This window comes from Cyprinodon tularosa, unplaced genomic scaffold (genome assembly GCF_016077235.1).
Source record: "Cyprinodon tularosa strain WSP-4 unplaced genomic scaffold, ASM1607723v1 ctg14, whole genome shotgun sequence".
Taxonomy (NCBI): Eukaryota; Metazoa; Chordata; class Actinopteri; order Cyprinodontiformes; family Cyprinodontidae; genus Cyprinodon; species Cyprinodon tularosa.
In genome coordinates, this window is record NW_024038220.1 from 2,035,870 (window position 1) to 2,107,528 (window position 71,659).

The 71,659-nt window shown below is 38.6% G+C and overlaps 4 protein-coding genes across 4 annotated transcripts in view; all 4 read left to right on the plus strand.

Annotated features, from left to right (window-relative positions):
* The first annotated feature begins 2,265 nt into the window (after positions 1–2,265).
* On the plus strand, positions 2,266–5,168 carry hcrt (hypocretin (orexin) neuropeptide precursor). The gene is made up of 2 exons (XM_038278331.1): positions 2,266–2,438; positions 4,526–5,168. The coding sequence occupies exons 1-2, from the start codon at positions 2,382–2,384 to the stop codon at positions 4,835–4,837; spliced, it is 369 nt and encodes a 122-aa protein (XP_038134259.1). The 5' UTR covers positions 2,266–2,381; the 3' UTR covers positions 4,838–5,168.
* A 2,562-nt stretch (positions 5,169–7,730) lies between these two features.
* Positions 7,731–35,192, plus strand: kcnh4a (potassium voltage-gated channel, subfamily H (eag-related), member 4a). Its single transcript, XM_038278308.1, has 16 exons — positions 7,731–8,254; positions 13,423–13,656; positions 13,870–14,001; positions 14,147–14,271; positions 14,473–14,725; positions 15,185–15,342; positions 16,355–16,562; positions 17,502–17,696; positions 17,780–17,979; positions 20,038–20,287; positions 20,374–20,588; positions 28,839–28,877; positions 31,650–31,999; positions 32,079–32,158; positions 32,392–32,468; positions 34,238–35,192. Exons 1-16 carry the CDS (start codon positions 8,179–8,181, stop codon positions 35,111–35,113), a joined length of 3,468 nt encoding a protein of 1,155 aa, XP_038134236.1. The 5' UTR covers positions 7,731–8,178; the 3' UTR covers positions 35,114–35,192.
* A 10,046-nt stretch (positions 35,193–45,238) lies between these two features.
* rab5c (RAB5C, member RAS oncogene family) lies at positions 45,239–58,892 on the plus strand. The gene is made up of 6 exons (XM_038278309.1): positions 45,239–45,359; positions 49,939–50,279; positions 56,609–56,760; positions 56,907–57,029; positions 57,125–57,218; positions 57,540–58,892. Exons 2-6 carry the CDS (start codon positions 50,114–50,116, stop codon positions 57,665–57,667), a joined length of 663 nt encoding a protein of 220 aa, XP_038134237.1. The 5' UTR covers positions 45,239–45,359; positions 49,939–50,113; the 3' UTR covers positions 57,668–58,892.
* A 795-nt stretch (positions 58,893–59,687) lies between these two features.
* kat2a (K(lysine) acetyltransferase 2A) overlaps positions 59,688–71,659 on the plus strand; it is an 18,503-nt gene continuing 6,531 nt past the window's right edge. Inside the window, exons 1-12 of the mRNA XM_038278310.1 lie at positions 59,688–59,936; positions 60,202–60,325; positions 63,200–63,345; positions 63,436–63,525; positions 63,636–63,817; positions 63,936–64,127; positions 65,118–65,224; positions 66,525–66,620; positions 68,939–69,075; positions 69,788–69,996; positions 70,077–70,203; positions 71,100–71,210. Of these exons, the coding sequence (XP_038134238.1) occupies positions 59,715–59,936; positions 60,202–60,325; positions 63,200–63,345; positions 63,436–63,525; positions 63,636–63,817; positions 63,936–64,127; positions 65,118–65,224; positions 66,525–66,620; positions 68,939–69,075; positions 69,788–69,996; positions 70,077–70,203; positions 71,100–71,210 (1,743 nt within the window). The 5' untranslated portion in view covers positions 59,688–59,714. The remainder of the gene's footprint in view (positions 59,937–60,201; positions 60,326–63,199; positions 63,346–63,435; positions 63,526–63,635; positions 63,818–63,935; positions 64,128–65,117; positions 65,225–66,524; positions 66,621–68,938; positions 69,076–69,787; positions 69,997–70,076; positions 70,204–71,099; positions 71,211–71,659) is intronic.

A 71,659-nucleotide genomic window follows, 5' to 3' on the forward strand; every position in this document is an offset into this window, starting at 1 on the left:
CTGAGGAGATTGAGCCTTTAGATTCAGGTGTGTTAGAGAAGAGATGCACATCTACACGTTGCAGAACAGTAGCTCTTCAGGATTGGGCTGTAGATCATGCATTGGTTCACGCTGTAGAATCAGCAATTCTACCGTGCCAGAGTTGAAGGAGAGTTCCCATTGTGGAACCACTTCTATTCTATATATATATATATATATATATATATATATATATATATATATATATATATATAAGAGAAAAATATTCAATTCAATTCTGTTTATTTATATAGCGCCAATTCATGTCATCTCAAGGCAGTTTACAGATACAATTTAACAGGATAATACAGTAAAATTGATTTAAAGTTTTTTATCCAAGGAAAACCAGCTGATTGCATCTAATCATTGACTTGAAGGCAATCCCTCACACTAAGCATGCTTGTAGCGACAGAGGAGAGGAAATACTCCCTTTTAACAGGAAGGAACTTCAAGCAGAACCAGGCTCAGTGTGAGCGGCCATCTGCTGAGGCCGACTCGGGTTCAAGGAGACAGAAGCAGACATAGAAAAAGAAGCAGAGATACAAAAGGACACTTTCATGAGCTCCACAGGCAGACATGGGTGTCACATGTTTCCAAGTTCATGCACTGAAATGGTCCTCCACTTTTGTCTTATTACTCATTGCATTTTTGTTTCTATCATTTCTGACCATTTCTGATGACCCTTTCAAATAGTGTATCCTATCACCAAAACATGTTTGTCAAACATGCAAAATGCTGATCAGCAGCATTTTTCCGCACATCTTTGAGAATGGTTTAAAATCATTTTGATTTATCATTTTTTTATTTATGTGAAATGCAAACAAAAGCAAAAAAATATATATTTCTTTAACCTTTCTGATTTTTCTAAATAATCTATTAGGACTTTACTTTAATATACAGGATACCATTGTTGAATAGCTTAGTGAGGGAAATGAGAGTAGGTTTAAAAGTATTGCAAAAATATTTTATGCAGACATCTAACATTTCAACTCAGTAAAACATTTAGATGATTTATAAAGTGAGCGTCAGTTAAATAAAAACATTCCATGGTATTCAGTAAAGTGGAAAATGCTTTGAGTTGAGGCTCATTTGTCAGATTTAAAGTACATTTAAAGAATAAAATTACACATGTATGAAACATGTTTTCATTAATGTGGGTTTAATGTTTTTCTTATCTGTCTTCCATTGTTGTCCAATCCTAAATGTTATGTTTTAATTGTGTGCAAGTTGAAAATCATCATAAATAACAGAAATAAGGGCTTGAAAACATTCTGCAAAATTCTGTTCAATTGAAAAGTATGACGAGTTTAACTTGGTAAACTAAGTTACAGAAAGAAATCATCTTTTCAGTAGCTTTATATTTCTTTAAGGAGTCTGTAAAAAAAAACACAAGAAAAATAAATGTAAGATTTTGCTTGAGTTTTTATTTTTGCACTTAAAAGTGAACAACAATCTGATAGTGAATAAGATTACAAGGGTTTACATAGTAACCTAGTGGTGATCCAGTAAAACAAACAATGAATCTTTGTATTCAGACTAAATTGATCAACAAGCTTCCTTATTGATATTTTCTTTTGCTGTTATTCAAGTGAATACTGCTGATCTAGAATTAATTCTGATCGATTTTGGCCTTTTATTCTTCGATTTAAGGTTTGATGTTTTTAAAGAAATGCTTCCTGCTCTCCATAAGATGGCAATAAACATTAGCTAAATGGATGTTAAAATGGATGCAAAGATTTGTGATGGCTTTCGGGTTGTTGCACAAAAGTTGACATAAAATTCTCTTTCTTTATTCATTAGCTATATAAAGCCATTTAGTTCTCACTTATAAAGATCCTTAGCTAACCTCACCTGAACTTTTAAATGTTTTTTATAGATGTGCAAATTTAAGAGGATGCTCTCAGTAACAAGGAAAGTTCCAGGCTTTTGTTGATGAGTCACTACAGACCTTTAGTGTGAAAAGTTATATAAATAGAGCCATGCTCATTAGCATGCCCTTTAAACATTTTGTTAGCTTTTATGTATTGTAATTATATTTTTAACTTTCTGGGACATGTTTGTTATAGTCTGCCCATATTCATAGTGATGGTATGTGTTAATAAACCTAGCGTTAGCAGCCACGAAGACATACCTGTAGTTTGGCAAATCTCCGTGGAGATGATCTCTCACAGGAGTCTAATTAACAGTCACGAGCTTGACAGTAAATGGGCATGAAACAGAAAAAAATTAGTTTGGGGTTTTGCCTGTTTGTAGCTGGTCTGAATGACGCCCAAAGGACTGATGATGTGGACCGAGTAGAGCAATATAAAAGAGTTTTCCTCCGGTGGGAAATCAAGAGATCTGATCATCCCGCCTCAGTTAAGATGACATGGTACGCCACCAACTTCCAGAACAATGTGGAGATGGATACATCTCACAGGGTAAGAGCTTTTAGGATCTTCTATTGTTCTATTCTTTTGTATAAAGTTTTTTATATTATGTTGTAATAATTTGTTGTAATAATTCAAAGGATTCAGTCTTGGCATCATGAGGAGCACAGAAGAAATAGTATTTGATAAACACAATAAAGCATTGTTTTTAATTTGTGATACATTTATATATATATATATATATATATATATATTTTTTTTTTTTTTTTTTTTTCATAGTAATGGCAATATATTGTAATATCATAACCAGTGGTCCACGACTGCAAAAGGTTTTTATTGATGCAGTGAAGCCATTTGTTATACAAGTGAAAAATGTTGTTTTTTTTCTCATTAAATCTCTGTTAGACAAATGTATTACTTGTAATGTGATGTTTTAAAGCCAGTTTACAGTTATGATGAAATCAAGAAGTAACAGTAGAATTTATAATAGGATCTTAAAACAAACAAAACTAAAGGTAACGAAAGATTAAACAAAGATTCAAATGAATAAAATAATATTTTACCCAAAGAAGTGGTAAGTTCTGGACATTTCATTAAATTAATGCAAACTGCCAGACTAAGACTGTTAACAACAGTAAAAAAAAAACTTAAAATCTATTCTGCAACGCACATAATTTAGCCCATTATTTATCAGCATGCTGATTTTGTAACACCCGTAAAGGAGCTACTCTCTTCTGAGGAAGCCCAGAAGATAGAGTGGAACACAAATATCAATTATCTGTCAAAAAATTATATATGGGCTTGAATGTATGCAAAAAAGGACGATTATTATTTTTCATTTGTTTGAATAAACTTTAGTGTTTAAGCATTTAAAGTTTAATTGTAAAAAAAAAAAGAAAGAAATTATGTTTTTGTGCTTTTATATAATTTACATGTCCAGTTAGCTTGGGTTTTGAATTTCCAATAAAAATTTACGTTTTCACCAACATGGACATTTAAAATTACTTATCATATGAGAAACTGTGTCATTAAAAATGAATCTGCACCAAATACTGAGAGTGCAGCACAATGCAGCTCTGCTGAATCATTGGTTGTGGTTAAACATAAGTTTAGGGGCTTTTTATTATAATTTTTATGTGGCTACATGAGTGACTGAGGTAAATCTTTGCAGAATCCAACAATATGATTCATCCATCCATTTTCTGTCATGCTTATCCCTGCTTGGGTCGTGAGGGTTGCTGGCATCTATCTCCAGCTGTCTACAGGCAAGAGGCGGGGTACACCCTGGACAGGTTGCCAGTCCATCACAGAGACAAACAACCATTCACTCACACACACACACCTAAGGATTTTTTTTAGAGAAGCCAATTAACCTAACAGTAATTTTTTGGACCCAAAGCCGAAGTACCCAGAGAGAACCCACACATCCTCAGAGAGAACATGCAAACCCCTTGTAGAAAGACCCCAGGCTGGGATTCGACCCTAGAACCTTCTAGTTGCAAAGCAGCAGAGCTACCCACTACGCCACTGAGCAAGTTGGACAAATCTAAGTGATCTAGATTTTTAGCCTGCCATGATGAAATGCAGTCCAAATTTCTTTACAAATAACTGTGGTATTGCACTTTACTAACCTAGCACAACCAGACACTACAAACCATGAAGCAACATTAGCAAGCTGTGGGAGAACTGCAATATTCTTTTACAATTTCTATACAATGTGACACTGAAGGAAATTGGATGCACACTCCTGTTGGTTGGGCATTCAATTTAGCATAGAAAACACAGTCAATATAATTAAATAAATTTTAATAATAATGATAATAATACATTTTATTTGTAATGCACTTTACATTTAAGAAAAAAATCTCAAAGTGCTACAGGTAAAATCATCATAGAAGGGTAAAATCAAAATTTTAATCTAAACATCGCTTTAAAACACTTATGAATAAAACCAATAGCATAATCATAAAATGTTAAAAGTCATTCCGTGTATTTGCATGTATATTCCTCCAGTGCCAGTTATCACACATTCAATGTAGAAACCTTTCTGCAAGCTCTTGTTTTCACTCATGTGAGTCCTTTTAATGCTTGATTTTTCTAAACAAATGTATTCTAAATCTAATTTCTTCTTCAAACAGAAAGTCCTGCTGTTCATGTTGATACTGCTGCTGTCTCAGCTGGGATGCAACGCGCAGAGTGTGTCTGAGTGCTGCAGACAACCTGCTCGCTCCTGTCGCCTCCAGGTGCTGCTGTGTCGTTCTGGCAACAAGAGCATGGGAGGAGCCATCAATGGAGATGCAGCAGCTGGGATTCTTACCCTGGGTAAACGGAACGAGGAAGAGTTTCCTTTGCAAAGCCGACTCCATCAGCTTCTTCATGGCCACAACAACCAAGCAGCTGGGATACTGACTATGGGAAGAAGGACTGCAGAGAGAGATAGGGAGCAATAACAGACTAATTGGTTCTGTCAGAAAAAAAATTACTGTGACACCTTTACCTAAATGAACTATGTTTATAGAAAGATTATATCTACAGCAAGTAACCTAAATAAAAAAAAAAAACAAGTAGACAAGCTATTTGTTTACTTTTAACCTTTTGATTTAAATTAATGTCAAAATTATTAAGAAACTAGTCTGTGATGTAATTATAAGTGTATGTTTCTTGAACAAAGTGTGAATAAGAACAAATGGTCAACATGTGCTTTAAGAGCCACCAGAAAAAAACAGTCTGATAGTAAACTAATGTTTACCATTGATTTACCTGCAATAAACTCAATTCTCAGCAAACCAGAAACTTTTTAATCTCGTCTTTTGTTTGTGTATAATATTATGCGTCTCTTGTTGATCATGTAAAAGACTAAAAGATTATCAACTAGAAAACATTGGCACATTTAAGACCAAATGAAACAAAAAGGCAATAAAAAAGAAACCATAAAAAAACGAGACGAGCCATGAAAAAAGGGCATGTGAACATTCTGTATATTTCATAAAAATGACATACCAGACTGTAACTGTTTACAGTATGTAGGACCTAAACCTCCTAGAACAATATTCCTCAATCTCGTTCCCCTATGTCCAATGTTTTGCACTTCTTAGATATGTCTACTTCAGCAAACTTCAAGATCAAATAACTGGGTCATTAGTAGAACTCACAAAACCTGGATTATCTAGTCTTTATGTATTTTATTGAGATACAGGATAAGAAAATAGACTCAGTCCCGACCTTTGTGGTATTTTGTGGGGCGCTCTGTGAAAATATGGCTTTTAAGGGGAATTTGGTTTTTGTATTATCAAAGCAAGAGGTTTGTCCAGTGCATTCAATACAGGTAAGGCTGAGGTAAAGGGTGCTACTTAGCATAAATCCTGTTTTTCTCATGTGTGTTTTTTTGGGAATGATGTGGTTCTGTATAGGTCATAACCTTCGAGGTGTATTAGAGTTGTTTGCTGTATGAGGTATGTATAAAACGTTCCCTTCTCTTAATTTAAAAGCCATCGCTCTTTGGCTGTGTTCACATCTGGCAGCTGAATCCTTCAAAGACCAGATTCATTGGCTGATTACAGCATAGCGTGGCATTTTGGCCTGTTTGGATTAATTGACTCCTTCTTCTGCGTCCAAGAAATGCAGCTTTCTTTTCACTTGGTTGAGAGGACAGGTTTGGTTTATCCTTCACGGCTTTGGGTATCCTCTGATTCATTGTGAGTCCAAGCAAGCCGGCTGCTCCGTGCTCAGAGGAAAAAAGTAAATGGTGATGAACAGTGATGAATATTGTAAGGGCAGTTTAATATGATACAGGTATATGAACAATTTCTTCTAAAATTAAATGAATGGTTATTGCGCCAAATATGTTGTGGATAATGTTCTGTTTATTGGAAGGTTTTATCTGTCCTTGTGCAAATAGGTTTGGCTGACATTTAAGGTCAAATTCCAATATCTCTACAGTGTGGGGACCACAATCAGATATCTGCAAGGATGGTGCTGCTGCTGAAGCTCCTCAACAATGAAATTATCACACAGAACAGTAGTGAGAAGTTCAGCATCCATTCTTCACCTGCTTTGTGAATCAATTGTCACAGTAGCTAGGTGACTGAGTGAGGGGCAGTAAAAGTTGATGAAGGTTGGACCTGTTTCGACTCTATAGCCAAACTCTTCCTGCCTCCTTATTTTACCACCTTCGAACAACCCAGTCCTGGAAGAACTGTCCCTTCACAGGATACAGCAGCCAAAAGCGAACCCTAGTCCTTCCCTCAAGTGTTTACAACTGAACTTTGTGTCTTTTGTGCAGAAAAAAGACCCGAGCCAAACACAAAACTTCCAATTCAATAACCTGTCTCTTCTCATGGAGGACAACCAAACTTGCTAGGAGGTCAGACACATTCTGGTTGGAGAAACCATATCCAAGTTGCACCCGGGTAATGCCTGGGATCTCCCAGTAAAAGTTGGAAAATGGGATGTGTCTGTTTCCTTCCTGGACATTTTGCCAAAGTGACTTGGGCAAAGGAAAAAGAAGCATGGCAATTGTTAGCTGTGCCACCAAATGCACATTAGATTTTGGATTTTACATTAAACTAATACACTAAATTTAAAGTTGGATTGATTTTCTCTGTCAGAGTATGTCTATCAGGTTTTACAAAAGTATTTTCACTTATTTTAACTACTATTTTAGTACTAGATTTACTATTAGATGGGTTTAGGTACAACAATGGGCAACATGTTGCCTCCATGTATAGTTTATTTAAAAAATGCTTGTTCTAACATGTCTCAAATTCTCCAGGATGTATGACAAGTGGTTCTGAGTTTGAGCCGCACACCCACAGACTGCCACTCTGGGTCTGTGAGCAAGACCCTTAACCCCCACACTGCTCCCCGGGCGCTGCACAATGGCAGCCCACTGCTCCCCAGGCGCTGCACAATGGCAGCCCACTGCTCCCCAAGGGCATGGGTTAAATGCAGAGAGTTAATTTCGTTGCTCTGTACTTGTGACACTGAAAAAAGGTTATTGTAGTGGGGAGGGGCTGTCTGTGTGTGAGAGTATGTATGAAAATAATTGAGATCTTAAGCACAAAATCCTTTAAGCAGATAATCAATGATGGTAGATGGTAGGAGAAGTTTTGTGTGGCAACACAGGAGTAGTCTGGTTATTGCTTTTTATGTTTCATGGTATCCACAGTAACCAGCACAAAATGCAGCTCTGGCCTAATGTTTTACACTACACAAGTGGTGATCTTAGGGGAAAAGCTCTAAGAAGCCTCTTTTTATATCCTAATGAGAAGCTTGTAACAGGAAGTGATGTGAATGGTAGGGAGATGTGATGAGATGTAGAATGAGGCTAATTTCTATACATTTCTTTGGGGAACATTAATTGGGAGGAGACTAGCTTGTTTAGAGAGGAAAGAGATCTGCACTCTGAATGAGATGGAGAAACGGGTTAGGCTCTCATGGTGGGAGGGGACTCAGAGATGGCAGGAATCATGCTTTGTGGAGTTAAGACTGACAGAGCGTTTGAGCATATGCTGTGATGCTGTTGCAAGACTACGCTGAGCAATGTGCAGCTGAACCTGACAAATCCGGATTCAGTACAGAAAGAAAAACCCTTTGGAGAACTGCAAATATTCTCACCTTCTGAAAAGGCAATCTGGTTTATCTGAGAATCTCTTCTTTAATTTCTCGAACAAGAAAACACTTGAAACTTTATACACCAACAAAGGACCAAGAAGCAGCCCTTTTCTCTCGTCATTTTCTAGGATAAGTGACAAACTGCTGGAAGCTGAAAATCTCAGAAGTCTGAAAGAAGATGCCAGTGATGAAGGGCCTCCTTGCTCCACAAAATACATTTTTGGAAAGCATAGCAAACCACTTTGATGGAACTCGTAAGTATTTAATGAAAATGTCTGTCTTCTCTATTTTTCTATCAAACTGATGAAATATAGCCAATTGGCTTGCATCTTATGCAAATTAGGTTTGTGTAACCCAAAAAAAATCTCAGTCCTCTAAAGGGTGGGAATATCTAATGTTGGTCTTTTATTATTTTTGGGTGTTTTTTTATAACTTAGAATTTATTAAAACATTTACATTTCATATTCTGACAACAATTTCATCTTGCTTTGTTATTTTAGGATTATGAGAGCCAAAAAGGCACACTGACTTTAAAAACATGTTGAATTATTGTTGGGAAACATGTATTAAGGCATCTAAAATATGTAAAAAAAATCTTTGTTTCAATGATTTAATTATGATTTAATTAATTAAGTTATCAATTAAAATGTGATCTTAGTTGTTCAGGTTGAGAATAAACAGGTAGATTATTATTCTCCATTTTATATTGCAGGGATAACTAATGTTCTGACAGAAAACAGGGATGTATGGATGTATGTATGCCGTAGAAAAATATATTTTGTTCATTTAAATCTTAATAAAACAACCCAATTTTGACAGAATTGTCAAAACAGAAGCTTTCTTAGTTGGATAACTCTTTGATTATTTCTTGGTTTGTTTTAGACTAATTAAACCAAATCCAACATTCACTAACATTAACATAATCTACATCTAGTCACATAAAGTTTAGCATGAATAGGTTCAACCACTGATTGGCACAGTCTATGAAGACCGAATGACTGATAATTGTTTTAAACATCTCTATGAAATGTGAGCACCGACGTTTAAAACACATAGAGAACGTGAACAGAGATGTTATCCACATGATCCTGCTATGAAACCAGGGAGATTGATTAAAATGAATTATGCAGTAGAGTAGAGAGCTTATCAGATATCAACTGAGGTCTTGCTCAGTCAACCTTTTTGAAAACTGGAAAATCCCCTAAATTATTCATCTTATCACCCACCACCTCAACATATAGAGAACAGCCGACCCCTGAAGACAGAACTGATGTTTAGATAAACTTTTTACCTCTTTTTTTAACTGATATCTTCTCTTAATTGCCTTTTTCCCTGTCATGATTTTGTATTACAGCCTTTTTACAAGTCGATTCCAGACCTTAGGCTTCAGTGCAAAGATTTAGAATAGAATAGAATAGAATAGAGTATCCATTTATTGTCCCACATTGGGAAAATTCTGGTGTTTACAGCAGCAAAAATATTATAGAAAAAAATGTCACACAAATGTGGACCTTAGAAAAATGATAAACAATAAAATACTGTACTGTAAAGTGTTTAACAATATAGAAACTGTGCACCTGGAGAATAAATAACCAATATGAAACTATGGAAATATTTACAGTAATGGGTATTTGAAAACAGCAGCAACATCAGAGATGTGCAAAATGACAGCAGCATGTTATTTAACTGACTAAGATAGAAACTGTGCAAAATCAGCATGAATTTAACAACTTATTAAGGTTGTTGGGAACAGGGATGGTTATAAAGTCTTACAGCTGCAGGGAGGAAGGATCTGTAATAATGCTCCCTGGTGCGTTAGCTGCTCATTTGCTGCTCATTTGCAAGGGCTTGTTCCTGGGGTTAACATGCATGGTGTATTGCTAATTTATCATCACAAATAATAGGGGATTGGGATTTAAATTAGAATTTGATTGGACAAGATGTTTTTATGTTACACTTTTGATTGTGAAAAATAAAACAAATGAGTTGTAAAATCTCTAACTGTAACAGATTTTTTTTTTTTTTTTATCAATTAAGACCTTTTAAGCAAAATATGTAAAATGATCCCTGGTACTAATAACATAGCATTGGTCAAGGTTCATTTCTACATTCAAATATATTGGACTGATGTTCGCAGCTAGATGTCTGGATGTTTTCTACTAAAGTATGTGGAGATAAAGTCAGAAAGCTAAAAAAAGATCCTTCTAGTTAAGTGTTGCCATGGGGATCACTGAGAATTAAAAAAAGAAGGAAAACATATGTTATGCTGCAGTTTTACAATAATTAAGCTCTATAGCACAGAAAGAGCCAATAAGTATGTTGTAGGCAATTATGTAACAGACTGGAGATATTTTACCTTTTACTTCTTATATGAATCCATAAAGTCGTTCCTCTTAATGATGAATAAATTGTTCTTCATGTTTACTTTGTTTTCAGCAGGGAGAATATAAAGCTCCTCTCACATTCAGCCAGCAGGTGCTCTAAGCCGTCCTTGAAGCGACTTTATTGTTGAAATGTTTGCCATATCAAACAGAGAACTTTTTGAAATGCTGTTTGTTCATATTCAAAGCAGCAGTTAATTAGTGGCTGTAAAAGGAAACCTTATCCATTGTTTAGAGGGAAACAGAAGGGAAACACATGCCTGTAAGTTTGCTTTATTAATATGAGGACATGAGATTATTTCTAACAATTATTTCACCACTAATGCTTCTCATATATTCCTCTGTAGCTTATATAATGAAACTATACAAACATTTTAGACAATGAGTTTTATACTTGTGTTTTTACACATATTATTGAGAAAAGATTTAATTGATGTGAGGTTTAGAGAGCAGTGAACATGAAACTTAGTCTGAAGATCATTCAGACAGGATCCTGCAATTTAATCAAAATTACATTAAAATATAATAATGTTCATAAATCCATCAGTCTCATAAACATCAGTCTGGTTCTGTAGAGTAAGTAGCTCTCCTTTTAACAGGGCTACAGATGAACTAAACTGTACATATTTTTGAAAAAGCAAGTTTTTGTGATGTTAAGAAAAATAAATAAAATACCCAAGTGGAATCATTAGAAAACTTGTTCCACTTTAGATGCCGACTGCTACTGTTTGAGAGACAAATTTAATCAACGAGAAACAATCTTGATTTTACACTTTGCATCAGTGACCTTCATGAAAGCAATATATTTTAGAATTTTATTGTGGAAGGGGATCCATCAAAAGCACAAAGCGATCATTTATGACTGTCTTGGAACAAAATAAATAAGGTGAGGCACAGTAGTGGCATTACAAAAGCTGGATGTTTTACCAAAATTGAGGAAAAGAAGAGACAGAAACATGTAAGAGGAGACTGTACACATCTACACTATAGGAACTTTATGAATTGCAGTTATATAATAAATTTGTTCTACACATCACAATTATCTCCTGTATTCATATGTTTTTTTTAATGAGGGTTACCAAATAAATAAACCATGAGCAAAGTCAAATGTTTAAAAACCGGGCTGGAGAAGATGTTGTGGTCTGGTGGAACATAACCTGAGAAAGTAACAGAGGCATTAACTGATTGCTGTGCATCAGTAAAAGAATGCAACAGCCAGAATCAAATAAGGCAGTGGATGTTTTCTGTTTCTGGATTTTACCTTTTGGTCAAGGTCCATGAAATTATCAGTTTCTTCTAATAAAAGCTTTAACCCTTTATAGGCAAGTTACCATTTCTGATCACTTGCATACCTCTACAAATTGAGTCCCCTCCGTCCCTCAGTGAGGTCTAGAAGCACAAGATCTATATCCAGCCATTCAGCAAAGATGGCTGTACATCTTATTTTGGCATTTGACCAATTAGATGAACACTTGAATGATATATTACCTACCAAATTAAGTTGAAAAAAAGGTAAAAATTTAATAAGTCAACAAAAAAGGTAAAAAGTTAATTAAAAAGTCAAGAAAAAAAAGGTAAAGGACTAATTACAAAGTTAAAAAAGGCAAAAAGCTAATTGAAAAGTAAAAAAAAGAAAGTTAAAAAGTTAATAAGCCTAGTTAACAATTATATTTTGGTTTATAAACTAAAAAATGTAAGTGCAGGTCAGCATTAATGCCTCTAAGGTTATGTTGTATCAACAAAAAAACAAAAAAAAGAATTTCTTATAGAAGCACTTATTTTTGTTATTTTTCTCCATATATTTGGTCAAGTTGAAATTCATTTCTGCCATCAAATTGTTACAAAGGTTATAAGGTCTTGTCCCGGATTCCAATAACACTATTTGCTTGAAATGTGGATTTTTAAAGGATTTCATTGAGTGCGCTATAATGGGTTAACCCAACCTTAAATCATATGCTTGAAAGCTAAAGAAGAATTTGGATTTTTTTTTTTTTTTTTGCCCTTCAGTAGTCAAAAGACACACCCAAATTATATATGTAAAAAAGGCTGTACTAATGACAAAAAGTTAAAAAACCTGGCAGATCAAAACAGTGTCCCTTCAGTAGAACTTTGGCTAGGATCGATTCACAATCAAATACAGAACATGGAGAACTTTTTTAAGATATAGGCAGACCTGCAGTGTTAAAAAGAAATGAATAATGAAAGCAGACTTGCACGAAAAAAAAGACACCAGGAGAATCAAAGTCTCGGACTAGGGAAACTCAGAGAGACACTTGCATTGATCTGTGCACACCAAGAAGCTTAGATAATGAGTAAAGTCTAGAGAGAAGCAATGAAACAGGTTAGCCTAATCAGGAGGATGCAAAACTGCTATGGAAATGTGCGAAATACGGAGAGAGAATATGACTAACTAAAGCACAAAAAAGGCCTGAAAAAACTTATATACTGACAAAAAGGAACCAACCAAAATGTAGTGAGAACATAATAGTAAACAGAAGAAAAGAAATAAAAAGGAATTAGTTGTTTAGGTCTTTATGGAAAGAACTAAACAACAGTAATTCAATTCAATTCACTGTAATTTAAAAATAGTTTATGAATCCCAAAGGAAAAGGAAATGTTGCAGTAACTCATTAGTTGTTTATTTTTTAACCAGCTGTTATAGGTGCTGATATCTTTAGGTAGGAAGAATATCTTGCACCACATCTGGAGAAGCCTCTTACTAAAGACCTTCTGCTGATGATTAAAAATCATCTGATCGTCTGAATAACAAACAACACAGTGAAACTAACTATATACCGTAAAGCATGAGCCAAATGTTATTAGAGTACAAAAACAAATAGGAACTGAAACCAGCGGATCATGAGAGGAAAGGAGAATAAGGAGATTCCTGAAATTTGTTCTGGGATTTGAATTTTATAAGAAGTAAATAAAAAAAGCCAACACCAACAACCAAAAAACAAATGTTGTTTGAGCTGTGTTCATGTTCGGTGTACTTTTCAAGCTGTAACCACCTCTGTTTGTATTTCTTTACTCACTCACAGACAGTAATTTTCTTCTGGGAAATGCTCAGGGTTGCCATGATTACCGCATCGTCTACTGCTCTGACGGATTTTGTGAGTTGACCGGCTTTGTTAGGACTGAGGTGATGCAGAAAACGTGCACCTGCAGCTTCCTCCACGGCGCTGAGACCAGTGATAGTGTGATGGATCAGGTGCACAAAGCTCTGGAGGGGCAGCAGGAGTATCAAGGAGAGGTCTGCTTTTACAGAAAAAATGGTGAGGAGTGTTTAAAATAAACAGGTTGAGTTATTCCTACACATCAATTCTCAAACTAAATCATCAAAGAAACTAAATATGATGAAAGCTAAATTTCCTTTTGTTTTAGTCTATGTCAGGGTAGGTCCTACTTTTATTTAGGCATCAAGAGGTCATTTTAGACTAATAACTTTCTTTAATTAATAGCTCTGTGTTCTATTTTGGTACTCACAGGAAATCAGTTTTGGTGTCTCCTGGATATTGTCCCAATTAAAAACGAGAAGGGGGAAGTTGTGCTGTTTCTGCTGTCCTTTAAAGATGTCAGTGAATCGTATGGGAAAAGCCGTCCCTACATCCATGAAGATGGTAAGTCCTTGCTGCTTACTTTTGAAGTTTCTCTTTGCTGAATGACTCTAAGACATCTTTAAAACTTGATTCTGGAAAAACATTGTATTCTATTGGTTTTAGCTATGTGAAATTAACCATTCTGGGTTTTTATGTGACTTTTCAGAGGCCACTAAAGAACACAGAAAAAACAGCCGATCATACTTTATTCGAGCTCAAGAAAGGGGTAGGACTGTGCTTCACCGCCTGAATAACGCGTTTACAAAAAGAGGCAATGGAAAATTGAGCAATGTGAGTGGATCTTCTACATGATGGAGAAAAACCACAGGCTAAAAACATAAATGCAATCCTTACTAGTTTTTCTTTCTAGATTGTTCCTTAAGAGTCTGTTTAAGATTAAACGTCTGTATAAGATTACCTTTATTAGGCTGGATATCGTTGAGGTCGTTAGAAGTTGGAGTTTAAAGTCTTGCGTTTTTTTTTTTTTTTCAGAGTATGTTTGAGAAGCCCTCCCTGCCTGAGTACAAGGTGGCCTCTGTGAAGAAGTCGCGTTTCATCCTGCTGCATTACAGCATCTTCAAGGCCATGTGGGATTGGCTGATTCTGCTGGCGACTTTCTACGTCGCCGTCACTGTTCCTTTCAACGTCTGCTTTGTCAGTCACAATGAGGGTGGAGATCATCTCTCACTTGTCACTCGCAGCACCACCTGGAGCGACATAGTGGTGGAGATGCTCTTCATAGCAGGTGTTGTTTCTGTGTATTTGCTTAAAGTAAACCGTGGGGCAAATATTAGAAGTTTACAAATCTATTGATCTTTATATTCAAACATCCTAAGCAACATTATAGAAAGACAAGAGCACTAAGTTTAAATTACAGCTGTTTCCATGGTGATGTCTTACACGTGACTACCTCCCACCATTTCTCACCCACTCAGAGTTTCAGCGTTGCCCTAGGTTATATATCATAATTAGATTCCTCTCACTTTGTCCCAGTTCTCTTCCAGCAAAAGTGCCATAACACATCTGTAACACAACCTCTCCACAGGTTTGTCAGTAAAGAGACGGTCATACAAATTTAGCTCACCCATTATCATATTCATTTCCCTCACATGCAAGTCGGTGGGCTAAATTCAGCGCAGAGCAAGTCTTAAGTCTTTGGCACAGAATCTCTTGGTTTCATCAAATGTTTTGTGTAATTTTGCAGATATTATCCTGAATTTTCGCACCACATACGTGAGCCAGTCGGGTCAGGTGGTGTATGATGCACGATCCATCTACCTGCATTACTTTACTACCTGGTTCTTTGTGGATCTGATTGCAGCTTTGCCATTTGACCTTCTCTATGCTTTTAACATCTCAGTGGTAAGATTATCGTTGTAATCATTATAATTTAACTTTACTTTGTTCAATACATTAAAGAGACTTTCTCCTTAGGCATAACTGTCAAGCATTATGATATATTAATAATTTATTTCAGGAACAAAATCTCACACTAAAAAGTTAAAGTCAAAGATTTGAGTATTATGTTTCATTTTTAAGCATTACTGTTTTGTTTTGTTTTTATTGTTGGAGGATACAGAGTAATGGGTCTTTCACTGTTTTTTGCACACTTTTCCTAGATCATCTTGAGTCTAGAGTCCTCCTTAATTAACCCATCCCTTTGGCTCACCGCAAAGGTTTTAAGAATTCAAATTTAGGGAACTGAGATGGAAGAAAGTTAATTTGTTTATGAAAAAATGTATTTGCTGATGAAACCCCATGTTTGGATCCTTACTCTCTTTGAAGGTCAAACGTTGAGCCATTCTTACCTTAACTGTACTGTGAGTGGATTTTATGAAAAGCCAAAATTTTCGGAGCGCACCTGAAGCCTGATGCTCTAAAAAGAAGCTCAGGGCCTTTGAAAGCGAATCAGGTCCCCAACATCATAGATCCTCTACCTTACATACGTATCAATAATCATATGCTTTTTTTTTTTTTTTTTTTTACAATTATCATTTACTGCCTTTGTTTTATGTAAAACCTACCTGGACTGTTAATTAAAAGCAAATAAACTGACCAAGATAAAATCCATGTGCATATTTGAAAACTCATCATATTGAGATCAGCAATAATGCATTTTTCTGGAATCATTGCCAAACACTAAAGTTAATATTTAGTCATTTGTAGGCTTTAGAGACCTTTACTACAAGTTTGTTTGCCACATATTCACCCTTTTTTCTGTGAATTCATCATTTCCATGCAATATAAATGCTTATTGCTATTTACCTGCTGCTAACAAACAAAAAACTTTTGTTTACTCAAAAAGTAACAGTAGAATTATGCCAAATCTAATCCTAAAAAGTTGAATGTTTTCTGCTTTTACAATCTTAACCAGACGTCACTGGTGCACCTTCTGAAGACGGTTCGTCTGCTGCGCTTGCTGCGCCTTTTGCAGAAACTAGACCGCTACTCCCAGTACAGCGCGGTGGTCCTCACATTGCTCATGTCTGTGTTTGCCCTGCTGGCCCACTGGATGGCCTGCATCTGGTATGTCATTGGACGTAAGGAGATAGAAAGCAGTGATCCTGTTACCTGGGATATAGGTGAGTTCAGCAGCTACTTCTAGTTCATTTCCTGACTCTACATCTTAAATGAAGGTTGAATGACTCAATACCTCTCTCTTAACAAAGGGAAAGTCTAGGTCAAACATTTGTTATAGCATCTCCCAAGCAATGCTTTTCCCTCCAATTGCACGACCAATTTTATCACTTACCATAACAGAAATATCCCTTCACCAACCCGTAAAAATTCGCTCCAGCCAGTGAACAACACCTCCTTAACGACCGACTCTTAACAATCATAGACAGGTTTCAGGTATTACAGGAGACAATCCCCCCCTTAACGGCAATCCCCCCCCCCCTTTAACGACTGACCCTCACAATCATAGACAGGTTTCAGATATAACAGGCTAACGATGGAACCAAAGAACCCACTCATCGGTTACCATTTGCATGTTTCCAAGCGATACAAGGCTTTGTCTATATAAGACTCGAACTCACTGTGGATCCAGACATTTGAATTGGGAAAGCTTCCTGGAGAGGTGGCGAAACGTCTTCAAATCTTGGAAACCAAGTGCAGTGGATATTTTTTGACTACTACTACTGACTACAAAGTCGGGTCTTGCCTGGGCTTGTTCATCAACACCAATAGGATACATCTTTTTCGCAAAGCCAGTCTAAATATATCCTACACTTGGTTGTGTATATTATTTTAAGTGAATTTAACCTTCAAAGTTCACCAAAAATGTCATTCCAACTGCGCTTACTTTTTACTACATTAGTTGAGTACATCTATTTTTACAGTAATTCTCATACTTAAGTACAATCCATTTCAGATACTTTAAGACTTTTAGTCAAGTAACATTTCAGTCCCTGACATGGACTTTAACCAGAGTCGTATTTTGGAGAGGTACTTATACTTTTACTTGACTCTGAGATTTCAGTACTTTATACAACACTTGTTATTTGTGTCCATAATATCAGGATGGCTTCAGGAGTTGGGAAAGCGTCTGGAGACACCATACATCAACAGCACCATTGGTGGACCCTCCATTCCCAGCGCCTACGTCGCCTCCCTTTATTTCACCCTCAGTAGCCTTACCAGCGTAGGTTTTGGCAACGTTTGTGCAAACACAGATGCAGAGAAAATCTTCTCCATCTGTATTATGCTGATTGGAGGTGAGTTTAAAGCATGGACTGAAATGTTCCAAATTGACTGAACTCTCTAAGATCACTTTTTACTGTGCTTCCCTCCCCATCAGCCCTGATGCATGCAGTGGTCTTTGGCAATGTAACAGCTATTATCCAGCGCATGTACTCACGGCGTTCACTCTACCACACTCGCATGAAGGATCTCAAAGACTTTAACCGCGTGCATCGACTCCCTCAGCAGCTAAAGCAGAGGATGCTGGAGTACTTTCAAGCTACCTGGTCGGTCAACAACGGCATAAACGCAAATGAGGTTAGTGTGAAAAAACTTTTAATCAAAGTATTCAATAGTGTGCATGAAAATTGGCTCTGGTGGGTATTTCTTTTTCATAGAATGTCTTTAATCTATTTTGTAATTGAAAAGCAAATGAAGTTTTTACATTTGAGCATTATAAATAAAAAAAATCCTTAAAAGTTAAAAAAATAATCCCCGTGGACTTGGTTTCCAAGATTTGAAGATGTTTCACTTCCCCTCCAGGAAGCTTTCTCAATTCCTGGAGGGGAAGCGAAACGTCTTCAAATCTTGGAAACCAAGTCCAGTGGATTGTTTTTTAAACTTTTACGGAATGACTATGACCTGTATGACTGAGAATCTTCATCAGTATAAATAAAAGAAAACAAAATAATAAATAATCTGTTGGTGCTTCTCCTTTCCGCCATACAATCCTATTAAACCTGGAACACTTTATACTCTATAGTCTTTTTCCATTTCCTCGAGTAGATGTCACTTTGCAGCAAACAGAATTTCAATGACAGAATCTACTTTGGAGAAGTTCCCAGAGCTGAGAAGGAGAGAATACTCATTAACAGCCCCATCATAATCTCTTTGGATAATTAATTCCTAGTTGAAAGCGATAAACACAGATAGACACAGCCACTGGTTTCTGTGAAGATGCTATTTCTAAAAGGATGTGTTTTCTCACATGATACATCATGATAGTGCAGCAACCTTTAAAAGAACAATCTGGCTTGTTGCAATGTCAAACATAAAAAAATATATTCAAACTAAAGCTATAAATGTTGGCAGAAATTACATTAAAGGCTTTTAAGATTCTGTTATACTGCTCCTATGGCATAAAGCATCTTAATTATAATATGAGAAACTGCCAGATTGACAGGGTTTCTATTCTTAGGAACGTAGATTAACATATTCCTGCAGGTCAGTTGGCTTTAAGGAGTTTAAATTGCTCATACTTACAGAATATATTAATTTGAATGGAGTTTTGCTGAACAGAAAAAACAGCAAGTAAAGATGTGAAAAAATAGAACTCAGCTCTTTGCTCCTTTTTTAAAACTATATTATTTCTGTTAAGCAATCGATTAATGATGTAAAATCATAAACAAAATTTAACTTAACATTAAAATCATAGAATGCAAGTAAAATATCTAAATAAATATATTAAATCGCATCACCTAATAGGAACTAATTAATTTTAAAACATATTTGAACCTGTACATAACTGTCTGAATAGCAGGAACGGCTAACTATTCTATTTTATAGATGTTATATTAGCAAAATTTGCACCACTATCCAAACTTCTATCCAACTGAACTGGAATCTACTGTGCTTTAAAAGGGCAGATAGTTACAACTACCTGACACATTAAGGGGGAAATTTAGCTACTTCATTTTGGTGTATTGGAGCAGAAATGCATCTAACAGTTGAAGGACAGAAGCTCTGGAGAATTAGAGCCTCCTCCTATGAACAAAGCCATGTGCACCACAGTTGAATAGAAGCTGAACAAACATGCAACATTAGCTTACATTGTCAAAATATCATCATCATCTTCATTATTACCTTAGATTGATCAGTGACATATATCGTACGATTATAGACATCAAGAATAGTTCTAAATATTAAATAAATGGTAAATGGTCTGTACTTATATAGTGCTTTTTCAAGTCAGGAGACTTGACCAAACTACATTCAGTCATTCACATACAAAGATAATTTAAAGAAACTATGCAATTCTCTTGTTTGATTTTCCTCATCAGAATAGCATTTTTATTGTAATAATATTTTGTCATGTACTGTATTAGAAAAAGTAAAAAATGAAAGCAATCAAAACATTTTTACACTTTTAAAATAATTTATTTAAAGGCTGGGAAATAGTAAAACTGCCATTTTTACCAAACATTTTTGTTTATCTCTTTATTTTGCTCATGTATCTTTGGGTTACATTATGTTGAGAGCTAAGATCAAAGCATTTTTTCCACTAAGTACATAGGAAGGTCATTTATTTCTGAATTTGTACAATAAAATGATTATTTATTAGTAACAAAAGCCGTTTTCTTCCTCATTTGCTCTTAGCTGTTGCATGACTTCCCAGATGAACTGCGAGCAGATATTGCCATGCATCTGAATAAAGACATCCTGCAGCTGCCTGTGTTTGAGAGAGCCAGCAGAGGGTGTCTGCGCTCTCTCTCCCTGCACATCAAGACTTCCTTCTGTGCACCGGGGGAGTACCTCATCCGCCATGGAGATGCCCTGCACGCCAATTATTTTGTTTGTTCCGGTTCTCTTGAAGTCTTGAAAGATGGTATGGTCCAAGCTATTCTGGGTGAGTGTGAAAAAAGCCTGAAATGTTTCAGTTTTCTGTTTATTCTAGCATCTTTTTGCAACTCCTCCATCTAACCATCATTACAGGAAAAGGTGACCTGATAGGGGCTGACCTGCCAGAGCATGATCAGGTGATCAAGACAAATGCAGATGTGAAGGCTCTTACCTACTGTGACTTGCAGTACATCAGTGTTAAGGCTTTGAGGGAGGTCCTCAGGTTGTATCCAGAGTACGGCAGTCGCTTCAGCTCTGACATCCACCACAACCTTACCTACAACCTGAGAGAGGGCAGTGAGCCTCATGTAAGACAAAAGGTTTTGTGGAACTGCATAATTCATCTAAGAGATTATTTTACTGAACATAAGGAATAATATCCCTGGCTACTTCATAAGGTGCACTTTGTTGAACATCTGACAAAAAGAAAAACAGCAGTTCTGGAGCCGATTGGTGGGAAATTCAGTACTAGAACAATGTCAATGATGTGAAAAGTGGACTTTGCAATTTAGCTTTAGGGCCCCAGGCGAAGTTCAATCAGGGGTCCCTCCTCCATATCAGCCTTCATGTCCCTGTCGGCACTCAGTGTGACAGATTCTGTGGAGCTGCTACGGTGTTCATACCACTATACTCTGAACCAGAGAGCAGCTCAGCTATAGCTTTTACTCTCGTCCCTTTCCTGGCCTCCAGTGCTGAAAAATTAAATGCTGATCCTACAGCGCATAATAACAAATACACATGTGGAGGGAGCTGTCATTCGGTGGGCAGCAACACTGCTGCACTGCATAGGAGGCATGGCTTTTATTTCCTTCAAAGAGGGAATGAAGAAGGTAAAATATCCCTCTATCTCCCCTCTTTAAAGAAAATATACACAATATACTTTTTATAAGAAAAATTGATAGAGACCAAAAATACCAATGTGGTGTTTCAGTAATTTAAAAAAATTGCTGTAAATTGATATAAATCAAACAAGGAAGTTTGTACAAAAAATATCCTTTTTTTGTTTTTTTCTTTAGTATTTTTAAAAGTATCTAAAGACGAAAAAAGAATTTAACTGAAGATCATTAAGCTTCTCAGTTATTTAGAAAAACCTTTATCTAATTGTTTTGATCACCAAATGAACATAAGCTTTAAGACTCAGAGAATCTCAGAAACCAATATAAAGTTGATTTTCTTGAATCTTTGGTGAATGGTCGTATCCTAAAAACACATTTGATTGTTTCAGTCATTCTAAACTTTTGATTAACATTGATTAAATAAGCAAACCATAAACAATCTTTTGCCAGACTTACAAATATGAGTTTTCTGTTTTCTAAGTCTGTGTCCACTGAGTATAGATAAGCAGTGAAAAGGTCTATGAGGGTCATGTTGAATCATGAGTATCTGTGCTCTGTAACTTTATAACTGTACATTTAAAGTTGCAGAGAGGTACACAATAGACATCTTCTACCTGTAGGTCTTTATTCTAAGTTTTGCAATAAAAAAAAACAAAATTACACCTCCTCAAATTGTTGAGTACAAGTATACAAACTGTGTTTCTCAAGTCACAAATCTAAAACCACTTAAATTCTTAACTCTTTTCAAAAACCAAACTATTTTTGCATTATAACTTCCGAGTTTTGTAATTGTCGATTTTTTATCTTTTCACAATTACATATTTTCAAATTCTTGATTGCAATGATACTAATTGTGCCATGCGAGTCACATCTAAAAAAAATCTGTTGCATTCTGTTTTGCTCCAGTTGATCTAAAAAAAAATTTAAGGGAAACAAATTTAAATACGTAATAAAATCCTCCCAGTTTTTAAATCTTTTTTTTTCTTTAATACAACAGCAAGTCAGTGAATATATATGCTCAAATCTGTGACTTGTGGGTACATCACATAGCGAAAGTTACTACCGTAACTACGGTTCTATGAATCCCGGATGACCGCCAGAGGCGGTGCTTCAAGCACTGAATGATCATTCTTGCGCATGCGCAGGTCGAGTATTAATGACAACAAAGTCAGCTGTGACCTGCCGGGGACCCACGTGACTCTATATAGTCACGTGGCACCCGGCAATCAATCCCTCAATCTTCTCGCGAAAGCAGAGATTCCGAGGGACCAAGCACTCTGGCGGTCATCCGGGATTCATAGAACCGTAGTTACGGTAGTAACTTTCGTTCTATTTCATCCCTACTGACCGCCAGAGGCGGTGCTTCAAGCACTGGATGACTCATATCAACAAGGTCACGAGGAATCAGCAACATTCAAGGAACAACGACTACACCACCCACCTAATGTGATGTAGAGGCATGCTGCTCGAGGATTCCCTGAAGCGGATGGGGCGCAGCCACATTCACCCTGTAGAACCGAGTAAAGGTACTAGGTGACTTCCAGGAGGCCGCACGACATATAACATCCAATGGCACCCCAGTCATAGCAGCAAACGATGTCGACATGCCCCTTGTAGAGTGGCATTTCACTCCCGCCGGCAGTGGCCGGTCCTGCAAGGCATAAGCCTTGGAGATCAAATCCACAACCCAGTGTGCAAGTCGCTGCTTAGAAAGTGCCTGACCTTTCCGTGAGCCAGCGTAGCAAACAAAAAGGCTATTTGTCTTTCGGAAGGATGCCGTGGCATTGATGTATGTCTCAAGGGCACGGACAGGACACAGTGGTTCAGAGGGACTTCCGGAGTCAAACCGGGCAAGATGGAGAGGCTGGGTGCTGCCTGCTGGCAGTGATACCTTAGGAATAAATGCTACATCAGCCCACAGTGTAACGCCTGAGCCATCAGGATTCCACCGGCAGCAGGGTTCGGCTATCGAGAGAGCCTGTAACTCCCCTACACGTTTTGCGGAAACCATAGCTAAAAGGAACGCAGTCTTCAGTGAGAGCCATTTGAGGTCCGCCGACGCCAGGGGCTCAAATGGGAGGGACCGAAGAGCCTCAAGCACAAGAGAAAGGTCCCACGCCGGTGCCACAGGGCGGTTGGGTGGGTGCAAACGCCGAGCACCTCTTAAAAACAGTACAACATCCTTGTCTCGGCCCACAGAACAACCATTCAGCCCAACATGCCAACAGGAAATGGCAGCCACATACACCTTTAAGGTAGATGGGGACCGTCCTTGATCCAGCAATGCCTGCAGGAAGGTCAGTATGTCAGAAACTGAGCACTGCACCGGGTCCTGCCCTCTATCACGGCACCAGGTCGCAAAGACCGTCCACTTGTTAGCATAGACAGCTCGCGTGGACGGCGCCCATGCATTAGCCATTGTATGCCCTATGGACCCAGTGTATCTTGAGAAGGTGGACCCCGGCCTTGCAGGGGCCAAATCCAGAGCTGGAGCCGGTCCGGTTCGGGGTGCAAGATCTGACCCCCCATCTGGGAAAGAAGGTCTCTCCTGGAGGGGAGACGCATTGGCGAGCCGGAGCTGAGCTCGCACAGTAGAGGAAACCAAGTCCTCGCTGGCCAGTAGGGGGCCACCAGCAGGACCCTGTGCCCCTCCTGACGTACCCTGAGGAGAGTCTGAAAAAGTAGGCTGAATGGCGGAAAGGCATAAAGGAGGGTCCTGGGCCAGTCGTGTGCCAGAGCATCGTGGCCCAGAGGGCTGCTGTTGTCCAACGAGAACCAAAGGGGACAGTGAAATGCGTCCCTTGAGGCAAAGAGGTCCACGTCCGCCCTGCCAAAGACCTTCCAGATGCACTCCACCACCTCTTGGTGAAGCTTCCACTCCCCTGGAAGCGGCTTCTGACGGGATAGAAAATCTGCTGGCACGTTCTCCGGCCCTGGGATGTAGGCTGCTCTGAGGCTGGCTATGCGTGGAGCTGCCCAGGTCAGAAGCCGTTGAGTCAAGCACAACAGTTTCCTTGACCTCGTGCCCCCCTGGTGGTTGATGTGAAAGACCACTGTGGTGTTGTCTGACCTCACCAGCACGTGCTTCCCCCGCAAGCCTGGAAGAAAGCTCTGAAGAGCCAGAAGCACAGCCTGTAACTCCAGGACATTGATGTGTTCCCTGCCCTGCCGCTGGGACCATGTCCCCTGTGCCATTTGACCCCGCCAGGTTGCACCCCAGCCCGTGGAGGATGCATCTGTAAACACAACTTCCCGACGACACGGGAGGGAACCGAGCGGGACCCCTGTGGTCATAAACAACCTCACCCTCCATTGGGACAGAGACTGAAGACACTGAGGCCCCACCCGAAGTCTTCGGAGACGATGAGTGTTCCGTGTGGGATCCAGATTCAAGCTGTTCAACCACATCTGGAGGGGCCGCAATGACAGCAGCCCCAAGGGCACTACGGCGGACGCAGCTGTAAGCATGCCCAAGAGTCGAAGATACCGCACAAGAGGCAGCGCCATGCCGCGCCTGAATTCCGGGAGCACGCTCAATATACTGTCCACCCGCTGGGGTGACGGGCAAGCAGTCATTGAGATGGAATCCATGGCAATGCCCAGGAAGACAGTCTCCTGTGAGGGGGTCAGACTGCTTTTCTCCATGTTCACCTTCAAGCCCAAGCATCCCACATGATGGAGCACTAACCGAGTATCTCGAACCGCCTGGTCCCACGTCGCGGCACAAATGAGCCAGTCGTCCAGATATGGGAGGATCCTCAATCCCTGTGCCTGCAGAGGAGAGAGGGCCGCTGCAACACATCGGGTGAACACCCTGGGGGACAGTGAAAGTCCAAACGGGAGGACCCTGAACTGGAAATGCCTCCCTTGAAAAGCAAAACGAAGAAACCGCCAATGGGGCGGAGCGATCGGAACGTGAAAATAAGCATCCCTGAGATCTATGGAAGTGAACCAATCGCCCGGGGAAATCGCCTGCAACACTTCCTTGGTGGTCAGCATATGAAAGGGCATGGCCTTCAAGTACACATTCAGGCCTCTGAGGTCCAAGACTGGACGCAGGCCCCCGGTCTTCTTCGGAACCAGAAAATACGTGGAATAAAAGCCCCCTGGATCCAGCAGGGGGTCCACAGGCACTATAGCACCCTTGGCCAGCAAGGTGCAGATTTCTTGGTTCAGTGCCTGTGCCTTCACCGGGTCGTGGATCACAGTCATCCTGACCCGGCCAGGGATAGGTGGCCGGCGGCGGAATTGAAGACGGTACCCCCGGGACAGGGTGGACAACACCCACAAGTCCGGGGTGTGGGCAGCCCAGAAGCTGAGCTGTCCCGGGGAAAAATAACCGACCGCCGGCCCTAAGGCATCATCTGCGGGTCCCCCGGCCCTTCGAAGGCCCGGGAGGACGCCGGCCAGACTGCGCGGCTCGAAAGGGATGAAAGGACCTCGTCCCAGCCTGGTCTCGAGCTCTGTTCCTCCGATCTAGAGCAGGTCCCCGGACCGATCTCTGACCTGGTAACAGACCCTGGGGCTCAGTGGGAGAAGGAGAAGGCACTAAGGACCTCCGTGAAGGACCCGCAGCTGCCCAGGTGCTTACTGGCTGGCGATCACGTCTGTGAAGCCCTGCCAGCTGTTGCCTCGTTCTAGAGGCCTGAGCCGTACGGTCCAAGGCGTCCAGTGCCGCTGAACCAAAAAGCTCCCCCGGGACCACAGGCAGGGCCCGGAGGGTCCTCCTACAAGGCTCAGTTAGTGGTGACTGCGCCAACCAGACCTGGCGGCGAGCATGAACCAGTGTGGAGAGTGTGCGTCCAAGTTCCCTCGTCATAAGAGCAAAGGCCTGCAGAGATGCATCAACCAGGCCTTGCGTGGCATGATCCAGCGGAACAGATTCCAAGGAGGAAGACAGGGCCAGCATAAGATGGGAGAGAGAGTTCCCAATCCGGCCCATGCGGGCCCCAGAGTCATAGGCCTTACAGAGAAGGTCGTCGGTAATACGGCACTGAGGACGCGGACAACGGGCATTGGGCCGCAAGGCCTCATCAGGCGGGATTATAAGAGAGGCAATGCCCGGTTCCACCGCTGGCATCTGCCCCAAGCCAACCTTGGGTGCCTCCTGCATAGCTGCCAGGACCCTGCCATCCGTCGTCAGACGTGAAAACGCCTTGGTGTCTGACCAGCAAGCATGCAGTTCCCGCACATACTCCGCCGAGGGAGGAACCACAAAGGCAGTCTCTGACCTACTGCGCCTAAAGAAGGCGCTGGAAGCCGCAGGCTGGGCCTGAGGAACACTAATCTGTAAACGGGCAAGAGCCGTTCGAATAGCGGATGTCACAGACTCCCCCGTATCCTCCTGGGAGGCAATGGAGTCCGACCCAGAGGCCCCGGAGCCCAGCTCCGGAAGGTCCTCACAGAAATGGGTGCCAGAGGCCGCCACAGAAACAGCATCGTCGTCATTGACTGACGTTTCATCCTGCTCGGTAGGGAGAGCCGTGCCGCGATCACCAGCAGTCTGAAAGGACTGGAGGAGGGCTTTCATTTGGGCCAGCTCAGTAGTGAGATGATCCACTCTGGTGGACAACCTCCCTGCATCGGTCCGTCTAGCACGCTTCGTTGGTACCGAAGGTGCAGCCACAGTAGATCGTTTGCACACCGCTTTCTCCATCGGCAAACGAGCACGCGGCGAAGCGCTCGCCCAGTCGGTAGGCTGCTCCAGTGCAGCCAACCGATCCAGTCTGACCGACCGGGGCATGACGCGACAGTTGGGGCAAGCGTCATCTGACAGCGCCTCCCGGAGATGTTCCACACCGAGGCAGGAGGGACACAAGTCATGCCCGTCATCCGGCTGAAGTGGAGCCAGACAGGTCGAGCAACATAAATTATCCAGCATCATACTGCTGAAAGGCGTGATCAGCCTGCTACCAAGGACAAGTCAACACGAGCAGGAAACGCTACTGGCGACTCGTTGTAGGAAAACCCCCGCAGAGATTCCAAACTCAGCGTGAGCAGAAACGCCACTAGCAAATCGATTATTAACTAAAGATGAACTCAGCACGAGCAGAGACGCCACTGGTGAGTTTAGGCAAACAAACTATAGAAGAACCCAACGCGAGCAGAAACGCTACTGGTGGGCTTAGGCAAACAAACTGAAAACAACTCAGCGCGAGCAGAAACGCCACTGGTGAGTGTAGATAAACAAACTATAGAAGAACCCAACGCGGGCAGAAACGCTACTGGTGGGCTTAGGCAAACAAACTGAAAACAACTCAGCGCGAGCAGAAACGCCACTGGTGAGTGTAGATAAACAAACTATAGAAGAACCCAACGCGAGCAGAAACGCTACTGGTGGGCTTAGGCAAACAAACTGAAAACAACTCAGCGCGAGCAGAAACGCTACCGTGAGTCAAAAGAGCCACAAAATTAACGTGGCAAATCAAAGCGAACAGTAAACTACTGCTGAGAAAAGAACGAAAACTTACCAGTCACCGCAGATCTGGTAAGGTGAAAGCAGCTTGTGCAGCCCCTGGAGGGCGAGACTTACCCGCAGCTCCGACCAAACCCGGTCACGGGGCTACCAGCAACAAGCAGCCAGGAAACTAGTGGTATACACAGAAGCAACCAGCTTCACACGACCACACTCCGGTACTCAACACACCTGCGCGCGAGAAGAACAAAAGGGATTGATTGCCGGGTGCCACGTGACTATATAGAGTCACGTGGGTCCCCGGCAGGTCACAGCTGACTTTGTTGTCATTAATACTCGACCTGCGCATGCGCAAGAATGATCATTCAGTGCTTGAAGCACCGCCTCTGGCGGTCAGTAGGGATGAAATAGAACTGTAGAACAGAGGGTCACTGCCTGATTGGTCAGTCTGCTGTCTGCAGTACAGATAGGGCTCACTGCCATGTTTCCTTTGAGGGATTGAAAGTCTGCCTATGCAGGATCAGAAAGAAGCTTCCTTTGAAGGAAGCATGGCAGTGGGCCCTTTATGTATATTCGTTTGATGGAAATTGACAGAAAAGACAGCGCCCTCTGCTGCACAGCTATGTGAACTATAAATCAAAGATTATTTTTAATCCACTCCAGTATGATATTTGTAGTTGTGTTAAGGAAAAATAATAATAATAATAAACAAAAAAAATGTAGGAAGATTTGAATACAAATGTTGGAATTTGTTTTGCTCTATTTTGTAAATTAATTGGAGTAAAACTGTGAATGTAAAAACAGAACACAGTTTTGTATTTGTTCTCAACAATTTAAAGAGTTGATTTATCTCCTCCTTAATTCTGTCTTTTCAGGGGATATAAAATACCTACTTTCCATCATCATGTTACATTTCCTAATATTATTTCCAAATATGGTCCAACGTTCCAAGTTTCAAAGCTTCAAAGAGGGTAGATCCTAGGTTATCCGTATACTCTCCAATAATCCTATTACATTAACAATACAGTTTGTCCACAAAACTCCTTATGAAAAATTCAGTATAAACCTATGAGATGGTTGCATTTCTTAAAATACTTAGAAAGTCTTGTCTGTGCTAACAACTAACAACATCTACATGCCCAATTGCTTTGATTGGCTTCTTTGTAACTGGCTGACTAGCTGTGTATTTTAACAATCAACTAAAAAGTTGTACCTAATGATGTGGCTCGGGAGTATGCACTTTATATGTATTATAATGCTTTAAAAACAATTTCACTAATACGGAGTTGTCTTTATTGTATCCATAGGCAGTAAAGAGATTTCCAAGGACTCCGAGGCAAACTCTGGTATGTGTGTCTTTCTATGGATGATGTACGGTGGCAGAAGCTGTGCAAAACAGTAATTTTACTGCAAATTTAAAAAGTCCTGTGAAAAGAAAATTATGATTAGCAAACTTTAAAAAATGGACTAGCAAAGACAAAAATAAGACTAACACAAAAACATGCAAAATTTTAATCCTGCAAAGAAGAAATATTTTACTCCTAACCAAAGCTAAGAAAAGCTGCAAAGTAAACATAATGGAGTCCTTCCACACCTTTCAAAGAAGACTATCACTAACTCATATTGAACTCTTAGAAAAAGCATAATAAGATTCAAAGATAAACTCACCTTTTCTTTCTTCCTTACAGATCTCAGCGTCCCATTTATGTTTTTGCAAAGTGTCTCATGCTTTAATGGGAATTTGTAGTAATGCCTTTGTTCTGGTCCAATACGAATTGATCATTGTCTCCCTCTACTGGTCTTAATATATGCAGTACTAAATTTGTATTTTCTTTTTGAAGCATTTTGTCCTTTGCATGTTTTCTTTCTTTCTTTTTTTTTTTTTTGCATCATTATGTATTTGCCTTGGGTTTTGTGTATTCAAGACATGTCTATTTTATCTGTAATTACACATTTTTTCTTTGCAACATTTTTCTTTTTAATGAGTATTTTGTTTTTGTGTGGGTCTACAGTAATTTTTGTTTTTCTAATCTAATTTCTGTTTGCAGGACTTCTATAATTTACTTTGCAGTCATGTATTTCCACTGTAAAATAAAAAGATAGTGAGCCTCATGCTATTTATGGCAAAAAAAAATAATAATAATAATTTAAAAAGCATAGTACAAAACAGATATTTGAAACCTTTCAGAGGGCAGGGACTGAAACAATAAAGGGATTATTTCATTATACAGAAGCTCCCAGATGCACTCATTGTACATTGGGTATTTTGGATATTTTTTATTCTCATTGTTTGGTCATGTTTGCCATGAAGATAAACATATAAGCTCATCAACACAGCTTATCTCTTCCATAATGTAAAGGCTGTCTTTAAATTGTAATATCATGACATAAGTATATGTTTGCAAATCATTCCACTGGTCTAGTAAACATAGAAACATTCCATTGCTTTTATTTGAGTGTTTACAGACATCTGCACTAAAATTAAACGCAATAATTGAAGTTTATTTAGCATCATGTATATAGCACTTCTATAAAAAAAAAAAACAGAGGCCTTAGTCTTTGATGGAACAATATAAAAAATTAATGACTAAAAAACTTAATAAGACTAAAAAGTAAGACGTTATTTTTATTTTGAAGAAAAAAGTATTCATTACTTTTCAAGGATTTTTCTAAGATAGAATACCTAAAAACATGTGTATTGCATCCGTATCCAGACCTTTTACGCCCATCCTGCATGATGAGATATCACTTGATTAGTAAACAGGAGTTCTCTGGTTGTAATGATATCTCAGCTCAAATGCAGCATTACTGTTCACGTTTAGCGCTTTTTAGCACAAAGAGTTAGATATCCACAGCTGTAGAGCAAGAATCTGTCTAAATGAAAAGTATATGTCTGACCAATTTACAAATATGAACTTTATGGAAGAAGGATATGAAGTAAAAAAAAAAAAAAAGAAAGATAAACAGTTATTTTTGCAGTTTACAAATATATGGGGGAAAGTATTGTGTTAGATGAGACCAAGCTTTTAGCTTTCTAGCCTACAGGTTTCTCTAAAAACAAAACTTCAACACTAAAATGAAGCAGTGAGTTGTAACATCAACCTGTTTGGGATGCTTTTCTCTAACGAGGGCAGTGTAACTGGTCTAAACTGGTATGAAGGTGAAAGCAGTCCAAAATACTGACCACCTTCTCATACTGTCTTTGTTCAAAGACCTCCTGTAACCACATGACTCTCTGTTTATAGATGTGCAAAGCAAAAGTATTTTAAAAAATGTTGTTAAATGGCTCTATAAAATTTTGATTGAAACATTTTTTTCTGATTTTTAATTTTTTGTTAAATTTATGAAACAATAAATATATGTGTCATGATTCTGCCTTTTCTTAAATTTGTGGTTTTGTTTAAGATTTTTTTTTCAGTTATACTTTGAATTATCTCTTTTGGTTTCATTTCCATTTGGTTTCATTCTAGTTGTCTTCTGGTTGTATTTGAGCACTATGTCTGGTTAAACCTCTGTTGCCCCCTTGTGCAAGTCCACTTCCCCTAGCTCCCTTCTAGCTCCTTCTGTCCACACCTGCTGACTGTTTAATCAACTGACTGTCCCAGTTAGTTGATTAAATCCATTCATTGTTCTGTTTGGCATACACAGTCCTCCTCTGCAGTGACTGGATTCTCGTCTCTTCTTCATTCATTAAGTTTATTCCTCCCTAATGTCGCCTAGTTTCATGTTCCTGAGTATTTGGCAATCGGTTCTGTATTTGTACCTCCTCTTTAATTTTTGCAAGAAATCATCTCTGCCTCTTCAGCTCTGCATTTAGCTCCTCAAAAACTATCCACTGATGGTGACAATTTGTAACATATTACTTCTACTAACTGCTTTGTGATTATCTCTCAAATAAAATATCTGTAAAATAAGTGTTGAGTAAAACACAGTGTTAGAAAGAAATACAATGGGTATGAATACTATTTTTGGGACACCACCACCAAAATAGCAAAAAAGCCTGTTTGCAAATGATGGATTTAATCAAATTTTAAACTATCTAATAAGCTAAATCAGATATTGGAAATAAATAATAAAAAAACTGCAGTGAATTTTACTGAGTTTCCATCTGTCTGCAGGCTCACCTCTCTTTGGATAACAAATTACCCTACGTCATTGAGACAGATGATGAAGAACAAGCGGATGACATCAAACATTCGTGGCGGAGCAGAGCACCTCTGCTACAAGGTTCTGGCAGTCCTGTTCAAAGTTCCCGTCTCAGTACTTTAGGGCAGGAGCTGCAACACATCCATCCATTTCGATCACCTGCTCCTCAACGCCAAGGCTGCATCGTCTCTCCTAAGTCCTTTGACGAGTTCTCCCCATCCCATTCTCTCAGCCTCAAAAAAGAATCAGGTTTAAGTCATTGGCCGTCCAAGTTAATGCTTCCTTCCTTGTCTTGTGCTAGTCCTTTAAACCTGAGCCCAAGGTAATTTATTTCCCTCTATTTTTACACATCCTTTTTGCACTTTTTGAAATGATGTAACATCCATTTGTTTCCTCGGCAGAGTTGTGGATGGAATCGAAGACAACAGCTCCACATTTCCTTTCAATATAGAGCAGGATAAGAGGCAAACAAATGTGTCAGGTAAACTTTAAAACACACTGACTGAGATTTTATTTATAGTAGGAAATGTTTAAAGCAGTTTAATGAAAAGAGTAACATGAGGATGAGATGTGAGAGTTTTTATGAATGTTACTTCTTGTTTTAATTTCTGCCAACATTTAAACCTCCCAGTTACATCCAGATTAAAGTGCATTGTAGGTTTTAAAGGCAATGATCCCAGGTTATTAAACATTTTCCTTTATATCTTTTTTTAGAAGAATTACAGATGAATGGAAACCTGCTAGCTGAGACAGAAGACATGAAACGGAACATGACCCAATTAAATAAAGAGGTGAGAATAAAACTAACACATGAAGCTCTGTCTCTTCTCTTCTATAAATGCAGTACTGTTCTCAAATTTAATCAGAATCTAAATGCAATCTTTATACCTTTATATATAATTATTCCGGTTTAGAAGTTCTTGTCTATAGGAGCTTAGTGTTTTGTTCCCATTATGTCTATTTGGATAATTTTATAGCTAAAGTGCTTTATAAGAAACAACTAATTATTAATTAATTGAAATGTTTGAGTATGTGCTGCTATTTGATAATTGATTTAACACCATGGTCTAAGGTATTTTATAATGTAGTCCAGGTTATACAAACTTGTTGAAGGTTTCATTAAATCTTCCCGCCTTATGACTTTCCTAAGTAAAACACTTTATTTTTTTCAATTGATTTGAAGAAGGACTTGGAAATTCCTGTTTCTACCTATGATATAAAAAAAAAAACAACTCACCCGTAGTTTGTCACCCTCTATAAATATATAAACATATATTGCCCACTCTGTTTTGGCCTCAAAGACATAATATACAGTGTCCAACTGAAGTATTATTGACCCTTAAACCTTCTCTACATTTTGTCACAATGTAGAAAAAAGAACTTTCGCAAATTCTGTTTGGATATTAATATGACAGACAAAATTCTTGAAAAAAAGTGTGGTAAGATTTGACCAGAACTGAACCCTCTATCCATCTATCCGTCCATCTTCTGCCACTTATCTTTCAGGGTCACAGCGGCTACTGCCTATCTTCAGAAGTCTTAAGGCCAATTTATGCTTCTGACACATAGCCTCTGCAAGCGTCACATCAGTCTTTGTGCACGACCACGCCCTCCGCGCAGAGGTTCTGCAACCGTTTTCGTCTAGAAAATCCTGACTATGCGTTGGATGGTCGCAAAACCCGCGCTGACAAAAAGCAGCTGTCATTAGTCCTTGGTATGTCTTTCTGGCTGTCTGTGTGGTTGTCCTTCTCGATTCGGTGCCGGGGCGCACCATTTTTAAAAACCGAGGAACAACTACAATGGACAACTACAACGAAAGGTTGATCGAGGAGGTTTGGAACTACAACCACTTGTACGATGCCTCAGACAAATGGAAAGGTCTCTGCCAAAGTGAAGTTGTTGTGACCATCTGCCGAAGTTCTTGTGAGTTCTCAACTAGGCTCCCCCTTGCACTTTGGTGGGAAACTGCTGTGCGTCCCTAGAAATTCCAGACCGACGGTGCAGAAGCATAGCAGCAAAACTGGTTTGCGACCAGACCCAAGCGACTTTTGATGTGTGCGGGTACAGAGGTCTAATCTGCCCTATAGGGTGAAAGTTGGCGTACAACCCCATGAAGTCGCCAGCCAATCACAATCACAGGGCAACACATAGACATAAAACCAAGCACACTCAATTCAGAGTCCCTAGTCAACCTAATGAGTGATGTTTTTGAAGTGTGGGAAGAAGCCGGAGTACATGGAGAGCACTCATTCATACAGGGGGAGAACATGCAAACTACCTGCAGAAAAGCATTAGACCAGGAATCCAACCCTTCTTGCTTAAAGTCAACCTTGCTGCCAACTGTGCCAACGTGCAGCCCCAAAACAGAACCTCTTGTCAGCATTATGCTGTTCTTTAGGAGGGGCCACAAAGCTGATTAGAGTTGATAGGAATATTGGTTGAGCAAAAAATAAAACAAAACTTGATAAAAACTTTAAAAGTGTTTTTTAAACCAAACAGGTTTATCGTTTAACCAGGGTTTAGCTTTTACTCAATGTCTGAATTGTCTTTGTTTCTTTAGGTAAACACCTTAAATGAGGAAGTCTCCAATCTGGTGAAGGAGCTCCATGACATAATGCAATTCCTGCAGTCAAATATGCCCATGCTTCATCATGTCTCTCCTCCTGGGTCCACAAGTTCCAGCAACTGGCAGCCTCATGTTTCTTTAGATTCATCTAATGAGCTACACCTACGTCATGAAACGATTAGCTACCCAGATAGAAGTGCATGGGACTGCGGTGGAATGCAGTCACACAGCAGAGCTCCCACTTTGCTGCATTCTTCAAGCTCTGTGTCCGCCTTGCATGTATGCTGCTCTGACCGAGATGGAACAGCTGATAGGCTGCAGAGCCAGTATAGTCCATTTCAAACACCCAGAGTCACCCCCAGTTCCCCTTATGCAACCCATCCTCAAAACCTTGTTGGTTCGTCCCTCCTTGGCATTAACTCAGCTTTCAGCAACTTCCCAGTGATCTGCCAGAGCCAACAAGGTGTCTACAATACATCTAACCCCTCAAAAGATAACACTAATCCAGTATGTTCTACAATAAATTGTGGTCATTCTCATCTTCCAAGGAATTTTCTAACAGGCTCACAAAATCTTGGCAGTCCCCAGACACAAATTCATTCTTCCACAAGTCCCAGTGGACAGCTTCTGTATCACACAGCCTTCAGCTCTCTGACATCCTCACCGTCCACAGAGCTTAAGAAGAGCCAGCAGATCTCTACAAGACAAAATGACCCAGTGGGATCAAGCCCTGTCCGTCACTCACAGGACCACGCGTGTTCTTTGCTGTGGCAGCTTTCAGACAGAGAGTTTGGAGGCTCCATTCACCAAGCGAGGACAGATAATTACGGAACAAGTGAAAATGTATTAGAAAAATTACAACATCAGTGAAATATGTTATTTATTTATCATAATGTCGTGCTTGTTACAAAGTTAAAGGACTGTTCTTTTCTAAATAAAAAGTGTATTCCTTACCAACTGTTGAGGTAGCATGGATTTGTAAGGGTTTGATTCAGCCGGAGTGGCAGACTGTAGCCCAGAGGTCAGGGCCGTCACTAGGTTTGAGAGACATGGGTGGCTTAGCCCCTAGGTAAGATATTGCGCGCGCGTAGCGCGCGCCGAAATTTTTTCAGTGCACTTTCTAAGGCGCTCTCTATAAATTCATTATTTTAAGAGCAACATACCTGGGAAACACTTCCCTCACTAATGCTACTTCACCAACTAAACTACACCAGTTAAAATGTGCTAAATTACAAAGAGTAAATGGTAGGTGCCATGCATTACTGCATAAATGGAAGAAGGCAAGTGGTTCGCCACTCATCATAATGGAAACCTTCTACAGAAGACAGTTGTCTAACCAACAGACTCCCAACATCTTCATAAACCCTTAACCTGGCCATTCATCTTTCCCCATCTCCCCTGCACCCACAACCTGTCAGGAACCCCTGTCTGCTTTGCAATAACCCTGTTTCTGTGTGTGTGCTTGGTGTGTGTGTGTGACCTGGACTTTGGCATGTCTTTCTCTACACCTGGCACAGAGAGAAACACATATATGTGAGGAACTTAACAATAAATGCAGCATTATCTTTGATAGATTTCTGCTTAATCTAAAGTTTAACCACAAAATACAAGTTGCATAAATGGACAGTAGGCAATAGGCAATAGCATCATTGCAAAGAAGGATATCCTTGAGACTTTTTCACATCAGTCTGACAAAGTTTTAATGCAAATAAAGGAAGTATTTTTAAGTACAATGTATTAATGAAAACACAAAATCAACAGTATATGAAACGTACAACTTAGAACTATAGTCAACCCAAGGAAGCACTACCATATCACACAGTGTCGCCCTATCAGACTGGTGGCACATAGATATGGGAGAATTATCCTGCCATAATGCAAGAGCACATAACTTCAATTAGAGAAAAGAATTTCATCTTCTTGCACTCAAAACTTATAATGCTCACACTCAAAACATGCGCTCTCTCTCAAATATTTTCTCTTCTCTCAAAAATCTTTGTTTCTTCTCTCAGATTTAAACAGATATTTTCTATATTATCACAGATATTTTTTCCTCTCGCTTGCCTCCATCTCCGCTCTGCACGGGTCTCAGTTACGCTCTGCTTGCGGATTTGTTTTGCTCTCTCAGACTGCAGTTGGATCGTTGCCTAGCAACCTTTCCAGCCAATAGAACGACAGCCTCGGAAAAGGTGCGCTTGTTTAACCCTACGGAGTGTGCCTGTGCTACTACGCCACTTATAAAGCGTCAGCTGAAACTGCTATTTACAGTAGTTTTGTGGCTGATTGTTGTTTAGAAATAGAAAACCTGGTTTCATTTCTTAGTTTTGCCCTGGATTTTGTAGCGTTTGTGGACGCTACGTCGCTACTTGATCAAAACAATAACGTCGCTACAGGAAAGTTACTTGATAAATAAAGCAGCGACGCTACGGTCAAGCTACTTGAAAATGTAGTTAAACTAATAGCTTCGCTACATGTAGCGGCGCTACTGCCCATCACTGCTCCTGTGACAAAACTATTATAATGATGCTAGTAGCAAACACATTGTTTTAAACATAGAGTTGGTTCATTCAAGTAATTTCCTACTGGAATTACAGTTTAGGCTTATTGGTCTGCTTCGTCGACCTAGGTGTGATCAAAACATGTAACGTCGACTACAAATGTTCTGATAAATACAGCACGTACGCTACGTCAAGCTAACTTAACATTATTAACTCAGATGCTTGTGACATTAGCGGCGTATGCTGCACCATCACTGCTCCTGTGCACATTATCCGTATACATGATCTACGCTGGCCACAATAAAACATCGTGTTTCCTAACATATCAATTGACGAATATTGTGTTGAAACACCAATGGTAACTGTAATTTCATTAACTTGATGTAGACGAGTATTAGTGCTTATAATTGTCTTTTTCGAATCATAAATAGAAGAAAATGTAAACTCGCTAATCAATATGGTCTAACTCACCAGGATGTATTCTGCACCCTAATGTTTCCAGATCATCGCTGATGTCGTGTGAGAATTAAGTGGACGTCTGCATGACACTGACTTGGTCTCAGTAGGCGTGTCACTGACGGAGCTGGACGGTGCATGAAGATGAAATCCTAGTTCTTATTGTCATGAATAATGGTTTACTAACGCTTCCAGATTAACTGCTCTGGGCGTTTTCCATGTTTATAATTGTTGGTTATATGGAAAAAAAATCAATAAATAAAAAAATAACAATAAAAATCGCAAAATAATTATGGGGTGGCTAATACCAACGAAGGGATGACTTCAGCCACCCTAAAATAGGTCTAGCCACGTCCCTGCCAGAGGTCCAGGAGAATGTGAGTGAGATCTGAGAACATTGGTACCTGCAAGAGGCGTTGTGCTGGAGAGCAGGCAGGTGATGAAGACTGACAACTGCTGCATGCAAGTAAGACCTTTTCCATGAAGATCAGAGACAAACTGAGGTTCACTGGTTGTCATCAGGGGTAATCATCCAGCGAAGAGAGATGATCCTTTGTCTCCTTATGTACACACTAGTCAGCTTGAGTGAGAAAGCTGTGCAGCAACATGGTTCGGTCTAGCCACCAGCAAACATCCTCTCTGTGACAGGAAGCTCAGTACCACCCAAAAAACTTCAAAACCCAAGAGAACCTAAAAATTGTAGATAATCCGAAGAGCACAGCTCTGGAGCCGTATGTTGCAGACCCATGAGCTCGCTCCTGCCAGCCCTTTCTTCTCCCTACACTTTCCTTGGCAGGTTTCTCCAGCGGTGGCCCTTTTAGGTGGGCAGGAGGAGTGGAGAAAATGGTCCAAAAGGATGCAGGTAGATGAGAGATATTTTGAAGGGGAGCTAAGGGTGCAGCAGGACACTTATAAATGGCTGAATTAAAAAATTGTTTTGCAGTGAACCAGAGTCCAGCTTGGAGAGGGGGGTCTGACTGGTGATGTGCCTGAGGAGGAGGCACTATGCTGAGGCAGAGAGATAGAGAGGCTTGGAGGTCTGAAACAGGGCTAAAATAATACAAGATAAGAAAACTTTAACAATATTAAATAGAAATGGAAAAGTATTAAGCGAACATTTTATTTATCTTGGCAAAACAGTATATCAACACTTCTAATATTCCATCAGTGTATAATAGCAATGTCTCCCCCTCCCTCAAGGATAAAAAAAAACCTTTTCAACAAGAGTTGTGACCAGAGGAGAGTAATACTGGGAATACTACACAGTCAGAACACTTTATTTCACATCCAGTTCTCAGTAGCTAGTAACTGATTAAATTGATTATACAAGTATATCTCAATAATCCCATGACTGGGGAACTCAAGAGTCTGCATAGTATGGCGTTGTTTTTAATGCAAAAATAATAAGTTGATGCCATCATATGTCCATGGCTAGACAATCATGCGGAGGCCTGCTAACTTGACAGCTGTCCAGCAGACAGTTATTGACATCCTCCACAAGGAGGCAGGTAAGGTTACTCAAGGTCATAGCTGAAAAAGGTGGCTGTTCACAGAGTGCTGCATCCACCTATAATAATGGAAATTATTATATTTCAATTTTTCATCAATCTTTACAGTGAAATAATGTGGCAGGAAAAGACATAGAAACAACAGCGATTATCACCAAAGCCTCCGTCTAATAATCAGGAAACCATATCAGTGTTGGGATCCTCAGGCTTGCCCACCAGAGGGCGCCGAGGATCCCCTTCTGCCTTTTGCTATTTTCCCTTAGGGCTGGAGTTTCTGTGGGGATCTGGAGATTACCCTCTGTCTCCAGCAGAGTGCGCCGTGGGTCTTCTGGAGCGGGAATCTTCTTCTTCTTCTTATGAGATTTTATGGCGGTTGGCAAACTTGTGAAATGTGCATTACCGCCACCAACTGATATGGAGTAAAGCAAGGAAACAGGAAACGATTCACCCCCCCCAAAAAAAAAAAAAAAAAAAAAAAAAAAAAAAAAAAAAAAAAAAAAATACAATAAAATAACCTGTGTAACTTAAACCCACATAATACTAAATTATACTAAATTACATTTGCCCGTATAATTTTAATTTACTCTAGGTCATCGTACCTCTGCCAGTTTCTGATGGTCCCATTGGTCTTTCCATCATGCTTCCAACCATCTCCCAGTTCATATCTTTAACATCCAGATATTTTTCTGCAGCCTTCACTATTATTTTGATTTTTTCTGTTTTTTTTGTCGTCTGAGCAGTACAATTAATCACTTCCACCATGAAAAGAACAAAATTTGTCTTTTTAACAATTAGTGAGTCTTCATCAATTTTTGGAGATTTCTCTAGAGGTTTGAAATTTGCCGTGTGTTGAACTGTAGGTTTGGGTTTTTCTGACTGAGATGGGATCCTTTTTGCAGCTTCAGCATAAGTTATTCCAAGCTCAAATTTCATTTTTTTTATTTCTTCAGACCTTTTGCTTGCTTCACAGCCGCGATAAGCAGCAGTATGTTCTCCACCACAATTACAGCATTTTATTTTAGCTTCTTTTCCACATTTACCATATTCATGTTCTCCTGCACACCTTCCACACCTCTGTTTCCCTTTACAAACTGCTGCAATGTGTCCGAATTTTTGACATTTGAAACATCTCAATGGTGGTGGATTGTAGATTTTGACATTGTAACTGATGTAACCGATGAATACTTTGCTTGGTAATTGCTCTTCCTCGAATTTAATTAGTACAGATAAACTGTCAGATCTTTCTCCGTTTCTTGTTGTTTTTAACCGTTTTACTTCTTTTACTTTTGCACCGCTTATGTTTTCCAGAATCTCTTTTTCAGAAATTTTCAGAGGAACTCCTCCAATGACTCCCCTGCTGATCTTTTTGTTCTCCATTAGGCTGCACTGAACTCTTATCCCGTCAATTTTGTTAATACGTATTGCTTTGCCTTGCTGGGCGCTGTCTCTGCAGTTAATTAGCAGGTCTCCACTGTACAGAATTCTGGCACCTCTGACTTCTCCAACAAGTTTATTGATGGTTTTTGTTAAGTGAACCGGATTCCAGTTTGTAAAAGAGTCTGCCTGATTAACGACTTTGAATATGACTTTGAATTCATTTTGTTGTGCTGTGGAATGTATGGATTGATCATCACTGGATTGTTCTGAACTAGATTCCCCTTTAACTGATCTCTGTTTTTTCCGCTTTTTCTCATTTTTTGATGCTGCTATCTTCCAACCTTCATTGTCACTATTTCCCTCTTCCATCCCACAAGAATCGCTTCCTGTTTCCTCACTACTCACGGCCCAGGACATTTCTCCACAAGCAGAGCAGCTTCAAAACACGCGCCATGCACCAAACGACCAACGTTCCTCTTGCTCCAGCTCCTTAACGGCTAGTCCACATCCTATTCACAACCATCGTTTCTGGAGCGGGAATCTTCCTGCACACCTGTTGCTAATCCTCTCATCAGAAGACCTCTCCTTTATAAGCTCCTGCCTGACCTTGCTTCCACGCCGCAGTGTTGATCTTAGTTGGTTAGCTTCCAGAGCCTCTGTTACAGATTGAATCTTGGTTGTCTCTAGTGTGAGATCAGATTTTAATCTCTCTTTTGTCTGTGTCTCACAGGAAACCTGTCTCTGGTCTGAAGCTCAAGAGGAGCTGCCTCACTGGAACCCTGTCTCTGGTCTTAAGCTCTGGGAGAGCTGCATCACAGGAAACCAATCTCAAGCCTGAAGCTCTAGGAGAGCTAACCTGCTAATCTGCCCTGGTGAGCCAAGCTGAAGGTTCCTATGTGGAATCACCCTGAAGAATCCTATGTGGATGTTCCCTGTTGTTCTCTGTGAAGAGCTGGAAGCTCAACCTTGAAGAATCCTATGTGGAAGTTCCCTGTTGTTCTCTGCAGTGAGCTGGAAGCTCAGATCAAGGCCTGCTATCCTAAGCCTGAAGCTAGATGCTTAGCTTCACATGAACTCTGCTAACCAACAGTCTCCTGTCCCAGTCAAGACTCCAGTGAACCAGCCCCTGACCAATTCCTGTCCCAGTGCTTTTACTTCGTGTTTCAGAACTTTAATAAACATTTGAACTTTTTCCCTGCCTCCTCCGTGTGTTTTCTGCATCTTGGGCTTGCCTCCATAACCCATCATGACAATCAGTTATGTGCTATTTGGGACCCTAATGAACAGTTGGTGATACTGCATGATAAACTTTTTAAACATTGCAAAACTTGATTGCATTGTTTAAAAGCTAGGATCAAATTAGAAAGATAAAGAATTAAGAAGCTTTTTGAGATGCATTTCATTTTGAACTGGCTCTAGATTTAGAAAAATAATTAATTTTAATTTGAGGGTTTAAGGGAGATTCAGAAGGCACTGACTGTGGCTATAGAGCCATAGAAACATATTCAAGATATGGGGAAACCTCCATTATACTATTTATGTGAACATGTCAGAAATATGCTACGTTGGTTCAAGAAGAGGGGAAAAAAAAAAAAAAAAAAACGAGAACTGCGAGTTTTAACCAGTAATGCATATTTCTCTTTTTAGATTAAAGGATTTATTTTTTTATTAAATTTTAAATTTTATTTGCAATAAAAGATCTGAGATGCTGGTTTCTATGGGTGTGATTTTACCAGTCAGTGATTTGATGAACCATGTACCAGGCTGATGTTAGTCTATTATACATAAATAATGTTTCTTTCTTTAAGGTTCATCTGCTAAAAGAGCTTTGTGGAGAAGCTGGTTTCATTTTCCAGCAGCATTTTTACTAGTGATGCCATTTTTTGGCCCCGATACCCGATACATGGCTGTGCAGTATTGGCTGATTCCGATACCACACCAATACCATCTGTTTGAAATTGATGTGTTTGTGTATATATGAATAACTGCTTACTACTTGGATGTAAAATAATTACCATCATTGCTTTGTCAAGCTGCTGCCTACCTTTATGAAGCAGAAAAAAGACTAGTACGAAGTGGATCCAGTAGAACTTTTTATTGCCTACCTGGAATGGGTGAAAATAGTTTAATAAACCTTTGGCATTGGTGCCCTATTTGTTGGTACCAAAACCACTATTTTAGTTCAGTATCGGGCCACATCCAATACTGGTAACGTTATCAGTGCAACATTATTTAGTACACACGCTTAAAAAATTAAGAAGTCATGCTTAGAACACCTGAGGGGCTTATAGAGTCTTACTAGGCACTTTGATTACATTGGTTACAATTTCTTTCTTTGATAAATCATATGCAAAAAAAACAAAATAATGAGCATATTCCGGTATTAAACAAAGACTTGATAATAATTTTGGTCAGCAAACACTGCCAAAATCCCCAAATCTGAGTTCAGTGACCACTGAATCCTCATTCTGGATGGGCTTGCAAACTAATTTACATAAATCGCATATTTAATCTATGTAATATGATAAAGAGAAAGACCAGAAACACAAAAGCAAGCAGTTCAAGCAAGTTAAAATAACCTCGACTTCACCTCTTCAGAGCCACAGGATCAGCACCCTAGATGCCAACACATGATTTTCACATGACTAATCCATCATCACGACCTTCTGCAGAAGCACCATAGAGAGCATTATGACCAGCTGTCTCACTGTGTGGTGTGGAGGCTGCAGCGCCTCAGACTGGAAAAACACGAGAAGAATGGTGAGAACAGCAGAGAGGATCATTGGGGCTCCTCTTCCCTCCATAAAAGACATTTCATCCTGCGTGTCCCGAGCCCGTGACATCATCACTGACCACTAACATCCCCATGGACTGTTCTCCCTGCTGCCCTCTGGGAAGAGGCTTCGAAACATCTGCTGCAGGTCCAACAGGTTCTGCAAGAGCTTTCTTCCTGCTGCCATAAGACTGTTGAACTGTTGAAAACTCTAATCACATCATATTTGCACTACGTGGTAAATCTTCAAAATAGAACTCAACTCAATGTTCTACTACATTTTGCACAATATATATTTATTTATTTTTGCAAGGCTCTGAATATTCCACATCAATGCCCTTTTGCACCATGTCTCTAGTACATTTTCACTGCTAAGCTGCTGCTCATTCACTGCCGGAAAGCTTTATAAATGAAATTTCGTTTTGTATACAATCTGTGTATACAAAATGATAATAAATTTTGTCTAAGTCTATCATATTTCTTTTTTGAAATCCCTTTAAATTAATTTAAAAAAAGAATTTGAGGATTGCATTTGCTGTAAACCACAATTGTTCATATGTATAAACACATGCGTCTCTCATTTTGAGAGTGATGTATCTGAGAACTTTTTAGATTCCCTTATTTTAAGCATAGTGCTTAAAATTTTCTTTTGTTTTATCAGAAAGCTGGTCAATATGGAAGAGGATTAGGGCCACTGAAAAATAAAAAAAAGTTAATTGATTTTTAAATATTTCAGTTTAATAAGTGAGAAAAGTTTGATGGCAAGTTTAATGTCAGAATTCTGACTTTAATCTCAGAATTTTGGATCTTAATCTTAAAGGGCAACCCGAGGTAAGAGATGTGGGAGCACCCAGCTTCACTAACAAAGATGTAAGTTGTTTGGGAGGAGCAGTAGCACATTGGTGGAAAATTATGGAATTAAGTGACTTTTTTTCCCCCGAAGGGTCCCCACTGATGCTATTTCATTCATGTAAGAGCAGAAGGGGATTAAAACAAGAGATTGTTCAGTCTCTGGACATGGCTACAGCTTGATGCTAACATGTTTGTTAGCTGTCAGAATTCCGGGATTAAAGTTCCTAGAATTTCTAAAAGTAGAATGGGAGGCAGATCTTTTAGTTATCAGGAATCTGTTAGTTCAATCTCTAACGTTCTGCTCTCTCTACCATTTCTCATAGTAGCTTTGCCTCATCTGTTCCTGTTTGGCTGTGACTCCATCCTGGAGGGAAATATCAGCTGTGCTGCTGCCATCAACACCTTTGTTTATGGATGTTGGAGATCGGCCTGTTTTTCCAGTGTAGTCCTGTTTCTCTGACTGTGACTGGCTGGATGTGCTCTCTTCATCCTCTGACATGGGAGTTGGCTCAGAGCTCATCTGCCAGGCTGTGTGTTTCCTGGATGGAGCCACCTTTTACAGTTGCTTTTTGTATCTCTGCTTCTGTCTCCTTGAACCCTGGTCAGCCTCGGCAGATGGCCGCTCACACTGAGCCTGATTCTGCTGGAGGTTTCTTCCTGTTAAGAGGGAGTTTTTCCTCTCCACTGTCACACTTTTCTTAGATAGAAAACTTTGAATCAATTTGACTGTATGATCTGGTGAACTGTAAAGTGTCTTGAGATGACATGTGTTGTGAATTGGCGGTATATAAATAAACTGAATAAATTGAATTGAAAGTCAGACTTGTGAGAAAAAAAGATTAAAGTCAGAATTCTGAGATTAAAGTCAAAATTCTGAGAAGAAAAATCAGAATTCTGGGATTAAAGTCAGAATTCTGAGATTAAAGTCAGAATTCTGAGAAAAAAATCTGAATTCTCGGATTAAAGTCTGAATTCTGAGATTAAAATCATAATTCTGAGAGTTAAGTCAGAATTCTGAGATTAAAATCAGAATTCTGACTTTTTTCCATATCAAACTAAAATTATATTTAAAAATCAGTTAACTTTTTTTTTTGTTTTCCAGTGGTCCTAATCCTGTTCCGTACTGTAGGTTATTGTTAATCGTAACCTCTTTTCAAATGAAGTAAAATGTTGTGTTGTGAATTACCGGTATATAAATAAACTGAATAAATTGAATTAAAAGCCAGACTTATGAGAAAAAAAGATTAAAGTCAGAATTCTGAGATTAAAGTCAGAATTCTGACTTTTTTTTCCATATCAAAAAATCAGTTAACTTTTTGTTTTTGTTTTCCAGTGGTCCTAATCCTGTTCCGTAGGTTATTGTTAATCGTAACCTCTTTTTAAATTAGGTAAAATAAAAGCAGGCAGCACAGTATAACTGTCTTTCAATAGACTGTGAAACACATTGATTGTGGTTCAGCTTTGAATCATGCCCGGTGTTTTGAATCTAATGGTTTTGCCCTGACGGAGGCTGATGTTGTCATTGGTCAGACAGCCGCTGACAAAAACAGTGGGAGGTTCCCGGAAAACTCGCTAAGCGGAAGGGAAGGCCAGACACCAAGAAGCAGAAGACAGCAGCTGCCGATGAGGCCGAAGAAAGAAGAAAAAGTCATGTAAGTCCAACTATTTGATATGGCCGAACAGGAAGCGGAACTTAATAAGATTATATACTTTTTTTTTTATCGAAAAGCTGTTTGACTTTATTTCATACAATCTCGCGGAGTCGATCAGACAAGTCCGAGCTCAACTAAATGTCCATTAGACTCGAAGGCTACGAGCTTCAAGCTCTAAAGGAGACCGCAAATTGAGAAACGACCCACAAAGCCGCGCAACAGTTTGTGCTCAGAAGTTAAAGGCATTGTTTGATGGCCGGAGGAGACGCAGTAAGAATAAAAGACGCCGAGTTTCCCATGGACAGCGTGAAACAGCTGACTACGCGCGCGGCCGAGAAAGTGAAAGTTGTTTTAATGACGTTTTTTGACACAGCTGCTAACAATGCTATCAGGTTTCTTTTATTTTACCGTATACCTGTTAGCAGAAACAGTTAGCCGCGCTGAAAGTGTTCACTTATAACAGTTTTTTTCTTATTATTTAGTTTTTTGTTGTCGTTTTACCGACAGTAGGCTAATGCTAACATGCTAGGCAAACAGGCAAGCGTAACAGTTTGTTTCAGGCTAATATTTAGCTCTGACTACATTACCGTCTACAACTAGATCTGTATATTTAGAATCGCTGCTGGATATTCCTGTATTTCCCTGCTAATGGGGTTAGCATGCGTTAGCTCTCATGCTAAAGCTAGCCACAACTAGAAAGAAGTTTCTCTAACTTGGAAACACTCTTTAACACTTTTCATGCGTGGTGGAAACGTGTTTACTCGCTATTTGTTTAGTCTGAAACACATTTTTATTGGAAATATTATCTATCTATCTATCTATCTATCTATCTATCTATCTATCTATCTATCTATCTATCTATCTATCTATCTATCTATCTATCTATAAGTTAAAAATACAAATCAACTTAAATATCTCACGTATGGCTCTAAATGTCCACACTATCTTCTCATAAAAAGATCTTTACGTTTGATAGGTGTCAGGTGTTACACTTCAGGACCCTTTTTATTAAAGCTAGCTACCTACACATGTGTCCACTTGCATTTAAAAGCACATCAGATCACATTTACCTTCCTAGATCCTGTTTACAGCTTCATAGGAGGAGCTGAGTTTGAACCTTTGCGATAGAAGGAGACAGACAGTTATGTGCATGGGTTGTTTATCATCTTTGGACCTTGGCCTCATAAAAGGGCATTGCATTTTAGCAAATCAGTCCAAGTAAAAAGTTGATTTATTTTATTATTTTAGTTATGTTTTTGTCACAACTTTTTTGTATATGTTACATATATATGTTTTATACTTTAAGAGTTGTGCATCAAAACCACAAATGAAAACAAGGGTTTTTGTTTCTAGTTATAAGATTTTAAGTGGGTTGTGAAGTTTTTGTGAAATAATTGATTAATATAAACATCTAAGAATAAGTATTTGCAGCGTAGATCTGACAAAGTAAGCATTTTCAAGAAAAAACAAAATTCCTTAAGGTCTTTTCATTCAAAGAGGCAAGTGTTAATTGAATATGCTTTATAGAAATATTTAGTTTTCAGCTCTTGTCATTTTGAGACGTTGCACTGCATAAGGTCGTGGTGATTGGGCTTGTGGGTAACTATTCTTCTCAGTTTGGTTATTTAGCATTTCACAGAAACGTCATAAGAAAGGGAAGTGCCTCTGATTTCCTATTGGCCTTGAGAGTGATTACTATCTCCTTTTCTTGTTCTGTGTTACATCAGTGCTTTTATATTTAAACTTTAATTTCAAACAAGTGTTTGAAAAGAAATATTTGAAGTTCTGTGTATGAAGAGGGTTCCTCTTTTCATTATGGATCTTGGGTGTAGTTCTGACTTTGTATTTTTACTGTGGAAACTTTGCATCTATCCGCAGAGGGCACAACTTGAAATCTTTGTAGTGACTGCATGTGTGAAACTGCTACTGCTAATTCTGTGTAGTATAGCATGGTGGACAAAGGGAAACCTGTGATGCAGCCTTTATATCTGATACCACCAGCTGTTCTGTGATCCCACCCTTTCCCACAATGCATGTCTCTGGTTGCTCTCATAAAACTTGCACTGTAACTGTTTTATCTGCACAACTTATTAACCCATTAAGACCAGAGGATCCATATATAGATGTGCCAATATGTTATGTCAAGTGTGCCTTATTTTGGTCTGTACTAAGGGTTTTATTCATTTCAAAATGAATATATTTTACTTTTTTCTTAAAATGTTAATATGTATTCTTTTTTCTTCTATGTTGCAGTTTAAATATTTGACATTAGCTACATTTTGCATACGTACCACAGTTATTTTCCTATAAGTCAAATAAGACGAGTGAGATGGACAGTTTTATTGAAAGGTATAGAAAAGGCAGAGGAGTTGAGGAGCCAGTGTTACACGTGGGGTAATTTCACATTATTTTTAGCTGTTTTTTTTGTTGCTTCTATTATTAAATTGAGAGAAAAACCCTTTTTTGTTTAGTTTTACTATATCTTAACCCCTTATTCATTGTAATAAATGCAGTGCACTCCCTGTTGGTGTCTTGGACATCATGCTGGCTGCAGAGCAAAGAGGAGGCCATGATGAATATTTAACAGGCTCTTGTGACTGCTTCCTTCTTCTCCTCCCTTTGCCCCTGACCAACTCCTGCTTTTTTTTTTCTCTCTCTTCCTGCTCCATTTCATTTTAAAGTTCTGAGTGCTCTTTAGCCACGCACTCAAAGCATCTTAGAAAGCATGATTGAGGTGGAAATGTGAATAAAATGTCTTGCTGTTATTCCAGTTCTGACTTATTTTGTAGGTGATAAATTCAGCTAAACTCTTCTTGGATGCTTGTGAACTAAAAAAGTACAGATTGATCTGTGTTTGTCGTAGCAAGTGTCAAGAGCAAACCCGCAAAACACCATCCATATCTGAAATATATGGAGTAAGCTGCAGGTCCATACAATGTTTGTGGGGAAAAAAATAACCCCCCCAAATACTACTGCAGCTTGCTGAAGTTTGATTATAATACAGCAGTAGAACATGGTTTCTGCTCTGTCAAGTAAAACATGCAAGTCCTGAATATTTTATGAACAAAGCTGTGATCTGGAGTCACATGTTAAAGATTAGAAAGAGTTCACCAACAACCAGGGAAAAGCTTTGTTCACTTTAGTGTCTTTTCAGCCCATTTCTTCATTCAACCAAAAAAATCTGCCTTCTTATTTGTATATAGCATAATACTGGGCCAAACCATGTTAAAAGGCTAGATTTATCGTGTTCAGCAGTTAAGTGTTCTGCAATCTTCACTTCCTGGTTTTAGCTGAGCTGTTTCCTGTCCTTTGACTGAGGAGAAACTCGCTGACCTAATGTTTGTCATACAGCTAAAAAGAAAAAAAAGATTAGGGAATGTTTAAGAAAATCTTGACTGGCAAATGTGAAGCAAACTGTGTTTATATTGAGGTGTGCAGTTATTGTAAAACCCTTCACAGTTTATATGAATTCAATTAGATCAAATAGAAATGTGTGATTAGTGGGGCTTACTTCTGCCTGTGTTTTAAGTTCCTCTTTTTTACTATTGACAGCACACAGTCAAACATGAAAAATAATTAAATTTACCCGCTCTATGCAAAACAACCGTGTATTGAAAGTGGACATGTTAAACCTTTTTTTGTTACAATTTAGGGTTTATGTTATAAAAAAAAAAAAAAAAGGTTCACTCTATTGGACTAGATCAAGGACATATTTGTTTACTTTATAGATATTAATTGTGGTTAATATTTTTTTCCAAACATTGTTTCACCCATTTGGGGATTCAGATGAGAAAATCGGTTGCGTATTGGATTAACGCAAGAAATAATATCCGTTCAACTGATATAATTTAATGCAGTTTAGACTTGATGAAACATTTTAACAAGACATGTCTGAACCAGCACAAGTGTTTCAATGATTGTCCTTTCTCTGGAAAGAAAGTTCTGCTTCTTTGCATGTTCAAAAGATAATCAACATGCTGAAAGGTCAATTCATGTAACCATTCAGTTTGCTGATTTACATGGACCCTGAATTATGTTTTTATAACCCTAATCCTGCTCAATAAATAGATTTTGCATAGGTGGATTATAGAAAGGTACTTTGCTAAAACCCCATATTGCAGTCCTTTAAGTTATTAAAAAGTTAGATATGTTTTAGTAATTCAGAAATGGGAATTTCTGCCTTTGGTTTTAAAATAATGGTCGTATGCCATACTGTCTTAACAATCTTCATAGTGTGGTCTGAGTAAAGCCTGTGGGAGAAAAAACAGGCCATAATTTCCCTTAAGCCATTAAGGTTTCTTTCTACTGTACATGTTTATGTTAAACAGTGTTGAATGAATAACTCTCATCCTGGGTAATGAGTTTGTTTGTGTTTTGCTTTAACAGTAATGTTAAAACAAAGCTTTTGAAAAGTAACACACAACTGTAATATTGATAAATATTTGATTGAATTAAGGGGATTTTTGTTTCTGGTGGATTATTGCGTGGATTCATTGTTGTATTCAGATGGTTTGACTGTTTAGTGGAAACCCTTCAAACTTAACAGTTTTTTTTTGTTTTTTTGTTTTTTTTTTTACAGCTCCCACTTGTGAAGTGCTGTCCTCCTCCAGAAAAACTGCCTGCATGACCTGAGCCTACCTGTGTTCATCCTTCTGCAAAAAAACAAAAACAAAACAAACTAAGCCTCTCTTCATCAATCCTCCCCTCCCCCCCAACACACATTTTTTTCCCCACCTAATTTTCCACGCTGCAATATGGCAGGGCGAGGTGGACCCGCACGGACCAACGGCGCTGCTGCAAGCAACAAGATATGTCAGTTTAAGCTAGTGCTACTTGGAGAGTCGGCAGTAGGGAAGTCCAGCCTGGTGCTGCGCTTTGTCAAGGGTCAGTTTCACGAGTACCAAGAGAGCACCATTGGAGGTAAGGACTCCCAACATTAATACATATTTTGCCCATTTTAAATGGCTGTGTTTTTGCAGACACATTTGGAAGAAGTAACAATTTTTATAACATTTGATTAACATTCATTGGAACTCAAAAGATTAGGAACATTCAGGGTTTATTACTTTTCTTCATTAAACTTTGTAAGAACGCAACACTTTTCCTAGCTACTAAATTTGCATGTAGATGTTTAGTTGTTCGTTTTTTTGTTTTTTTTCGTTTTCTCAACTTTCAGATAATGTTAAATCAGCTGTATATTATAAAACTTGGAAATGTACCAGCAAAAGTTGATTTCCCTTCTTTATAAAAAAAAATGTAATGTTCTACTTCTTTTTAATGTTTTTTTTTTTTTTTTTTACGAACATGCAGTTATCTGTTGTCGGAGCAAATGCTTTATGTCATGGTTTTAAGGTGATTGGCCCACATGCAGACAAAGACGGGGGAAAACAGGAGCGGTTTAAGATGTTTATTGTCAACACAACAAATAAGTCAGTCGTGAACAGGCACCGCAGACGAGGTTCGGAACGTCAGTGTTAGGGGTTCTGCGGGAGGAAAAAGGAAGCTGATTAAGACTGAGAAAAGAAAAAGTACCTGTGCTGTTGCTGCTCTGCTTACCAGCAGATACGGATAACTTATCCGGGGAGGGTGAGTGGTGGAATGGGTTCTGTAATTCACAGCTTTCCGATGGGAGGATGTGGCTGAGCAACAGGTAGGAATTAGGCGGGGGCCTGAGCAGCACTGCAGCGGAGGCAGGGTTGGGGAACAACTGAAGGAACCAGTGTGAATCCAGGAGAGATCTCTTGCCTGACTTGTTAGTACCGAGGGGGCTCGAGGGGAACGCCAGAGCAGAATCTGAGCAGCAGGGATTCAGTGACCAGTCCTCTGAGCAAAGAGACGGGCGGATGAGCGATCCAAAGCTCAACGAACTAAGGGAGAAATCTAGAGATCTGTCAGTCAGACTGAGACCTTGTCGTACCACAACGGTTTAACACTCTGGCGTCCTTCAGCTGGCTGAAGGCTCTCCCCTTAAGCTCAGCAGAGCAGCCTCAACCAGTCGCAGGTGCGGGGACATGCTCACCTGTCAGCAGCAACCACCTGTGGAAGAGAGTAAGCAGAGCACAGAACACCGAACCCTGACACTTTAGAAACCAAAGCCATTAGCGACTCAAACTGAAACCCGGGTTCTGATCTTGTAGGTTAATAAAATATTAAGCATAAGCATTTTGGTTTTCTAGATTCTGATATCTTGTAGATAATAAAACAGAAAATAAATTATGTAAGGTCCATCTGGTTTTTCCATCTTTTCTTTTTTTTATAATTATCCCAAAGGCTAGTTGAATGCGTTTCCCCAGATATGCTGTACATTTTCTATCAACTTAAAAAAGACTGTGAAATGCAAAAACTTGGAATTACTTCAAAAAATTGACATGATTTGTCACATTTTCCACCAATGGAGCTCATTGCTGCAGTGCATACTGGAGTGATGGTGGATTAGGTCTTAGTAAACTGGAACCTGCTGAGTAAACACAGGAATGCTAACATTAGCCAGCTGTCTTTTATCCTGTTGTATTGACAGCTTTGAATTTGAACAAGGCCACAACTGCCTTTTTTATGAGCCGTTACACATGAGATCTGCTGAAACAGACAGCTGACCAGCGATCAGCTAGTGAGCTGCTCCTACAGTAGCGTTTGCATTCTAACCAGAATGCAATTCAGCGTAAACAAGCATACGTTCATGTAGTAGTACTTTATTTACATCTAAAAAAAAAAACTAAACGGATGACGATATTTTAGTGCTTTATTTTTACATTGAATATAAATATATATCTAATCTGTTACTGCTAATCATGGCTCTCTTTAAAATGCTATTCCTGTTAAACATTCATCTGTGTTTAGACTCTACTGATGATGTGCATCGCTGATGAAAACATCAGAGCCTGTATTTACTAAGAATCTCTGTCCTCTGAGCTCCCAAAGTGATCAAATAAATCTTACCAAGGAATATTTGTTCAGAAATAAAACCGACGTTTGCTTAGACCAACTCTAAGTAAGAAGATTACAGGAACTTTTTTTTTTTTGTATGTGTGGTTGACCCTGCTCCTCGGTGTGACGCTTCGTCTGAGAGCTGAAACGTCAATATTTTGATTGCTTATCTGTATTCACTGTGCTGGTCATTTTAGTACTTAATAGGTTTGATTTAAATCTGAATTCAAATGGCATTTTACCGTTATCTGCTGCTTACAGGAAGCAGTTGCTTTTGGCAAAATGACCAACATAAAATGAAAGGGAAAAAAAAGTTGGAAAGAAAACCAAACAGCCCAGAATTTTTTTTTTTTTTTTTTTACTGTTTCAAACAGGACACCATACTAGGAAACGCATTAGATACATTTTTAATAATACGGAAAAAACATTTGTAAGATCGTGTTATTTCTCTTTTTTTTTTTTTTTTTTTTTTACATTGGGCCCTTGATTTTATATTATTATATCATGTTCTACTCACCCATATGAGTTTTGTGTCATTTGGAGCTGTTCTGAAGATATTCCGTTATGTTATATCCAAGTAACGTCTTCCTATGGGCAAACGACTTGAAGGCACAAACTAAACTGTTCATAATTCATTATTTATTATTAAAGCGGCGCATGTATGACATCATCCACGTGAGTAGAACATGATTTAATAACGTAAAATCAAGGGCCCAATGTAAAAAAAAAAAAAAAAAAAAAAACGGCATTCCCCTTTAAGAGTTTAAAAATGATAAAGTAAAAACTTATTTTTAACAGACAATATTTCTAATGTTAAGTTGATACATATTAAGATATTTTGATTTTCATGTAAAATAAATTAGTCAGTTTCTGTCCTCCATAGTTTCAGCCCACCTTATAGAGAAATAAAGCACTGAAGTGTTACTTCCGTTTTTGGTCAAACAGTAGACCAGATGACTGATAAATAGGAAGTACCTCTGATTATGGGATACAATAATTGCACTCTATGTTCTAATCTACCACTGTGTGCTCACATTTACCTGATATGTTGCTAATAATGGTACATTTTACTTTTGAGAAACAATCACTCCTTACAAAAACCAATCCGGCTCATACCAAATATGTTACAGTGTAACCAAGGATCTGGTCAGTTTAAATGTATTCTGCAGCATTTTTCTGTCTTTCTGGTCATTTTGCAAAATAATTTTAGCGATTAACTGCAGCAGCAGAGTTGGTAGTTAGGTTTTTCACGGTTTTTCCTGTGTCTGGAAGAGGGAGTTCAGACTATCAGGACGCTGTCATTGGGCTGTCGGTGTCTGTCAAACTAATACCAGCCAGTATTTGCTTATGTTGTTGGGGGCTGCCTTTACATTGTAGTTTACCATCACCAGTGTGTTTGTGAATCAGTGCGTTAAAGCGTGACTAGCTGAGTTTCTGTCCAAATGTATTTTTAGCAAACTTTTATAACTACAGAAAGCATAAAATGTGAGTGAGACATGTTTCCATCCACTGGAGCGGATTATGTCGTCAGTCAGACGGATTCCAGAGGAGTAAGTCAGTCTGGTAAAGCTCAGACTCTCTGGTCTAAAACAGACCAAGCACAGAGGGGAGGAGTTTACGCCTCTACCAGAATTACCCATATTGCAAAAACGCTTTTTCTGTAACCATAACGGTCAAGATTGCAGCCTCTACGGAGGGATGTTTTAATTTCCTTTATGTCCCGAAAGAGTTTGATATATCCTAAACATTTCAACTAACTGCTGTAAAAGCTTTTCTTTATAAGATAGATGTTTCAGTGTCACATCCATAGTTACCTGATTTGTGGGTTTTTTTGTTGGGTCTTAGTCCCACCTTTGAAATGGGGCTCTACTTGCTCTTTTCCAGACTCATTTGCCTCATTGGCTGTAATAAACAGGAAGTAGAGGTAGCAAGCTAGCGCAGTTAAAAGTTTAGTTCTGATGTGCAGCTGAAGCATCTTCGCTGCACTAGCTGCGCGGTCCAAAAGTGGGCCTGTTGCTAATGGGAGGAGCTACCCTATCATTTCTTTGCCTTTAACAGCGGCAGTTATATTTGCTGTGATCAGTGGTTAAAAAAATAAATAGTTTTAGTATCTTTTTTTAAGTGTGAAAGTCAACCCCCGTACACCAGCAATGCGCTGTCGCTAGGAAATCCCGTTCAACTGCAGCTTCTGGCACGGTCGCCTCTTCGCAGCTTTCCGCTAGTGTTTGGGGCTGCTTACATACGTAATCCAAACTGCAGGCACCAGAATAATACAATCAAACATATTTTGTAGACAGGTTTCAACATTTCAAGTTAATGACAACATACATGCGCCGCTTCGTTTTTAAAAGATATAAATATAAAAAAATATAACCGCAGATGTCTGGGGGACAGGTATTCACCTACATGTTATGAATGCTGGCATATCGTAAATGATAAATTATGAACAGTTTAGTTTGTGCCTTCAAGTCGTTTGCCCATAGGAAGGTGTTACTTGGATATAACCTAACGGAATATCTTCGGAACAGCTCCAAATGACATAAAAATAATACGGGTGTGTAAAATATGATGTAATGTGTAAAATCAAGGGCCCAGTGTAAAAAAAACTGCACTCCCCTTTAAAAAACTGTCTATCAGTCAATGTCTACTTAAGATCTAAGGTTCTTTGTGAGTAGCTTTTATCTTACCAATGTATAGTTTAAGAATAATCTGAAATTCAAGAGATCCTGAGATTTTTTTTTCTCCAGAATACCATCATTGGGATCTAATTTTAGCCTTGGGATTCTTTGTGAATATGGGAGCAGAGCTTTAGCACTGAGGCAGAAGGCATGTTTGTCTCTGTGTACGGGTGCTGATTTCTGGCAGGTCTTGCTCATTTCTGTTGTCAGTTAAGGGTTGAAGAAGAACCAGTAGAACCTGTTCTTCCAAGAGAAGTCATCCAAAAGGATAACTTCCATTGGCTTCAGGGTTTTCACACAGAGTAGGCAGGTATTTTTTTTTTTTTTTTTACCAGAACTGGTCAAACTGCAGACAGTGACATCATTCCAATGGGAGATTCTCTTCACCACCTATTAAGAATTTAAGAGGACCTAGGTTAAACCATCTAATCAAAATAAGAACAACTGATGTAGTGGATGTGAATTGTGCTTTCATTTAAAGTAGGAATATTTGTATTTTAATGCTACATAAACAATTGTTAATCCATCTGAAACTGGATTAGCAACTGGAAACTTCCCACCATTTCATCTCTTTCCCACTGATGTTTGACAGCCTTGGGGTTATGTGTTATTTGAACCTTCTGTCCATTTTTAAAGGATACAAAAAGAGCATAGTCCTATGGTGTGACAGCTGTAGAAAAACTTGCGTTGCAAATATTATTTGTAATACATATACAGATGCTTAGGATGCTGACGGATGTCAATTTTAAGTCGTAATGTAATCGGCACTTTTTCCTTAACTGATTTCCTTGCTGTATCCGTTTTGTCATCTGTTTTAGTCAAGTTGCATAAGGACATAGGAACAGGATACTCGCCAAAGAATGAAGAAAAAAAGAACAAGTCAGCATCCCCCCCCCCTTTTTTTTTTTATTCTGCTGAACCTGCGGTCAGCGGCATGCCTGGTCAAAGATTACAAAGCTCTATAATGTGTGGCATTTAAGAAAGAGCTAAGCTTCAGGTGTCATGTGAGAGTTGGCTGATCATATGAAATGACTGCAGCTCGTAAACTAACGTTTCCTCCTGCTTTCTTCTTATTTCTCCTCATCAGTTTGTTTCTCACTCTGTTGTTTTTAGCAGATTGGGAGCATGAATAACTGATTTTATACAATGTATGGCCTAATTTAGCTTTTTTTTCTTATTACATTTAGGGCTGCAACTAACGATTATTTAGCAAATTGACTAATCTGTTGAATATTTTTATCAATTAATTAATTATCGAATAGCCAAAGATTCCTTAAAGAAGACATGAAATAAATCAGGCAAAACTCAAGCCTTTCGACTTTAGTTCTGGAGCATATTGATGGAGTTTGTTTTATCTTAAATGCAAAATGGTTTTTATATTTCTTTACAAACTTGGCATAATTACTGCTCTAACTAGGTTGCTCTGTCAGCTAAAGGCATGTTTTAGAGTCTCTTTTTTTTTATTTTTTATTTTTTAAAGAGTATACTCCAGTTAACTACTAAATTAGTTGACAAGTATTTCAATAATCAATTAATTCGATTAATTGTTTCAGCCCTAATTACATAAAGTCTAACTCTGGATGTAAGTTAGATATTCTCCCTGATTCTCAGTCAAAATTTTTATTTTTATTTGTTTTTTTTTTTCAGCTGCCTTCCTCACACAGACAGTATGTTTGGATGATACAACAGTAAAGTTTGAGATCTGGGACACCGCAGGACAAGAACGGTATCACAGCTTGGCACCTATGTACTACAGAGGAGCCCAGGCTGCCATTGTGGTCTTCGACATCACCAACACAGTGAGTGACGTGACTAGTAGGAAAATGGCAGTGCCCTCTAAAACTTTGTCTTCCATTTGCTCGATTATGTTAAATTTAAGAGTTAAGACTTGCGTAACCAATTTAAATGCATAAAATCACATGATTGTGCACATTTCCTTGTAAAGGACACCTTCACACGTGCGAAGAACTGGGTTAAGGAGCTTCAGCGACAAGCCAGCCCCAACATTGTTATTGCACTAGCAGGAAACAAAGCCGACCTGGCCAACAAGAGAGCCGTCGAATTCCAGGTAAGGAGGAAAATAAACACAGTATTTCACTCAGGTTCTCATTTAAAGGAAAATGCGCTCCAAATGTCCTGAGATGTTTTTCATTGGTCCTGTAGGAAGCACAAACATATGCGGACGACAACAGTTTGCTCTTTATGGAAACTTCAGCCAAGACCGCAATGAATGTTAATGAGATTTTTATGGCCATAGGTGAGTGTTTGACAGAAGTCCAAGTAATTAATTAATTATTAAACAGGCAGAGGAGGAATTCATAGTCACTCTGTAATCATGCTTTATTTAACCTGATCAAAATCCAAAGAAGTTTTTTTTTTTTTTTATTTAACAGAAAGATTATGATCTCATTGTATCATTAAGATTTCAGTTTCAAGTTAATCAAAAAATCGATTTAAAATTCTGAATTTCTCAATATTCTCTAGTTTTTAGGTTTACACTTTATTGGGAAACAGTAGGGCCCTTTGTTGGGTTACTTAAAAGTAGAGATTAACAGATGCTCTTCGTTCTCCACAACAGCCAAGAAACTTCCGAAGATCGAGCCTCAAGGTGGAGCGGGGCCAGGTGGACGGGCCAGAGGTGGCGTGGACCTGCAGGAAACCGCTCCACAGGGCCGAAGCAGCCAGTGCTGTGGGGGTGGGAACTAACTAACTCAGTCAGCTGATCCAACCCATTTACAGCTTCGATCAATCACACCAGATATTAGCCAGCTGTAAAACGATGCCCCGTTGGTCAAACAAACCAAACCACTAAAAGACCAACTTGTCCTCTCGGCACCAATTAACTGTTTGAAAAAAAATTTTAGCATACTGACCAGTACATTGCCAGATCCCACTGATGGTCCCAGCTTGATGAACCTGCCAAAAATACCAAGAAATCAACCTACAGGCTCAATCACAGAATCATGTCTTTCACCCCTGGACTCACCTGTCCATTACCTTTTTGATGACGGACACATGGCGTCACCTTGGAGGGAAAAACAAAATCCAATTCATGCAAGGAAAGCGGTCATTAACCATTGCCTCCAACGGAGCTATCTTGTCCACTGTTCTGTGTTTGTATTGAGAAAAATAAATTAACGCAAAAGGAAGGAGTGCACGCTCCTTGTTTTACTAGGACTCACTTTACAACTGCACCATAAATGTTTCCATCATGCTATTATGTTGAAGAAAGGTGCATGCAGAGTCTTAAAGGAATCAGATCTATAGAATTGAGCTGTGTACATTGAATGATCTCTATTAATAAAGTTTTATTTTTCTTTTGGCACAGACTGGACAGTATGATTTAAAACCTGTCATAAGGTTTTAGTCCTTTATCTATGTTATCAAAGCGTATACAACAAATGCATCTTTATTAACAATTTCACCTGTATGTAATTTTAGCTTTAATGTAATGTTTTTGATTTATCAGTGTAAAAATGGGAGATGTGTAAAGTTCTTTTTTGTTTCTTGACCAAAATCACAACTGCATATATGACTTATTTCTGTATTTGTAAGACTTTGGAAGTTTGCAATCGATCTGTAGTTACTGTCTAAAAAAAAAAAAAATCTTCTCAATCTGTTTATATTCTGTCAACATTTTTTTCCCTCTGTCTTAACTTTTTTCCCCTCTGAAGATTGATGGTATTAAATGCACGGGTTCTGTCTCATCAGTTTTGTGAATTGAGATGTTATCTTTTGCTTCTCTTATTTCAAGGAGGGATTGGTGTTGAGTCGTCACCCTACTGTGGCATCAAAATCTTGCAAAAAGAGAAGGCTAAAACAACTTTCACTAGAGCAGCACTCACTGCTGCAAAGTGGAAGGATAACGGGTAGACTGGATGTGTAGAGGAGGAACAAAAATGTAATTTTACAAATAAAAGAGCAGATGGTACCTTTCTGTGTTTTAATCTTATTTTTATAATAAGTATTCTTACAAATGCAGTTTCCATCTTGGAGAGAATAATTAAATTTTAGTGGCTCTTTTCAACTATAGATTTAGCTTAATTTTGCAGTTAATGCTCAAAATGTAACATCTGAAAATAAACCTTTTGCAACTGTAGTTTGATTAGATAAATTTTTAAGTTAAAGACTTTGGAAAGATAAGGTTTTAAAACCCCAACTCCTCACAACTATATAGTATGGTTAGGTTATATTTGATATGATTACATTTTTAATATTTAGAGTTTTAGGCATGGTAAAAAGGTGATGCCCCTCCCTCACCTGTTGCTGCAAACCAGTATCTTACATTAAAGCTTTTTGCACTCCATTTTGAATATGCTTAATATAGTTTTATCAGTAGTAGAGAAAATTGGATGTCTTGAAACCTATTAAATGATGTTTTTTATGTTTTTGTGTAACTATATATCGTTTTTTTTAACATCAGGTTTGCCACATTGTGGAAATTGCATACCAACCTGTATACAGTTGAGAAGTCAAATGTTTTGCAGTGTTCACTGGCAGTCAGGACTTCAAAATCTGCAGGTTCTATTTAGCTGCAAACGATAATCTTGATATATAATTATTTTTAATGGAGTAATGTAGCTTTTAACATCAGGCGTGACAGATCATTACATTTTATATACAGCACGATATCTATGTAAATGTTTCTGTGATATTTGGTCTGTAGAAAGCTCATTTTTCCGACCGCACCTAAAGGCAGCAGCGTATGAGCTAATCGGTAGCGGAGGGAAGTGTGTGTAGCCGCAGCGTGGATATGTCGGACCCGGCTACACAGGCCTTACAGCCCCGGCTTCAAGCCCAGGCGAGTGGCTCGGCGGAGACCGGGGCTTCCACTGCAGGCCCCGGGACAGCCAGCAGCGACCCGGTTAGACCCGGACTTAGCCAGCAGCAGCGCGCGAGCCAGAAGAAAGCCCAAGTCCGGGCTTTCCCACGAGCTAAAAAGCTGGAGAAACTTGGCGTATTCTCCGCGTGCAAGGTAGCTAACACGGCTAGCCCAACTTTGCAACAACAAAACAATGATATGAACTTAAAATATTTTATATACCTTAATAATAACACACTATTAAAACAGTTAAACAGCGTAGCTGTAAAACATCTTAGCTAGCTAACATAACGGTGAAATGGACGCTTATATTATAGCATTGAAGGATATTTCTTAGCTAGCTTAATTGATGCCAGTGATTGACATGATAAGCCATCATTTTAATTGTTCGTGCGGCTTATTTTGATCTTATTGTCAGGCCAGTGATACATGCAAGTGCAATGGATGGAAAAACCCGAATCCTCCCTCTGCTACACGGATGGACCTGCAGCAGCAAGCAGCCAGCCTGAGCGAGCCCTGCCGCAGCTGTGGACATGCACTGGGTACCAACTAAGCAGCCTCTTCACTCAATCACAGAACCATGCAGCACGATGAGCATCTTGACACAACATCTGTCTTAAAATGCATGTTAGATCCGGACATATTTTCCAAACCACAATCAATAATAATTCAAGTTATTGAGCTATCTTAGGTGGGGTCTCAAATTGCATCTGCATCTCAACGATTATTCCCTTTACATGGCTGTCAACTCTCACCCATCTCAGTGTCTTCACACAATTTCACTCCATATTTCCAATTTCTCACACTAAAAAATGACAGACATTCAAACTCAACTCCGTTCCACGTATTTATGTGTATAAAATACCATGGTGATCAAAATCCAGCCTGTGTTTTTAATTCAACCTTAGTGCCAACACAGGAGGATATGCCAGGTTTATTTTGGTCCATTTGATTTGTTTAAAAACTTAATTTCCATCACACCTTACTAACTGAAACATCCAGAGAAGTGCTGTATCCTGTCATTATGAGTTTTTGTTAAATCTACAGCCTCCTAAAATGTCTGAATTGTTTAGCTGTTTTGTCAATTGTAAGAAAAACTAATAATATAATGAATGATTTTTAATCCTTAGCCTATTACCAAATATTCATACAGTGTAGTTTGCATATGTTTCGATTGCACTGGTTCCTGTATCATTGATAACTTATTAGTTCCACATTGTTTTGATTTACTTTAACTGCAGAGAATAATTAATAAACAAAGTTGTGAAATTCTTAGTTTAAAGTATATTTAAGATGCATGCATTTTAGTGGGGCCCATTATATTTTACTTCAATTCTCTAAAAATCACCAGATTGCAGAAAATAATGTATATTATAGATGTCCCGATCCAGGTTTTTGCACTTCCGATCCGATACCGATATTGTTTTTGGACTTCCGATCCGATACCGATACTGGCCGATACCAGCCTATCCGAGCATGTATTTAAGTTTAAGTTAAAGTATTTAGCCTTAGTTGTAAGACTCATGTTGAAAAGGGTTTTAGTACTCTTGATAACATCTAGCCAGCTAAATTAGGTGAGATTGAATAAAACACAATGCTTGGTAACAACAAACTTACCTGTTTATTAAGAGATAAACACAAACTGGACAAAATTACGAATAGCAATCTAATATTGCACAGTGAACAGTAAAACCATAAACAGTTAAAGGTGCTATATTACTGTAAGTTTTAATAAAAATGCAAAACAGGGGAACACTGGCGGAAAATAGTGGAATGGATCGTTAATCGGCGAAACTGGAAAATACGGACCGGATTTTTTTTTTTAAAAACTGGATCGGCAGTCTGGATCGGCATTTTACATGCTTTGCCAATACGCATTTTTTTGCCAATATCGGCGTCTCGATCCGATCCACGTATCGGATCGGGACAAGCCTAATGTATATTGTAAGAAAAATTATCCACATAACTACAGACCACTTATTGTTACTCAGTAACATTTACTGTGCTATAAAAATTCCACATTTTGACACTTTGTTTCAGTTAAATCCTCTGAAAACCTCCAACCTATAGCTGCACCTATCCTCATCTACCGGTAACCCTGACAGGGTTTCCTGTCCAAACTATTTTTTAAAATCTCATCCCAAGGTTTGGTGAAAAGTTGGCAGCCCTGCCTGTAGTTTAATTTACCAACTTGTAATATTGGAATAAAAAACAAAATCATGTTCCCTGGATAGCTTACTTTCATCATAGTGTTTAGGAGTTTCAATGATGGTTTTTGTTTTTCTTTTGAGGGGGACATTGCTTTTATATAGCCAGTAATTTCCAAAAAACTCATTAAAGAGAGGCATTATTCATTATGGTATATGAATAGAATGCGTTTTTGATTAATACACTCAAAATATTTTGAAAATGTATAATAAATCCTATGCGATGAAAAATAAAATAACTACCCACAAACCTTTACTCAGTTGAATTAGATTGGTTTTATAGATTTCCATTTTAGAGCAGAAGTCATCTAAAAAAATCTAGACAAGTAATTTTTTCTTAAAATAACTGCATTTGTTCTTGGATTAAGGAGGTAATTTTACAAATGGAACAAGACAATTTACATTTAAGATAAGAAAACAAAATTGGTTTGTCTTATTTTAAGTACATGTTATCTAATTATCTTGTTTTAAGAGTATAAATACTAGAGTAAAAATATTCCATTGGCAAACTCTCATTTATCTACTCAAATTAATGGTAAATACACTTAATTTAAGAAAATTTTACTTATTTCTAGATCGTTTTTCCAGTGTAGAAAATTGAGTCTAGTTTAGTTTTGTCCTTAGACTTAACTTTATTGTGGTTTGGTATACAGTGTATACAAAACAAAATTTTGTGTATACAGCTGTTACACAGGCAATAAAATCATATTCTGGTTTATTGCAAAGCAAGACATTTATCTCAGAAAGTCCACACTTAAAAATGTATTCTTAAATCATTATACCAAAACAAAACTAATAGATGTGAAACATAATGGAGAGAGTAACTTGGTTTGGTTAAGACTTAAATGTTTTGGATTTTACCCAGAGGACTTCAGCCTCAGAAAGAAAATGTTGGGTTTGATTCATTTACTTCTAATTTATTTGATAATTATGGTTAAATATTTCTACTCCTTATAGCTAATCATTAGTATGCAGTTCCCCATGCTTCTTCCCTTATCCTATTTTTTAAACTAGTTTTATATAGAAAGCTGATATATATTTTTGCAGATACATTTGATATTTGTCTTTATCTTTAATATGCTGTGCTATGACATTTGTTAAAGTGCTCTTACTTATCTTTTAATGATTTAGTAAAAGTTGGCTTTCCTAGTTGTCTTATAAAAGATCAAAAAAACAGACCCTTGCTCACAATTTTGTCTTTTTTCACAGCTGATCACGTGTCCCATCTAGAGAACGTGTCTGAGGATGAGATCAACAGGCTGCTGGGAATGGTGGTTGACGTGGAGAATCTTTTCATGTCTGTACACAAAGAGGAGGACACTGATACCAAACAAGTGTACTTCTACCTTTTCAAAGTACGCCATAACTGCATTTCAGAATTGCATTAATTTGAAACGCCCAAAGCAGACAGCCTGGTGCTCAATGTCTTTCATTGTGTCTTTAAGCTCCTGAGGAAATGCATCCTCCAGATGAGTCAGCCTGTAGTAGAGGGATCCCTCGGAAGCCCACCTTTTGAAAGGCCCAACATTGAGCAGGTAAGATAAAGCTTCTTAGAAAGTATCTACAATTAAGGATTGTGTTTTTTTTTTTTTTTTTTTTTTTTTTTTTTTTTTTTATTAATTTTGTCTATCTTTCATTTTGGCAGGGCGTTTTGAATTTTGTACAGTATAAGTTCAGTCACCTTGCACCAAAGGAGAGACAGACTATGTTTGAACTGTCAAAGATGTTTCTTATATGTCTGAATTACTGGAAACTTGAGACACCAACACAGTATCGTCAGCGTACCCAGAAAGACGATGCAACGGCGTACAAGCTGGACTACACCAGGTGTGTGCATAAGTTTTTTTCCATTTTGTTTGAATTTTTAAGTATCCAAATTAGTTCATTTTACAAATATATTATAAATCGCATACATGACAGCAGTGTTTATCTCCATTACTGCCAGGTGGTTGTGCTACTGCCACGTCCCACAAAGTAACGACAGCCTGCCGCGCTATGAGACGACGCAGGTGTTTGGCAGAAACCTCCTTAAATCCATTTTCACCGTTACTCGCCGGCAACTCCTGGAGAAGTTCAGAGTGGAGAAGGACAAACTGCTGCCAGAGAAACGCACACTTATCCTCACGCACTTTCCTAAGTAAGAGCAGCTTCTCCAGTGCTTACATTTAATGGGAGTTTCTTTCATTATGATGAAAATAACAGAAGTCATTTATAAAATTAGATAACAGATTAAAAAAACAACCAATTAAAGGCATAATAATCTTTTGAAATAATCATTTTTTATTTCCACTGGACCTTTCTAAAGCTTTAAACTGGATAAAAACAGGCTATAAAACAAACGGGAGGAGATAGTTTAATAAGCTAAACAATCTTGTTTGTGCAAATAAACAAAATGTACAAAGATGTGCTTTAGTTGAGGTGGTGTTAGTTTAAACTTTAGAATAGAATATTATGTTTTATTTCAATGAAGGGAAAAAACGAAAGGCGTTGCAAACATTTGCATTTATCAATATCCTAACCTCAGTATCTAGTAGCAGCATTTTAATAACAAGTTTTCTGCAAAATGCTCCCTCCTAGTTTTATTACTGATTGTTGAATATTCTAAGCATATCCTCTAAAGTACTGATGAGAGTCGAGATTAAAATTAAATACAGACAATAAGGTTAAACATTAACTAAAAAGTAAAAAATCTATATTTAATTCAAACAACTGTTGCAATAGAAAAAAAAATCACAAATGTACTGGAATCATGTGTAACAGTATATAAAATAATTTGAAATAAATACAATGTTGAATGAAAAGTGAAATTAAACCTAAAGATTTTTAAAATATATGCTAACATGTCATTGGATTAGGAATAAACAATCCTATAACTAAACATCACTATAACATCTATGCTTAATCTTTAAAGATTATAACATTTGTTTCTAAAATAAGCACTTGTCTTCATTAGCCAAAGTTTTGATTCATTATGGGCTTTTTTCTTTCTTTTTTGACATCTCTTTTATATTTAAATCATTTTTTGTATGTTATATATTTAAATTTGAAATAGAATACTGAATATTTTTGTTCCTACTTTTTGAATCACCCTTTATAGATCTGTTGTTTTATTCACGTGTGTTTCCAGGTTCCTGTCGATGCTGGAAGAAGAAATCTACGGTGAAAATTCCCCCATATGGGAGGCGGACTTCACCATGCCCGCCTCAGACAGCGCGCAGATCGGACATCAGACAGGTGAGGCCGGAAAAACCTGATTTAATCAGACTAGAGAATACAAGAATAAAGCACATTTCTGTTTAATCGCTTATTAGTTAAAAGGAGGTGGCCTTAAGTTTAACTCCATCTGGCCAGTAGATGGCATACTCACCTGCTCTCGTTGCAACCTTCAACTGTACTCTCCTGCCAGTGGTGTGCACAGTCTTTAAATGCAAACCCTAACATTTGGTTGGCATTAGCGAACATTTACCTTTGCTGTCCAGAAAGCAAGGCGGCCTTCTGAAAGCGGCACCAACGCTCAGCCGATGTGTAGCCTCATTGGTCATATCCAGCTCTCCATTCAGAATGTCTAGACTGGTGCAGAATAAAAGTATTAATTTAAATGAAAATACAATATTACATGTATATAATTATTTTATACATTATGAGGATTTCAGACTTAAAAAATATATACTTCTGATGAAGATGCCAATGTGGACATGAAAGACTCTGCACAAATTTTTCTAGATGTTGTATTTCTCAGAAAAAAAATAGCAGTATTTATCTATATATTTCATTTTGAATGAAATTGTGCCGTTTTTAAAAATTAAAATTTGGCATGAAGAAAATCGTAGCTATGACCTTTTAAGAAATAGAGCTTGTTTGAGTTGTCAGCTGGAAGTCTTCTTGGACTTCCTCTTATAGAGTATTTTCAATAAAGTATATTGGCTCAGTTAAAATTCCTTTCCAAACTCATAAATTGCTAAATTTTTCTATTTGAATTTCTCAGACATCTCTATAGTATGGATTCACTCTGCAGTACAACCAGCTTAATGCTAGTGTGCAGTTTAGCCATTTGAAGTGGGTGAAATTCTGGGGGTGTTCATTTTTAAACCTCACCTGTTTTGGAAGATTTTCAGTAAAGACTTGAAATGTGTTATCTTAATTTGTATGACCTATTTATAACTGGGTATTTTTTTAATATATATATATATATTTTTTAGTTTATCTAAATTGAAGATAAAATATTTTAAGCCCCAAATATGTCTGAAAATACACACAGGCTGTTCCAGGAGCTTCGTGTCTATTTTTACCCAACTTTACACCTGCAGGAATTGTTTGCGATCAAACAGTTTGAATAGATTAGATTAGATTCAACTTTATTGTCATTACACGGGTACAAGGCAGCGAAATGCAGTTTAGGTCTAACCAGAAGTGCAATAGCAGCAACTGCAGGAATAAACCCACAGCAGATGTGAAAAATAAATATTAATACTGTTTTGTGCTGTTTGTACTAATAGATGTGTGGTCTGTTTGTTGGTGTGCCTTTTCCCCGCAGCGTCTCCTGCCTCTGGGTCTCCTGCACTGTCCAAATGTTTGAACAGCACCTCCTCTCTGGTCAGCTCTGACACGGGGGGCATAGAGCCCATCACAGGTCAGTCAGTGACTTGGTTTCTCTCCTTTCGCTTTTTTAATGGGATTTAAACTTTAAAAGATATGACTGAACAGCCTTTTTCAGGAGGTTTCATTTTACACTGGAAAAGCGATTTATAAACAAGTAAAAATTTCTTAAATTAAGTGTAGTTACCCTTAATTTGAGCAGCCAATGGAATGAGTGTTTTTCCTCTTAAAACAAGATAATTAGATAACATGCACTTAAAAAAAGAGAAACCAATTGTGTTTTCTTATTTTATTAAATGTACATTGTCTTGTTCCATTTGTAAAATGTCTCTTTTACCTCCTCAATCCAAGAACAAATGCATTTATTTTAAGGAAAAAAATGACTTATCTAGATTTTTATTTTTTTCCAATGTATCTTTGGTTACTGGCAGATTCTACAGATAAATGCAGTAACAAATTTAGAAATGGTTTCAAATTTGAATCAGACAAAACATTCACTAAATTATGTCGCATTTTTATTGTAAGCAAAATGCATTCGGTACTGTTATTCTATCTGTTAAGGATTGGTATCTAGTGTTAAAATAATCTAATTTAGATGCAAGATATCGGTTATATATTTGAAATTTGAAAGTTAGAGGAATCAAAGTTAAAGGTATAGTGGAGGAAGTTCTTTTTCCGGGTGGATCATCACAATAAGTGGTCCTCCTCATTGTCAATTATTCTGGTGATATGTTTACGTAAGGCCATCCTACATGCTCTTCCCTATTTTCACTTAGCAGTCTGAGAGAGTAGAAAAATTGTAAATCTCCTTTTTCAAAGTAAGCTTGTATGAGCGATGCAAACAGCAACTTTTAAACAGAGCGTGCAGGAGGGGAAATGGGCTCCTGCATGCTCTAACACGCATTAAATAGATGTTCCCTTTCGAGAGCAGGTACAGGGTTGGTCATGTGCTTTTTTTTAAGTGGAGAGGTTGGGTCTTTTTAAAAATGTGCGAAAATTCTCCACTATACCTTTAACTTATGATTTGCCAGACTTTTTCATCATTTATATAATAAGCATTTGGTTTAGCTTGAGCAGATAAATGTTGAGTATTTAAATGTCCAGAATGTTATAAAGCTGACAATAAAAGCTAGAATTTAAATCTAGAACAGTATGTAGTAGGGATGGAACGGTTTATGAAAACCGTCCGAACCGTTCGGTTAGACTGTCTCGGTGCGGTTCACATGTGTTGCGTTCGGTTCATGCGCTGCTCCTTTTTCTCATAGGCGAAGCGTTTACACTCCAGAGCAGAAGGTGGCGGTACTGCGACCAAAGCCAACCACCAGTAGTAAACAAGAAGAAGAAGAAGCGAAGCAGCATAGCCGGGTGTAATAAAAGTGCAACAGTGTGCAAGCATTGTGCAACACGTTTTGTTTATGCTAACAGCAACATGACCAACATGTCATGCTAACCCCAAAATCCTACATACTCTGTCAGCGCTCCGCCCCGCTGCGCTCCAGACCGCCTGCTCAAAGCAAAGACTACAGCCTCCGCTGTGGCTCCCGTCCGCTCCACTCTGAGGTCCTTGGAGATCGTAGAGGGCATGCTCCAGATGATTAAATTCAAAGCAGCAAAACATGCGGAAACGATCGAGGGTTTCCGCAGATCATTAAAAATAATTACTATTCATTAATTTTTTGGAATTTTTTCATTAATTTCATAAATTTTTATGGGATTTCAGGGTAACAACCAACATATACCAAACCGAAAACCGTGACCACGACTTCGTGAACCAAACCGAACCGTGGATTTTGTGAACCGTTCCACCCCTAGTATGTAGGATTCAGGAATAAGGGCTCATTATGCTTGATGCACGAATATTCCACCCGTCACAGTGTCTGCAGAATTTATAATCTTGCAGCTTTCCCCCCATTCTGGCTGGCACTGTGGGGGCTGACAACACAGATCTACATACGGAAGTAGAGCCGTAGAAACACGGCTGTGTGAAACTGTAAATCGCGGTATCACATTTGTGAACCCCAGCCAGCAGCACCTGCTGCTATCTTGGCCTGTTTTCCACATAGTTACACATTTTCCTAGGTGCTCCATGCGGAAATTCTGTCCCCACGGAGTCCTCTCAGAAGGCTGTTGAAATCCAAAATCACATAATTGTGCAGCACAGACCTGGTGGATGCGTCAAGCATAAACCAAGCTGCATGTAGCTCCAGCGTATACTTCTTGAAAATACGACTGTCTGGTTTGGAATGTGAAACTACTTGTATCAACACTCCTGTTGGTTTGAGCTTCACTAAGGTGAACACATAAAGAGGTCAGTTCATTGTTCTAAACTGAGAAAATTCATAACCTCTTTAGGAGACAAGCGCAAACTCCCAGAAGCGTTGACGCTGGAAGATGCCAAGAGGATCCGAGTGATGGGGGACATTCCTATGGAGCTGGTGAATGAAGTCATGATGACCATCACTGATCCTGCTGCTATGCTCGGACCAGAGGTCAGTTCCTCTAAACAACCATCAGACTGTTCTTAATGAATATTTTCTGAAACAGAAACATCTTATGGGTTAGCAAGCAGGCCTGTCACTTTTGTGAAAATTGACAGGGCTGATGCTGATTTAAGTTTAACTTAAACTTTATTTAGAAAATGAAGGTCTTCAAAACAACAGGAGGGAACAGAGGATGAACTTATATTAAATCTTTGGATGCAATACATGAAATTATCAGATCAATCATTCCACTGATTTTATTTCAGACCTCCTACATTAATTGTAATTTATCTTGATGATAATTACTCCAGATTATTTTGAAAATCAGGATGAGTAGAGCATCATCTAAAGAATGAAAAACCCAAAAAAATATACCGATAAAAGAGAATAAGATTATATTAAAACCAAAAAAGTTTTTTTTTTTTTTTTGTTATGCTATAACAAAGTTTGGATCTCTCTGCCACTCTACAGCCATTTTGATTTGGAATATTTTTTTTTATGAACAAAAATCAGAATATTAACATTAAGATTTAAAAACTGAGTAAAAAGTAGCTCCAGAAAATTAGCAATAGGTGATTCAGTCAACAATAAACACCTAAATCTTTGAATGGTACAAAAAAGTAATAAAGCCAGAAGTCTTCAAATGTAATGCAGTTCAGTTAAATTTGCTGAGTAAGACAGACGGATCGAATAACTTCTAACATATAGTTAATGGTTCCAGACTAATTTGCTGACACCTAATGCTGCCCGTGACGAGACCGCCAGGCTGGAGGAGAGACGAGGCATCATAGAGTTCCACGTCATCGGAAACTCCCTTTCCCAAAAGTCCAACAAAAAGATCCTGATGTGGCTGGTGGGCCTGCAGAACGTATTTTCCCATCAGTTACCTCGCATGCCCAAAGAGTACATCTCACGTCTTGTGTTTGACCCGTGAGTGACTATTCTCCTTCTTCGCTTGACTTTCTGTATGTTTTGGAGAGAATTTTCTGTGACATACCCTACTTTCACAGGAAGCACAAAACCTTAGCTCTCATTAAAGATGGCCGCGTCATCGGAGGCATCTGTTTTCGGATGTTTCCCACTCAGGGCTTCACAGAGATCGTCTTCTGTGCTGTCACATCCAACGAACAAGTCAAGGTAATTATGACCTGCACTATACTTAATAGTATTTTCTCTGTTCAAGACTTCTTTGTTTTTGTTTTTTGTCTTTAAAAAAAAAATCATCCAGTGTGTTAGTTGCTTCTTCAGTCTCATTGGAGAGTTTTCAAGCTTAAAGAGCTTTTTTCCAGTCGTAACCTGATGAAGTCCAGACATTAATTTTTTTTATTTTTATTTAGAGCTATTTGAAGGTACACCTGCTGTTGTGTTTTTTTTATATACTTGGCCCAAGACATAAGTAAAGTATGATGTTTCTTAGGTCCCCAAACCACCAGGAGCTGCTCATAAATACTTGCATTTTATGCTTATTTGAGATTGAGATCAGTATTGATTTAGATTTGTATCATTCAAGATACATTAGGGGACTTGAACAGTTTCAAACGTAATATTTAAATAAATAGGCAAGTTAACTTTAAAAAAGTTCTAACAATAATCTTCATTTCTTAATTGTTGTTTACATATTTAGAATGTGATATGAGTTTAATCTGTTCTTTATTATGTCTTTGCTTTGGTTAAAGTTACATTTTAGACCTCCTAAAAAATATCTGAGAATGCTCAGCCAGTTGAGCTTTTCTTTTTTCTAAGACTCCAACTAATCTATATTGAAAAGCTGATACAGGAGCTTCCCAGCTGATAGTTGATTATTTGTCAAAATATTCCATATAGAGCTGAATTCATATTGCCAAGGATTACAGCATTTCATAACTAACAAATCAGCCCCAAACCATCACTCTACCACCACCATGTCTCTCAGCTGACACTCAACCCTGATGTTATTCATGGACGTTTAGGTTCCTTCTGGATGAGTCCTTAATGTGCTCTTTGCTTTTTCAGAAGATTTAATATTGAATTTGTTTTGTTCTTGTTTTTTTAAGGGCTATGGCACCCACCTGATGAACCACCTGAAGGAGTACCACATTAAACACAACATCCTTTACTTCCTCACCTATGCTGATGAGTATGCCATTGGCTACTTCAAAAAGCAGGTACTGCCGGCTTAACCTGTGCATCTCTGCTTCTGTGGGTATTCGGGATGAAATGAAACTGAAATATGACCGAAAAGTGCATTTTCGGCCGAAAGACATTTAACGCCGAAACAGCATGGCTGAAAATTCTGATGATGGGGAAAAAGGATTTCAAGAATAATGCACAGCCAGCATGCAGGAATGTTGTAGAGTGCGTGAGGAAAAGGAAGCAAGAGGGCAGAGTTTGTGAGACTTGAGCACGTGGCAGACAAGTTCTTAATGAGGGGGGGGGAGTTCTACATGGGTCTCACTGCACTCTCAGGTCAGTGCCACAAAAAGCCATAGAAATCTAAACCCCAACACCATTATAAATATGAGAAGAATGCGACACAGAAAAGGAAACTTACACCGAAAATGCCCAAACGGTGTGGCATACATGCTTCAAAACAAAGAAATTTCCCTTTGATTCT

Excerpts from the sequence above, each read along its gene's own strand:
- rab5c (XM_038278309.1), top strand. The coding sequence starts at position 50,114 with ATGGCAGGGCGAGGTGGACCCGCACGGACCAACGGCGCTGCTGCAAGC. Across the intron at positions 56,761-56,906 it reads TCTTCGACATCACCAACACA|GACACCTTCACACGTGCGAA; the intron begins GTGAGTGACGTG and ends TTCCTTGTAAAG. Across the intron at positions 57,219-57,539 it reads TGAGATTTTTATGGCCATAG|CCAAGAAACTTCCGAAGATC; the intron begins GTGAGTGTTTGA and ends TCTCCACAACAG.
- kcnh4a (XM_038278308.1), top strand. The coding sequence starts at position 8,179 with ATGCCAGTGATGAAGGGCCTCCTTGCTCCACAAAATACATTTTTGGAA. Across the intron at positions 13,657-13,869 it reads CTGCTTTTACAGAAAAAATG|GAAATCAGTTTTGGTGTCTC; the intron begins GTGAGGAGTGTT and ends TGGTACTCACAG. Across the intron at positions 14,726-15,184 it reads GGAGATGCTCTTCATAGCAG|ATATTATCCTGAATTTTCGC; the intron begins GTGTTGTTTCTG and ends GTAATTTTGCAG.
- hcrt (XM_038278331.1), top strand. The coding sequence starts at position 2,382 with ATGACATGGTACGCCACCAACTTCCAGAACAATGTGGAGATGGATACA. Across the intron at positions 2,439-4,525 it reads AGATGGATACATCTCACAGG|AAAGTCCTGCTGTTCATGTT; the intron begins GTAAGAGCTTTT and ends TTCTTCAAACAG.